Source organism: Sciurus vulgaris (assembly GCF_902686455.1).
Source record: "Sciurus vulgaris genome assembly, chromosome: 9".
In the NCBI taxonomy this organism is placed as follows: domain Eukaryota; kingdom Metazoa; phylum Chordata; class Mammalia; order Rodentia; family Sciuridae; genus Sciurus; species Sciurus vulgaris.
The window spans coordinates 33,294,832-33,366,920 of record NC_136469.1 but is presented as its reverse complement, the minus strand read 5'-3'; the positions used below and the strand labels follow the sequence as shown (position 1 = coordinate 33,366,920).

General features: G+C 35.1%; 1 protein-coding gene across 2 annotated transcripts; it reads left to right on the top strand.

Moving 5' to 3' along the window:
- The first annotated feature begins 31,786 nt into the window (after positions 1 to 31,786).
- Positions 31,787 to 64,505, top strand: MAP9 (microtubule associated protein 9). Of its 2 annotated transcripts, none has more exons than XM_079152927.1 (14): positions 31,787 to 31,931; positions 32,745 to 32,898; positions 33,757 to 33,841; positions 34,988 to 35,308; positions 38,231 to 38,448; positions 45,435 to 45,528; positions 47,009 to 47,241; positions 49,120 to 49,190; positions 50,461 to 50,617; positions 51,489 to 51,578; positions 53,148 to 53,309; positions 53,436 to 53,581; positions 54,140 to 54,272; positions 59,325 to 64,505. In XM_079152927.1, the coding sequence occupies exons 2-14, from the start codon at positions 32,824 to 32,826 to the stop codon at positions 59,445 to 59,447; spliced, it is 1,908 nt and encodes a 635-aa protein (XP_079009053.1). In that variant the 5' UTR covers positions 31,787 to 31,931; positions 32,745 to 32,823; the 3' UTR covers positions 59,448 to 64,505. The 2 variants fall into 2 exon arrangements, with proteins under 2 accessions (XP_079009053.1, XP_079009052.1); XM_079152926.1 differs by having other exon boundaries at positions 38,228 to 38,448.
- The last annotated feature ends 7,584 nt before the right edge of the window (positions 64,506 to 72,089 follow it).

Genomic DNA, 72,089 nt, shown 5'->3' with positions numbered 1-72,089 from the left:
TCTACATTTAGTTACTATTTTTGACCTCTGTCCTATACAGATATTTACTGTCCTATACAGATATTTACTATCTAAAATTTACAGATCTGGCTGGGTGCAGTGGCAGAGCCCTGTACTTCCAGCTGCTTGGGTGGCTATGCAGTATGATCACAAGTTGGAGGAGAGTCTGTGCAATTTAGAGATTACAGATCCACCTGTGCTGAATGATCCCACTCACAAACTGAGCATCCACAGCATCTGTGTCAGCCAAGGGGTAGTTAGAAATTCACTTGACACCTACTGAATCAGAATCTCCACTTAGCAAGTTCCTCAGATAAATTGCAAACACACGATGAGCAAACTTTAAGTTTGAGAATTCCTACTAGACAAGGAACTGCCTTTGCATATTTTTTCCCTAAAGTCCCTATGCTCTTGGATGCAAAGATTCTTTTCTTCAGATTGAATCCTGTCTCGGTCACCTGCTTATGAAAGCTCAGTTAACCCACTTCCATTTGGTTAAGGCCTGAATGGGTCAACCATAAATACAGTGCCCTCTACTAGTTAAGACTGAAGCCACATGTCCTGGACCCCAAAAAGCTTCCTCGTGTTATTTTGTTTCATAAAATTTTTTGCTAGTTGTTCTCTCAAGGTTTACATTTGAATGTAGAGTTTTCTTCTAATTAAGTAAAATTTATGTAACATAATGGGTGCAATTCAGTGGCATTTCATAAGTTCAGAATGCTGTGTAAATCCCACCTCTAAACAGCCCCCAAACCTTTTTATCACCTCAAAAGGAAACCTGTGCACATAGATGAAGTCAAACAATATGTAATATTTTGCATCAAATTTCTTTCACTTTGTATATTGCTTTTGAGATTCATCCTGCTGTAGCATGTACCAGTTCCTTGTTATTTGTATGACTGCATAATATTCCATTGTACAGATATCACCCATTTTGTTCATGTATTCAATAGTTGCTGAACGTTTAGTTTGTTGCTACTTTATTGTGAATGGTACCACTATGAACATTTGCATACACATTATTGTTTGAACACTTACTTTCAGTTCTTTTGGGCATATACCTAGAGGGAATTGCCAGGACATAGGGTACTTCTATATTTAACTTCCTCAGGAAACATCAAATCCTTTTTTATAGTCAACACATCATTTTCATTATTACCTGCAACACACAGTAATTCTGACTTCTCCAAATCCTTGGTAATACATGTTCTCCTTTTTTTTTTTTTTTCCCAATAGCCATCCTAGTAGGTATGAAGTGGTATTTAACTACAGTTTTGATTTGCCTTTCTCTAATGGTATTGCTTTTCATAAGCTTATTGTTCATTTGAATATCTTCTTTGGACATGTATCTTTTCAAGTCCTTGGCCTATTGCTTGTTGTCGTTGGTATGGTTTAAATTGGGCTCTTGTCTTTTTGTTGTTGGATTCAAATCCACATCTAATTTCCGAGTCACCCATGAGATATATGCTAGAGGGAAACAGATCTGCCTTCTAGTATTATTGAAGCTATAATAGATTTGTAGCTTATATGATCTTTCCACATTTCTAGTGAGGAGAAAGGCCTGGGTTAAGAGGCCTCAACACTGCCAAGCATGGTGGTTCACACCTTTAATCCCAGTGACTCAAGTGGCAGAGACAGGAGGATCGCAAGTTCAAAGTTAGCACTCAGCAACTTAGTGAGGCCTGTCTCTAAATAAAAAAAAAAACATAAAAATGGGCTGGGGATGTGGCTCAGTGGTTAAGCGTCCCTGAGTTCAATCTCAGGTAGCCCCCTGCCACCCGCAAAATAATCAAAAAAACCCCACTCTGGTACTTTAAGAAAAATTCTTCTTTGGAACCTGAAAATAGTAACATGCCATCTCCCTATTTGATCAATTAGAATAAATGCATTTTTTAAATTTTAAAATGACTCATCAAAAACAGCATCAAATTGGCATTTATTAAATATTGAATTCATTTCATTTCCTTTTCATTTTGTTTTTTAGGTTGCATTTCTGAAACGAGGAAAGCATTTTGACTACCAGCTTAAACATTCATAGTTCTCTATGTAACTGTGGTAAAAGTCAAGAAACTGAAAATAAACACAGGCTGCAAGGAAAAAGGTTTCTATTGCATTTGTTTTGTGTTGGTGGACGCTTTTTATTTTAGGTTTCTTGTTTATTCAATCAAAATAAATTATGTGCTTGTTTCTCGAGGCTTAAAAGAGTCTTAATTACTCCATTAAAGAGAGTCCAAAGGATACATTTCATGGTTGAAGTACTTCATTTGAAGTGTGTCGTAGGCAGTGTCTGGAAAGGAGCCCTGCTTTCTGACCTGCTCATGAAGGCCTGCTGGGAGCCCGCCGTGGGATGATGTAGGCAGCTGAGACCCTTAATATTTAAAGTGGTCCCTGTCCTGCCCACCCAAAGGCTTTCCTGAGGTTTTATGAGCCTGTAATTCTCTATATGCAATCCTTTTTTTTTTTTTTTTTTTTTTTTTTCTTGAAATACTCACAGTGGTTTCTGGTCTCCTGACCAAACTCTGGCAGAATTTGCTACCAGAAGCAGTTCTAGGCCCATTGGAGAATCTCCATGATACCCCAAGAGAATCTTGTATCCACTGTAGCCCCAAGGACATTGTGTACCAAAGCCAACCTGATTTTACCTTGCTACCTACCAATTTACAGTGCAAGTTGAATTCATAGTCTGATCCGAGTCTTTTTTTAATGAAAATTAAGACATATTTGGCCTAAGTGTGATCCTGAAGAACAGGTCTGGAGAAATATGAGCAGATTCAGAATAAGTTGATTACTTTTACTCTTCAAATCTATACTGTTCTGGTACAAAATAAAAGCGTTCCCTTCTTGGTCTCAGGGGGGTAGATCTTCTCTCCTGGAAACTCTGCATTTCCTTTATTGTTCTCTACATTTCTTTCTGTGGCTAGACCCATAACTAATGTTAGACCTCAGCATGCTCCAGTGAACAAATGTATGTAAAAGTAAGATGCTCTTCCTGTTAATTGATCAGAGTTCCTCCTCCTTTGATACTGATTTCCATCCTTGCTTATTATCACACTCCTGGATCTTTTCCTTTCTGAAACTATCTTAATTCATTGTTCTTCCTGAGGGCGTTTTGGAATAGATGTTTTATGTCAGCACCATCGTTCAGTTACCTCATTCTCTTTCCTCTTCTTTTTTAGTGCTATGAGTCGAATTATTTTTTAGTATTTTTACTCCCTCTAACATATAGAGGTATGATACATGTAATTTCAAACTTATTTATGCAGCAGTCCCTACTTCTCTGCAAAATATGTTTCAAGACTCCCAGGGGATGCCTGAAATCATGTATCCAACCCTGTACATAATCCTATATGTACACTACAGTTTTCTGCTATATACGTAACCATGAGGAAGTTTAATTTGCAAATTAAGCACAGATTAACAACAATAATAGAAGAATTATAATAATATATTGTAATAAAAGTTCCATGAATGTAGAAAAAAAATTCATTGTTCTTGCAAAAATTATTTTTTTCTACCTACTGCTTTTCATAGATGTCTAGCCTCTTTCTCTCTGTGCTGTGTGTCACATGTTGTGGGGAGCAACTTAAGAACAGACCAGTCACCCCCAAGAAGTCCAAATTTGAGTCCATATAAGCCAGTCCACTGATTGTCTCATACAATGCCCAAAATGGCTATTGGGAGGACAGCCCAAGCATAGGGTTGCAGGGGTTTTTATATCATGAGTAAAACATGCCGGTACTTTCATCATAAGTGGCTGTTACTATGATTCAAAACTATAAACTAACATCATGAGAACTAAAATCATAAGCTGAAGGGTAAGTGGGTCAAAAGAACTTTAGTCGGGTAGACGTTAAAGAATGGTTACTGACATCTAGATAATGGTTCTCTGACAGGGTACATTGTCCAAGAAAAATAGAAACCCCAAAGAGAACAATTATAGAAGAATTGCCATTTTGTGTTGCCAAACATGCTTTGCTAAGTGACTGCTGATGGATACAGAGGCAGGTTTTTCCCATGGGAGAAGCATTTCCTACTGACATGGAGTCTCAGGGTACAATGGAGTCTGTTCGGTCACTGCCCATGTAGCCTGGCCAGTAACATTCCCATGGAATCAAATATGTCAAACCATCACATCCCAGGCAGTTTCCAGCTCTCCAATCTATCTGTACCCAGGCTGCCTCTATTTTAAAAGGTTACAGGTTTATCAACCTTCACATTGACTTGCTGAATATTTGAGATCATGACCAATTCATACTTATTCTTTTCTGTACATGATCTGACTGCCATCCTAACCTGTGAAATTCTAGAGATTAACAATTACTATATTTTGTTTTTTTTAATGCATCCTTCCAATTCTATCCATATTGAAAGTGTTAAAAAAAATTAAACCACTTTATGTATTTTCCTCTTTCAAGATTTGGTTCCTATACTGATATGGAAATAGAAAACACTGCTGAGCTTTTACAGTGATAAATATGATGAGGGTGGTGTCATAAAAATATGGCAAAATCTAATTCCAGAAAATAAGAAAGACAAGGCCGAACGTGACAAAAGGTCTTGTACAATGAGAGTATGAATATTTTACAAAAACTGTTAAACTCTTTCTGCATAAATTAATATGTATGTAATAAAAATTGAATCCCCATATAATCAGAGATAGTCTCAATAATAATCAAATGAATAAGTCAAAAAATAAACAGGAATACATCTTCTTTAGTCCACTTTCACATTACTGTGACCAAAATATCCAACAAGAACAGCACAGAGGAGGAAAAGTTTATTTGGGGCTCAAGGTCTCAGAGGTCTCAGTTCAGAGACCACCTACTGCATCGCTCTGGATCCAAGATGAGACAGTACATCATGGAGGAAGGTCCCAAGGGAGGAAGCTGCTTATCTCATAGCAGGGCCAAGAACCTGACAGAGAGCAAAAGGTTGGTCCTGGGGAAAATGCACATTTCCAGGGCCCCAGTGACCCGCCTTCTCCAGCCATACCCTTCCTGCTGCCCACAGTTACCACCCAGTCTATTCAAACTAGGATGGACCAATGAGGCTACAGCTCTCATCGTCTGATCATTTTACCTCTGAATATTTCTACCTTAACAAGTTTTTGAGGGACACCTCTATCCAACCATACAACATCTCTTGTTTCCTGGAATAGAAATGTAGCTTATTCTAGAATTTTGGATAGTTCAATACATAACATAATTCAATATGTATGTAATTAAATAATATGTAGTACTCAAAAAAGAATGCTTAAATTCCATGAAATTTAGTTATTTTAGTTTATCAAAGTGTCCTAAATATTTTTTTTTTCTTTTGGTACCAGGAATTGAACCCAGGGTTGCTTAACCACTGACTACATCCTCAGCCCTTTTTAATTTTTATTAAGAGATAAAATCTTGCTAAATTGGTTAGGGACTCCCTAAGTTGCTGAGGCTGGAGTCTTGGACTTGTGATCCTCCTGCCTCAGCCTCTGGAGTTGCTGGGATTACAGGCAAGTACCACCAAGCCCAGTTCAAGTCTCCTAATTAGTCTTAAAATGGTTTGCACTGATTCCTTTTTCACTTTGACTCTGAGCCTAAATTCTTCACATAATAAAATTATTATTATCTTTTAATAGTTAAACTACCAAAATTTCTAGGAATAGTAACTTTGGTAGTGAAATTCTACCCCTCAAGAGCAACTTAATCAAATATAAACATTATAGAGGAGAAACAGATGTAGTGGTACACACCGGTAATCGCAGCGACTTGGGAGGCTGAGGCAGAAGGATCACAAGTTGAAAGCCAGCCTCAGCAATTTAGTGAGGCCCTAAGCAACTTAGTGAGGCTTTGTCTCAAAATAAAAAAAAAAAAATAAGAAGGGCAGGGGATGTGGTGCAGTGGTAAAGCACAGCTGGATTCAATTCCCAGTACCTATTTAATTAACTAATTAATTAATATACTACGATAATTTTTAGAAAAGAAAAAATAGCTTTCTTTTATGGTTTGGATATGAGTTGTCTCCCAAAAACTCATGTGTGAGACAATGCAAGAAGGTTGAGAGGAAAAAATGATTGGGTTTAGAGAATTTTAACCCAATCCGTGATTTAATCCCCTGGTAGGGATTAACTGAGTGGTAAGGGGAATGGTAGGGTGTGGCTGGAGGAGGTGGGAATTGGGGCGTGGCTTTGGGGCATATCTTTTGTATCTGGAGAGTAGAGACTCTGCTTTCTGATCACCATGTGAGCTGTTTCCCTTTGCCCACTTTTCTATCATGATATTCAGCCTCAGCTCAGACCCCAAGAAATGGAGTCAGCCTTCTATGAACTAAGACTTCTGAAACTGTGAGTCCTCAAATAAACTTGTCCTCCTCTAAAATTGTTCTGGTCAGATGTTTTAGTCCCAGCAGCAAAACAGCTGACTAAAACACTTTCAGTAAATCAGAGCAGAGAGTAGAAATAAATTACAGATTAAAGTAAAATATATAACATGAATTTCTATTGAGACATCAAGCAATTAATATTTCTTAGGTATTTATGCATTTCTATACATTATTGTAAGCTCCTATCATATTATGAGACTAGTGACTCTAGTAAGAAACCCTCATGTAAATAAATATCATCACTATGTTTGGCAAATGCTGCTGAAGGCAAGAGAACCAAATCTAAATGGTTCCCGATGTTGCTACTGTTTCCTTGGGAAGGAAGGAGAACATAGCGGTCCAGGAATAGAACACATTTCTCTAAACTTACACATTGGCCCATGGAAATATCAAAATCAGCTTCCATTAGCCCTTGTCAGAACACACCCATGAATGTGGATGGGTGAATTAAACATATTCATTTTACTTTATTTTATTTTACTTTATTTGTTTTTAAGTAATGACTATTATGAACACATACCAAGAACACAGGCTTGTGGAATTTGAGGATGATACAAAACTGGTGGATGACAAATTAGAGCTCAAGAAATTAGGATTGGAAAGTTCCCTAAATCAAATTAAATATAAAGTCCTACATTTCCTTTCAAAGTATTTACTTAATCTCATGGTAACTTGAAAATCTGCATTTGGGTTCATTCCAAGGTCACAACCTGAACTAAGAATGAAACCTATCTATTAAAAGAACATTAATATAAGCTCAGGGCTGTGTTGACAGAATTCAGACCTTAAAAAGACATTATTCCTTTGTACAGGTTCAACTACCCAGTTTATGCTGCTTATCTTCAGACACAATGTTTTCTGGCCAGTTTATTTATTTATTTTTCTTTCCATATTTTTTATTTATTATTAATTTTTATTTGTTCTTTCTAGTTATACATGACAATAGAATGTATCTTGAAATAGTATACATACGTGGAGTGTAACTTCCCATTGTTGTGGTTGTACATGATGTAGAGTTACACTGGACATGTATTCACATATAAATACAGGAAAGTTAGGTCTGATTTATTCTGTTGTCTTTCCTAATCCATGCCCCCTCCCTTCCCTTCATTCCCTTTTGTCTAAACCAAAGCACTTTTCTTCCCTCCCCCACCCCTTATTGTGTGTTAGCATCAGAGAGAACATTCAGCCTTTGGTTTTTTGGGATTGCCTTATTGAAACTCTAGTTCCGTCCATTTACAGGCAAATGCCATAGTTTCATTTTTCTCTATCGCTGGGTAATATTCCGTCGTGTATATATACCACATTTTCTTTATCCATTCATCCATTGAAGGACACCCAGGTTGTTTCCATAGCTTGGCTATTGTGATTTCAGGGGCTGTAAACATTGATGTGACAGTATCACTATAGTATACTGGTTTTAGGCCTGTGGCTATAGACTGAAGAATGGGATAAATGGGTCAAATGGTGGTTCCAAGTTTTCTAAGGAATCTCCATGCTGCTTTTCAGAGTGGTTGCACCGATCTGCAGTTCCGCCAGCTGTGTATGAGTGCACGTTTTCCCCCACATCCTTACCAACATTTACTGTTACTTGTATTCTTGATAACTGCCATTCTGACTGGACTGAGATAAAATTTCAGTACAGTTTTGATTTGCATTTCTCTAATTGCTAGAGATGTTCAACATTCTGTTCACATAGTCATTGACCAATTAATTGTATTTCTTCTTTTGTGAAGTGCCTGTTCATTTCCTTTGCCTTTTTATTGGTTTATTTGTTTTTATTTTTTTGGTAATAAGGGTTTTTTTTTTTTTAATTTTCCTTTCCTATTATTTGTTTTAATTTGTTGTACATGACAGCAGAATGCATTTCAACTCATTTTACACAAATGGAGCACAACTTTTCATTTCTCTGGTTGTACCTGATGCAGATCACACCATTCATACAATCACACATGATACAGGGTAATAATATCCATCTCATTCCATCTTTACCACCCACGTATGCCCTCCCCTCCACTCCCTGCTCTCTGTCCTATCCAAAGTACCTCCATTCTTCCCTTATTCTCCACAATGGATCAGCATTCGCTTATCAGAGAAAACATTTGACCTTTGGTTTTTTGGGATTGGTTTACTATGCTTAGTATGGTAGTCTCCAACACCATCCATTTATCTGCAACTGCAGATAATGATTTCATTCTTCGTTAGGGTTGAATAATATTCCATTGAGTATATATACCACAGTTTTTTATCCATTCATCTACTGAAGGGAATCTAGGTTGGTTCCATAGTTTAGTTATTGTGATTTGAGCTGCTATAAACATTAATGTGACTGAGTTACTGTAATGTGCTGATTTTAAGACTTTTGGGTATAGACAAAAGCATGGGAAAACTGGATCAAATGGTGGTTCCTTTCCAAGTTTTCTAAGGACTCTCTATACTGTTTTCCAGAGTGGTTGCACCAATTTGCCATCCCACCAGCAATGAATGAGTGTACCTTTCCCCACATCCTCACCAACACTTATTGTTGCTTGTATTCTGGAAAACTGCCATTCTAACTGGAGTGAAATGAAATCTTAGAGTAGTTTTTATTTGCATTTCTCTAATTGCTAGAGATGTTGAAAATTTTTCAACTATTTGTTGGTCTAATGTATATCTTCTGTGAAGTGTCTGTAGAGTTCCTAGCCCATTTATGGATTGGATTATTTGTTGTTTGGTGTTAGGATTTTTGGGTTCTTTTTATATCCTGGAGATTAGTGCTCTATCTGATGTGCATGTGGTAAAAATTTTCTCCCATTCTGTAGGATCTCTCTTCAGGTTATTCATTGTTTACTTTGCTGAGAAGATTTTTTAGCATGAATCTATTCCACTTATTGAATTTTTTTATCTTTTAACTATACCTCAGACAATTTATTTCTCTGTTCATGGGTAAATGCAACATATAATATCTTTAAACAAAATGAAAAAATAAAAACTCTAGGCCAATTTTTAGTTAAGTTTGCATACTTTGCAATCTACTTTTTTAAATTATTGTTTTTATTTATCTTTTAATTTTTTACAGACTGCATTTTGATTCATTGTACACAAATGGGGTACATAATTTCATTTCTGTGATTATACACAATGTAGATTCACACCATTCATGTAATCATACATGTACATAGGGTAATGATGTCTGTCTCATTCCACCATTTTTCATGCCTCCTCCCTCTCATTTCCTTCTATATATTCTAAAGTTCCCCCATCTTCTCTCAATCCCCACCCCTACCCCCATTATATATCATTCTCCACTTATCAAGGAAAACATTCAGCCTTTGGTTCTTTGGGCTTGACTTATTTCACTTAGCAGGATATTCTACAATTCCATCCATTTATTTGCAAATGCCATAATATTCTTCTTCTTTATGACTGAATAGTATTCCATTGTATATATATAGCACAGTTTCTTTATCTAATCATCTGTTGAAGGGCATCTAGGTTGGTTCCACAATCTAGTTATTGTGAACTGAGCTTCTATAAACATTGATGTGGCTGTGTCACTGTAATATGCTGATTTTAATCCTTTGGGTATAAACTGAGGAGTGGGATAACTGGGTCAAAAGATGGGTCCATTCCAAGTTTTCTGAGGATTCTTCACACTGCTTTCCAGAGTGGCTGCACCAATTTGCAACTCCACCAGCAATGTGAAAGTGTGCCTTTTTCCCCACATCCACGCCAACATCTATTATTGTTTGTGTTCTTAATAATATCCATTCTAATTGGAGTAAGATGAAATCTTAAGAGTTGTTTTAATTTGCATTTCTCTAATTACTAGAGATGTTGAACACTTTTTCATACATTTATTAATTGCCTGTGTGTCTTCTTCTGTAAAGTGTCTGTGCAGTTCCTTGGCCCATTTATTGATTGGGTTCTTTGTCTTTTTGGTGTAAACTTTTGTAAGTTCTTTATAAATTTTGGAGATAAGTGCTCTATCTGAAGTGCATGTGGAAAAGATTTTCTCCCACTCTGTGGGCTCTCTCTTCACTTTCTTGATTGTATCCTTTGCTAAGAAAAATCATTTTAGTTTGAATCCATCCCATTTATTGATTCTTGCTTTGATTTCTTGCGCTTTGGGAGTCTTGTTGAGGAAGAAGTCTTATCCTAAGCCAACATGAAGATTCAGGCCTACTTTGTCTTCTATTTGTTGCAGGGTCTCTGGTCTAATTCCTATGTCTTTGATCCATTTTGAGTTGAGTTTTGTGCAGGGTGAGAGATAGAGGTTTAATTTCAATTTACTGCATATGGATTTCCACAATCTACTATTTGTGGGTTTTTTCTTTTTTGTCTGTTTTATTTATTTATTTATTTTGATTCTTTATTTTTTTCTTGCACTTTAGGAGTCTTGTTAAGGAAATCAGGTCCTAAGCTGACATGATGAAGATGTGGACATGCTTTTTTTTCTATTAGGCATAGGATCTCTGTTCTAATTTCTAGGTCCTTAATCCATTTTGACTTGAGCTTTGTGCAGGGTGAGAGAGAGGGATTTAATTTCATTTTTCTATGTATGGATTTCCAGTTTTCCCAGTACCACTTGTTGAAGAGGCTATCTTTTCACCAATGTATGCTTTTTGTGCCTTTGTCTCTGTGTTCTCTATTCTGTATCATTGGTTTACTTGTCTATTTTGGTACTGATACCATGCCATTTTTGTTACTATAACTCTGTAGTGTAGTTTAAGGTCTGATTTTGTCATGCCTCCTGACTCACTCTTCTTGCTAAGGATTGCTTTGGCTATTCTGGGTCTCTGATTTTTCAAAATAAGTTTCATGATTGCCTTTGCTATTTCTGTGAGGAACATCATTGGGATTTTAATTGAAATTGCATTAAATTTGTATAATGCTTTTGATAGTATGGTCATTTTGACAATATTAATTCTGCCTATCTAAGAACAAGGAAATCTTTTCATCTTCTAAGGACTTTCTTAATTTCTTTCTGTCGTGTTCTGTAGTTTTCATTTTACAGCACATTCACCTTTTTTGTTAGATTGATTCCCAAGTATTTTTTTTTTTTTTTGAGAACATTGTGAATGGGGTAGTGTTCCTAATTTCTCTTTCTGAGGATTTATCACTGATGAATACAAATGCATTTGATTTGTGGGTGTTGATTATATATTCTTGTACTTTGCTGAATACACTTATAGGCTCTAGAATTTTTCTGGTGGGATTTTGTGGATCCTCTAAATATACCGTCAGGTTGTCTGCAAATAATGATAGTTTGAGTTCTTATTTTCCTATTCATATCCCTTTACTTTCTTGTTTCTAATTGTTCTGGCTAGAGTTTCAAGGACAAGGTTGAATACAAGTGTCAAAAGAGGGCATCCCTATCTTGTTCCCATTTTTAGAGGGAATGTTTTCAACTTTTCTCCATTTAGAATGATGTTGCCTATTATCAAGAACACAAACAATAATAGATGTTGGCGTGGATGTGGGGAAAAAGGCACACTTTTACATTGCTGGTGGAGTTGCAAATTGATGCAGTCACTCTAGAAAGCAGTATGGAGAATCCTCAGAAAACTTGGAATGGACCCATCTTTTGGCCCAGTTATCCCACTCCTCAGTTTATACCCAAAGGATTAAAATTAGCATTCTATAGTAACACAGCCACATCAATGTTTATAGTAGCTTAATTCACAATAACTAGATTGTGGAACCAACCTAGATGCTCTTCAACAGATGAATAGATAAAGAAACTGTGCTATATATACACAATGGAATACTATTCAGTCATAAAGAATAATAATATTATGATATTTGCAGAGAAATGGGTGGAATTGTAGAATATCCTGCTAAGTGAAATAAGCCAAGCCCAAAAAACCAAAAGCTGAATGTTTTCCCTGAAAAATTGATGATGATATATAATGGGGGTAGAAGGGCAGGGGGTGAGAGAAGAATGGATGAACTTTAGATTACATAGAGGGAAATGAGAGGAGGGGGATAAAAAATGGTGGAATGAGACAGACATCATTACCCTGTGTACATGTATGATTACATGAATGGTATGAATCTACATCATACACAACAATAGAAATGAAAAGAGCTAACCCATTTGTGTACAATGAATCAAAATGCAGTCTGTAAAAATAAAAAAAATTAAAAAAGAATGATGTTGGCCTTTGGTTTAACATAGAAAGCTTTTACAATGTTGAAGTATGTTCCTGTTATCCTTAGTTTTTCTAGTGTTTTGAAAATAAGGATGTGCTGTATTTTGTCAAGTTCTTTTTATGCATTTATTGAGATGATCATAAGGTTCTTATCTGTAAGTCTATTGATGTGATGAAGTACATTTATTGATTTACATAAGTTGAACCAACCCTGCATCCCTGAGATGAATCCTACCTGATCTTGGTGTACTATCTTTTAAATATGTTTTTGAATGGAATTTGCCAGGATATTTTTGAGAATTTTTGCATCTATATTCATCAGAGAGATTGGTCTGAAGTTTTCTTTCTTTGATGTGTCTTTGTCTAGTTTTGGTATCAAGGTGATACTAGCCTCATAGAATGATTTTGGAAGGGTTCCCCCCTTTTCTTTTTCATGGAATAATTTGAAAAGTATTGGTGTTAATTCTTCTCTGAGGAATCTTGTAGAACTTGGCTAGAATCTGTATGGTCCTGGGCTTTTCTTAGTTGGCAGGTTTTGATGGTGTTTTATATTTCATTGTTTGAAAATTGAACTATTTAAGTTGCATATGCCTCCTAATTCAGTTTGGGTAAATCATATGTCTCCAGAAAGTTGTCAGTGTCTTTGACATTTTCTATTCTATTGGAGTATAACTTTTCAAAATAGTTTCTAATTATCTTCTGTATTTCAGTAGTGTCCATCGTGATATTTCCCTTTCATCATGAATTTTAGTAATTTGAGTTTTCTCTCTCCTTCTATTTATTAGTGTGTCTAACAATTTATCAATTTCACTTATGTTTTCAAAGAACCAAATTTTTGTTTTGTCAATTGCTTCTTTTGTTTCAATTTCATTGATTTCAGGTCTGATTTTAATTATTTCCTATCTTCTACTATTTTTGGTGTTGATTTGTTCTTCTTTTTCCAGAACTTTAAGAAGTAATGTTATGTAATTTGTTGACTTTTTATTCTTTTAACGAATGAATTCAATGCATTGAACTTTCCTCTTAGCACTGCCCTCATAGTTTTCAAGAAATTTTGATACGTTGTTTCAGTGTTCTGTTTTACCACTAGGAATTTTTTATCTTCTCTCTGATATCTTCTGTTACCCATTGTTCATTCAATAGTATATTATTTAGTCTCCAGGTGTTGGAGTAGTTTCTAATTTTAGCATTGATTTCTAATTTCATTCCATTATTATCAGATAGAATACAGGGAAGTTTCTCTATTTGTTGTATTTGCTAAAAGTTGCTTTATGGCATAATATATAATTTATTTTAGGGAAGGATCCTTGTGCTGCTGAGAAGAAAGTGTTTTTGCTCATTGAAGTATGAAATATTCTATATATGTCTGTTAAGTCTAAATTATTGACTGTGTTATTGATTTCTTTTTTTATTGTAAACAAATGGGATACATGTTGTTTCTCTGTTTGTACATGGAGTAAAGGCAGACCATTTGTGTAATCATAAATTTACATAGAGTAATGTTGTTTGATTCATTCTGTTATTTTTTCCCTCCCCCTCACCCCTCCCACCCCTCTTTTACCTCTGTACAGTCCTTCCATCCTCCATTCTTGTCCCCCTCCCACCTCCCATTATGTATCATCATCCACTTATCAGTGAGATCATTCATCCTTTGGTTTTTTGAGATTGGCTTATCTCACTTAGAATGATATTCTCCAATTTCATCCATTTGCCTGCAAATGCCATAATTTTATCATTCTTTATGGCTGAGTAATATTCCATAAATCACACTTTATTTATCCATTCATCAATTGAGGGGCATTTAGTTTGGTTCCACAATCTGGCTATTGTGAATTGAGCAGCTATGAACATTGATGTGGCTGTATCTCTGTAGTATGCTGATTTTAAGTTGTTTGGGTATAGGCCAAGAAGTGGGATAGCTGGGTCAAATGGTGGTTCCATTCCAAGCTGTCTGAGGAATCTCCATACTGCTTTCCAGAGTGGCTGCACTAATTTGCAACCATACCAGCAATATATGAGTGTACCTTTTTCCCCACATCCTCGCCAACAACTAATGTTCCTTGTGTTCTTGATAATCGCCATTCTAATTGGGATGAGATGGAATTCTTAGGGTAGTTTTCATTTGTATTTCTCTTATTACTAGAGGTGTTGAACATTTTTTCATATATCTGCTGATTGCTTCTAGATCTTCTTCTGTGAAGTGTCTGTTCATTTCCTTAGCCCATTTGTTGATTGGATTTTTTTGTATTCTTGGTGTAGAGTTTTTTGAGTTCTTTATAGATTCTGGAAATTAATGCTCTATCTGAAGTATGAGTGGCAAAGGTTTTCTCCCACTCTGTAGGCTCTTTCTTCACATTACTGATAGTCTTCTTTGCTGAGAGAAAGCTTTTTAGTTTGAATCTATCCCAGTTGTTGATTCTTGCTTTTATTTCTTATGCTATGGGAGTCCTGTAATGGAAGTCTGATCCTAAGACAACATGTTGAAGATTTGGACCTATTTTTTCTTCTATAAGATGCAGGGTCTCTGGTCTGATTCCGAGGTCCTTGGTCCATTTTGAGTTGAGTTTTGGGCAGGGTGAGAGATAGGGGTTTAATTTCATTCTGTTGCATATGGATTTCCAGTTTTCCCAGCACCATTTGTTGAAGAGGCTATCCTTTCTCCATTGCTTATTTTTCGCACCTTTGTCCAGTATGAGAAAATTGTATTTATTTGGGTTTGTGTCCATGACTTCTATTCTGTATCATTGATCTACCTGTCTATTTTGGTACCAATACCATGCCGTTTTTGTTACTATTGCTTTGTAGTAGAGTTGGAGATCTGGTATTGCAAAACCCCCTGTTTCATTCTTCCTGCTAAGGATTGCTTTAGCTATTCTGGGTTTCTTATTCTTCCAGATGAATTTCATAATTACTTGCTCTATTTCTGTAAGGTACATCATTGGGATTTTAATTGGAATTGCATTGAATCCATATAGCACTTTTGGTAGTATGGCCATTTTGACAATATGAATTCTGCCTATCCAAGAACATGGGAGATCTTTCCATCTTCTAAGGTTTTCTTTAATTTCTTTCTTTAGTTTCCATAGTTTTCATTGTAGAGGGCTTTCATCTCTTTTGTTAGATTGATTCCCAAGTATTTTATTTTTTTCAAGGCTATTGTGAATGGGGTAGTTTTCCTAACTTCTCTTTCTGAAGATTCATCACTTGTCTATAAAAATGCATTGGATTTATGAACACTGATCTTGTAACCTGCTACTTTACTGAATTCACTTATGAGTTCTAAAAGTTTTCTGGTGGAATTTCCTGGTTCCTCTAAATATATAATCATGTCATCAGTGAATAGGAATACTTTGAGTTTGTCTTTCCCTATTCGCATCCCTTTAATTTCTTTGGTTTGTCTAATTGCTCTGACTAGAGTTTCAAGGAGGATGTTGAATAGAAGTGGCGAAAGAGGGCATCCCTGGCTTGTTCCAGTTTTTAGGAGGAATGCTTTCAGTTTTTCACCATTTAGATTGATATTGGCCGTGGGCTTAGCATAGATGGCCTTTAAAATGTTCAGGAATGTTCCCACTATCCCTATTTTTTCTAGTGTTTTGAGCATGAAGGGATGCTGTATTTTATCAAATGCTTTTTCTGCATCTATCTAAATAATGATGTGATTCTTAACTTTAAGTCTGTTGATATGGTGAATGACATTTATTGATTTCTGGACGTTAAACCAACCTTGCATCCCTGGGATAAAATCCACTTGATCGTGGTGCACTACTTTTTTAATATATTTTTGTATGTGATTTGCTAAAATTTTGTTTAGAATTTTTGCATCGATATTCATTAAGGATATTGGTCTGAAATTTTCTTTCCTCGATGTGTCTCTGTGTGGTTTAGATATCAGGGTGATACTGGCTTCATAGAATGAGTTTGAGAGGGTTCCCTCCTCTTCTAGTTCATGGAATACTTTGAGGAGTATTGGAATGAGCTCTTCTTTAAAGGTTTTGTAGAACTTGGCTGAGAACCCATCTGGTCCTGGACTGTCCTTTGATGGTAGGTTTTTGATGACTTCTTCTATTTCAGTACTTGAAATTGGTCTATTTAAATTGTGTATGTCCTCCTCGTTCAGTTTAGGTAATTCATATGTCTCTAGAAACTTGTTGATGTCTTCGAGGTTTTCTGTATTTTTAGAATATAGATTTTCAAAATAGCTTCTAATTATGTTTTGTATTTCACTCGTGTCTGTAGTGATATTTCCTTGTTCATTCAGAATTTTAGTAATTTGTGTTTTCTCTCTCTTTCTCTTTGTTACTGTGGCTAAGGGTTTATCAATTTTGTTTATTTTTTCAAAGAGCCAACTATTTATTTTGTTAATTTTTTTGATTGTTTCTTTTGTTTCAATTTCGTTGATTTCAGCTCTGATTTTAACTATTTCCTGTTCTGCTACCTTTTGTGTTGGTCTGCTCTTCTTTTTCTAGGGCTTTGAGCTGTAGTGTTAAGTCGTTTATTTGCTGTTTTTTTCTTCTTTTGTTGAATGTGCCCCATGAAATACATCTTCCTTAAGTACTGCTTTCAGAGTGTCCCAGAGATTTTGATATCATGTGTCTTTGTTCTCGTTTACTTCTAAGAATTTTATTTCCCTCCTGATGTCTTCTGTTATCCAGTCATCATATAATAGCATATTATTTAATCTCCAGGTGTTGGAGAAGTTTCTGTTTTTTATTCTAGGCAGGACAGTGAGAGGCTTTCCTGAGCAGACCGGCTCCCTCCGGTGGTGGCAGGCCCTTTCTACAGACAGATTCATGGAGCAGGCCCGCCCAGTGAGAGGATTTCCACGCAGAACCAGCCTACAGCCCTGGACCCAGTGGCAGGCGAAGAGTAGATTTCTTCAGAAGCACTGCAATAACAAGTTCAGGCTACTGAAGGCTGGGAGGTGATATACTGGAAATCTATAGGGACACTATAAGCCAAACAGGAAATCTGGAATATCTCAGAGTCACACTGATATCTGAACAATATGAGAAAACAAGAGAAGAAAATGTCCCAAACAAACCTAGATACTATATCAATAAAACCCAGTGACAGCACAGGAGAAGAAATGCCAGAAAGGGAGTTCAGAATGTACATAATTAAAACAATCAGGGAAGCAAACAAGGAGATGAAAGAGCAAATGCAGGCATTAAATGATCGCACCAATCAACAGTTAAAAGAGCAAACACGGGAAGCAAAAGATCATTTCAATAAAGAGTTAGAGATACTAAAAAAAACAAAAGAAAAAAAGAAAAACCACAGAAATCCTTGAAATGAAGTAAACAATAAACCAAGTTAAAAACTCCATGGAAAGCATAACCAATAGGATAGAACACCTGGAAGACAGAATTTCACACATTGAACACAAAATATTTAATCTTGAAAACAAAATTGAACAAACAGAGAAGATGGTAAGAAATCATGAACAGAATCTACAAGAATTATGGGATATCATGAAAAGTCCAAGTTTATGAATTATTGGGATTGAGGAAGGCTTAGAGAAACAAACCAAAGGAATGAACAATCTATTCAATGAAATAATATCAGAAAATTTCCCAAATCTGAAGAATGAAATGAAAAACCAGGTACGAGAGGCTTATAGGTCTCCAAATATACAAAATTACAACAGACCCACACCAAGGCACATTATTATGAAAATACCTAACATACAAAATAAAGACAGAATTCTAAAGGGTGCGAGAGAAAAGAATCAAATTACATTCAGGGGGAAACCAATAAGAATATCAACAGATTTTTCAGTCTAGACCCTAAAACCTAGAAGGTGCTGGAACATTTACCAAGCCCTAAAAGAAAACGGATGCCAACCAAGAATCTTATACCCAGCAAAACTTACTTTCAGAATTGACGATGAAATAAAATCCTTCCATGATAAACAAAAGCTAAAAGAATTTACAAATAGAGAACTGACACTACAGAACATTCTCAGCAAAATATTCCATGAGGAAGAGATGAAAAACAGCGATGCAAATCAGCAACGGGAGGAACTAGCCTAGAGGAATAGCCAAATAAAGGAGAAACCAAACCATGTCAAAAACCAAAAATGAGTCAAATGACTGGGAATACAAATCATATCTCAATAATAACCCTGAATGTTAATGGCCTGAACTCATCAATCAAAAGACATAGACTGGCAGATTGGATTAAAAAGAAAAATCCAACAATATGCTGCCTGCAAGAGACTCATCTCATAGAAAGAGATACCCACAGACTAAAGGTGAAAGGACGGGAAAAAACATACCATGCGCATGGACACAGCAAAAAAGCTGGAGTATCCATTCTCATTTCAGATAATGTGGACTTTAAGCCAAAACTAGTCAGAAGGGATAAAGAAGGACATTACATACTGCTTAATGGAAGCATAAATCGGCAAGACATAACAATCATAAATATCTATGCCCCGAACATTGGCTCATCCATGTACATCAAACACATCCTTCTCAATTCCAGAAATCAAATAGACCACAGCACAATAATACTAGGTGATTTTAACACACCTCTTTCACCACTGAATCAATCTTCCAAACAAAAATTGAATAAAGAAACCATAGATCTCAATAACACAATCAACAATTTAAACTTAACGGACATACATAGAGTATACCATCCAACAAAGAACGAATACACTTTCTTCTCAGCAGCACATGGATCCTTCTCTAAAATAGGCCATATTTTATGCCACATAGCTACTGTTAGCAAATACAAGAAGATAGAGATACTACCTTGTATTCTATCGGATCATAATGGATTGAAATTAGAAATAAATGATAGAATAAAAAACAGAAACTTCTCCAACACCTGGAGATTAAATAATATGCTATTATATGATGACTGGATAACAGAAGACATCAGGAGGGAAATAAAATTCTTAGAAGTAAACGAGAACAAAGACACATGATATCAAAATCTCTGGGACACTCTGAAAGCAGTACTTAAGGAAGATGTATTTCATGGGGCACATTCAACAAAAGAAGAAAAAAACAGCAAATAAACGACTTAACACTACAGCTCAAAGCCCTAGAAAAAGAAGAGCAGACCAACACAAAAGGTAGCAGAACAGGAAATAGTTAAAATCAGAGCTGAAATCAACGAAATTGAAACAAAAGAAACAATCAAAAAATTAACAAAATAAATAGTTGGCTCTTTGAAAAAATAAACAAAATTGATAAACCCTTAGCCACAGTAACAAAGAGAAAGAGAGAGAAAACACAAATTACTAAAATTCTGAATGAACAAGGAAATATCACTACAGACACGAGTGAAATACAAAACATAATTAGAAGCTATTTTGAAAATCTATATTCTAAAAATACAGAAAACCTCGAAGACATCAACAAGTTTCTAGAGACATATGAATTACCTAAACTGAACGAGGAGGACATACACAATTTAAATAGACCAATTTCAAGTACTGAAATAGAAGAAGTCATCAAAAACCTACCATCAAAGGACAGTCCAGGACCAGATGGGTTCTCAGCCAAGTTCTACAAAACCTTTAAAGAAGAGCTCATTCCAATACTCCTCAAAGTATTCCATGAACTAGAAGAGGAGGGAACCCTCTCAAACTCATTCTATGAAGCCAGTATCACCCTGATATCTAAACCACACAGAGACACATCGAGGAAAGAAAATTTCAGACCAATATCCTTAATGAATATCGATGCAAAAATTCTAAACAAAATTTTAGCAAATCACATACAAAAATATATTAAAAAAGTAGTGCACCACGATCAAGTGGATTTTATCCCAGGGATGCAAGGTTGGTTTAACGTCCAGAAATCAATAAATGTCATTCACCATATCAACAGACTTAAAGTTAAGAATCACATCATTATTTAGATAGATGCAGAAAAAGCATTTGATAAAATACAGCATCCCTTCATGCTCAAAACACTAGAAAAAATAGGGATAGTGGGAACATTCCTGAACATTTTAAAGGCCATCTATGCTAAGCCCACGGCCAATATCAATCTAAATGGTGAAAAACTGAAAGCATTCCTCCTAAAAACTGGAACAAGCCAGGGATGCCCTCTTTCGCCACTTCTATTCAACATCCTCCTTGAAACTCTAGTCAGAGCAATTAGACAAACCAAAGAAATTAAAGGGATGCGAATAGGGAAAGACAAACTCAAAGTATTCCTATTCACTGATGACATGATTATATATTTAGAGGAACCAGGAAATTCCACCAGAAAACTTTTAGAACTCATAAGTGAATTCAGTAAAGTAGCAGGTTACAAGATCAGTGTTCATAAATCCAATGCATTTTTATAGACAAGTGATGAATCTTCAGAAAGAGAAGTTAGGAAAACTACCCCATTCACAATAGCCTTGAAAAAAATAAAATACTTGGGAATCAATCTAACAAAAGAGATGAAAGCCCTCTACAATGAAAACTATGGAAACTAAAGAAAGAAATTAAAGAAAACCTTAGAAGATGGAAAGATCTCCCATGTTCTTGGATAGGCAGAATTCATATTGTCAAAATGGCCATACTACCAAAAGTGCTATATGGATTCAATGCAATTCCAATTAAAATCCCAATGATGTACCTTACAGAAATAGAGCAAGTAATTATGAAATTCATCTGGAAGAATAAGAAACCCAGAATAGCTAAAGCAATCCTTAGCAGGAAGAATGAAACAGGGGGTTTTGCAATACCAGATCTCCAACTCTACTACAAAGCAATAGTAACAAAAACGGCATGGTATTGGTACCAAAATAGACAGGTAGATCAATGGTACAGAATAGAAGTCATGGACACAAACCCAAATAAATACAATTTTCTCATACTAGACAAAGGTGCCAACAATAAGCAATGGAGAAAGGATAGCCTCTTCAACAAATGGTGCTGGGAAAACTGGAAATCCATATGCAACAGAATGAAATTAAACCCCTATCTCTCACCCTGCACAAAACTCAACTCAAAATGGACCAAGGACCTAGGAATCAGACCAGAGACCCTGCGTCTTATAGAAGAAAACGTAGGTCCAAATCTTCACCATGTCGACTTAGGATCAGACTTCGTTAACAGGATTCCATAGCACAAGAAATAAAAGCAAGAATCAACAACTGGGATAGATTCAAACTAAAAAGCTTTCTCTCAGCAAAGGAGACTATCAGTAATGTGAAGAGAGAGCCTACAGAGTGGGAGAAAACCTTTGCCACTCATACTTCAGACAGAGCATTAATTTCCAGAATCTATAAAGAACTCAAAAAACTCTACACCAAGAATACAAAAAATCCAATCAACAAATGGGCTAAGGAAATGAACAGACACTTCACAGAAGAAGATCTAGAAGCAATCAGCAGATATATGAAAAAATGTTCAACACCTCTAGTAATAAGAGAAATACAAATCAAAACTACCCTAAGAATTCCATCTCACCCCAATTAGAATGGCGATTATCAAGAACACAAGCAACAATAGTTGTTGGCGAGGATGTGGGGGAAAAGGTACACTCATACATTGCTGGTGGGGTTGCAAATTAGTGCAGCCACTCTGGAAAGCAGTATGGAGATTCCTCAGACAGCTTGGAATGAAACCACCATTTGAACCAGCTATCCCACTCCTTGGCCTATACCCAAAGGACTTAAAATCAGCATACTACAGAGATACAGCCACATCAATGTTCATAGCTGCTCAATTCACCATAGCCAGATTATGGAACCAACCTAGATGTCTTCAATTGATGAATGGATAAAGATACAATGGAATATTACTCAGCCATAAAGAATGATAAAATTATGTCATTTGCAGGCAAATGGATGAAATTGGAGAATAACATGCTAAGTGAGATAAGCCAATCTCAAAAAAATCAAAGGACAAATGATCTCGCTGATCAGCGATGATGACACATAATGGGGGGTGGGAGGTGTTAGTGTCAGGGTTATGACTAGGTTTAGGGAGAGGGTCAGAGAGGGTGGCAAGAATGGAGGAAGGAAGGACTGTATTGAGGGAAAAGAGGGGTGGGAGGGGTGGGGGGAAGGGAAAATATAACAGAATGAATCAAACAACATTGCCCTATGTAAATGTATGATCACACAAATGGTATGCCTTTAATCCATGTACAAACAGAGAAATAACACGTACCTCATTGGTTTACAATAAAAAAAAACAAATTAAAAAAAACCCATCACCAGGAGTTTTGGAAACAATAATATGAGAAGTAGAAAGAACGAAAAATGGTAAATGGTGCGGGGATTATATCTTTTCCAAAATGGCAGTTTTGTCGTATGAAAGGAGAATCAGCATTAATGCATAGAAATGGAGAAGCTTACTTTTGATCACATATGAAATATAAAATCGTGATAGTTACCCAACGGTGCTACTCATTCATTCCATGTCATTCAATGCTGTCAAATCGGTGTTTCCCCATAATATTGTCAAAGACGTTCATGTATCAAGAATCACATTGTTCTATCCGTGGCATTCTAGGATTTTAACTGCACAATAAAATCCTGATTGCAGCACAGTTACAACAGGATAGTCAAACCCTCTAAACAAAGCATCACGTAACTGAATTTTCCTAAAAGAAAATAGTCTAAATCACACGTCAAACTTCAGATTTACACTCATAAGTCAGATGCAAAATGATGTTTCATTATTCCGTTGTCTGCCTTCATTTAAAATAGTAATATTTTTAGAAGGTGGGCCCACACCTTTTGACCCAGTTATCCCACTCCTCGGTGTATACCCAAAGGACCTAAAATCAGCAAACTACAGTAACATAGCCACGTCAATGTTTATAGCAGCTTAGTTCACAATAGCTAGATTGTGGAACCAACCTAGATGCCCTTCAACAGATGAATGGATAAAGAAACTGTGGTATAGATACACAATGGACTACTATTCAGTCATAAAGAAGAATAATATTATGGCATTTGCAAATAAATGGATGGAATTGGAGAATATCCTGCTAAGTAAAATAAGCCAAGCCCAAAAAACCAAAGGCCGAATGTTTTCCCTGATAAGTGGAGAATGATATATAATGGGGGTGGGGGTTGGGGAATAAGAGAATAATGGGGGAAACTTTAGACCTATAGAAGGAAATGAGAGGGAGAGGGGTATGAAAAATGGTGGAATGAGACAGACATCATTACCCTGTGTACATGTATAATTACATGAATGGTATGAATATACATCATGTACAACCATAGAAACAAAATTATGTACCCCATTTGTGTACAATGAATCAAAATGCAGTCTGTAAAAAATTAAAAACTAAGTAAAAATAATTAAAAAAAATAAAAAAAATATGGGCCCAAACTTTCTATAGATTTAGATATTGAAATATAAACCTTCTTAAAAAGCTTTTGTATTATCCATATCTTTTCACTACAAAATTTAAAACAAAACAAAAACAAACACAAGAAAAACAAGAAAGAACCAGATTCACTGACAGTTAACAGGGAAAATTGATCTTAACTAACAAATCAAATATTGACTTTTTAAAGGTAATATCACGTGGACATTGCTTACTGATGGAAAGAGACACAATCATACATATTGAAGGAAAAATAAGTCTGTATAAAAATTTGACAGGGCATATTCTTTTTTTTCAGTAGCTTACTTTTTAATTTTTTATATTTTTTAATAATTTTTTCATTTAGCTTTTAACTTTTTACAGACTGCATTTTGATTCATTGTACACAAATGGGGTACATAATTTCATTTCTGTGGTTGTACATGATGTATATTCATACCATTCATGTAATGATACATGTACATAGGGCAATGATGTCTGGTCAGCCCCCACACATTCTTTATTCTTTATAAAAGAAAAAAATAGTTGGCTATGGGTTGCATAAATTTGCTGTTATAAAATGAAAAGTTGACATCTGGATTCAGGCCAAAGAATAAAAGCATCACCTTATAATATTTACTCAAGACCATCACAAAGTTCATTTTAAGGTTAAGAAGCTTCCATAATAGAAAAATTTTATCAACATTTACCCTTAGGTTGTCTACAGCATATGCATATAAAATGCCTAAAACCAAAGACATGGTTAGGCAATGTAATGCCTTTGAAGTTCCATAAAATACTTAGTAATGCTTTAGCATCCATCATTGCTTGTTTTAAGCATGAAAAACTTTAATTTACATTATTTTTAGTTCCTGTTACTTAATGGATTTCCTTAACAAATTATATTAAACAGTTCATAGGAATGATAGTTATAGGAAGAAAGTAAATTTGAAATGCTTTATTTTTACTCACAGAATATTCCAGTTACATTGAATTTGTTCCTCCATTCTTTAACCCTTAATATTTCATTCTCTAAAAATGAAGAAAATAATATTCTACATGTAAGTTTTAATTTTATATAATTGAGTATTTGAAGACTTGTGAAATTATTTTTAAAGGAGATGATAAGTTGGCTTGCACAAAACAAAATGGGAAGAAAAATTTAGGAAACAAAATTACATCTTAAAAAGATAGTAACAGTCTCTAAATAATAAACTTAGGTTGAAATAATTATGATATTCATGGTAGTGAATATTGTAAAATTTTTCTATAAACATTTTTGGCAGTGTGTACAATAAGAATTAATGTACATACACTTTGACTTAATGATTCTATTTGTATGATGTTATTGTAAATTGATAACTGTGTCACGGTTATTTAAGAATGCTTATGAAAACTTGAAACTCTCTAAAGGACCATCAGTACTTATTTTTAAATATGCATACTTGCTCAACCATAGAATAATGCACAATTCAGATTTTTATTATTGTGCAAAAACATTCAAATGTCAAGACCTTATTATAGAAAAAGTGTGTTAAGTAAATATTTTTATGTGCATGGAAAATAATTCCAATTGTTAACAGTGATCATAGGTGATTTTGGAGGAATAGGAAAAGTATTGGGAAATGAGTGGTTCATGTTATCTTTCAAAAATTTTAATTTAGGGGGCTGGAGCTATAGCTCAGTTGGTAGAGTGTTTGCCTTGCAAGTAAAAGGCCCTGAGTTCATTCCCAGCACCACGCGAAAAAAAAAAAAAAAAAAATGTTAATTTAAAAATATTTTCTTGTCACACTAAATAGTACATTTCTAAGCTTATAATATAAATTAAAACCTGATCATTCAAAAAGATTTATTACATCACTTTTGAAGTAGTCTATTTTTCAAAATAATTCTTAATCACTTTAATAGAAAATAAAGTATCCTAAGAATAGTAATGATTATGTGCATGCTGTCCCTGGATGGTAAATCCTTTGCTGCCATCTTCTGGAACTTAGATACTAACGCACCCCATAGTATTTCTTCACCCTTCCAAAAATGACTTTGCAGGGAAAAAAGAAAGAATTATATTTTTACATGAGTGCACTGCTCATGCATAGCTTTTATGCATAGTGCTAAATAATTGTTTTAATCTCACGAACCTACAGCTGGGCTCTGGACTTGCCATAAAATTCCTGAAAATGATTGATTTTTACAAAGAAATTTCCAGCAAATAATGCCTTGGTTTCCTTCAATGCTGGATTTTAATTTCACAAAATCTTATGTATTTAAAAATGCAAATAATGATAATGGATAAAACCTAATGACCTTAATCAATAGTAACGTGCAGATAAGTTATTTATTCCTTTGTATTCTGAAGCCAGATTCTTCATAAAGTGAAGGTTACAAGGCAGGAGGGCAAGAAGCAATTCCAGAGAGGTGGATGAAATGGGGAGCTACCTATGGAAGAACAGATGCATAAAAATCCCTTATGTAGTGTGTACTCTGAGATCAGGAAAGACAATACTAGATCAATCTCTTACATAAGAATAATGTACTTCTGTAATACATGAACTTTCAGTAACATAATAAAGGCTGTTAATCCATATTGTCTGAGACATTTCCAGGTGAAAATAACACTTTCTTTAAAACTATTGGTGTCCTAAGATGTTTACTGTACCTCGTTCTTTCCCTTCACCACTAACTTCCGGAAAGAACGTCTGTCTCTCAGCCTCCCGCCTTATCTCCCTTTCACTTGCAGATAATATGGTCCTGTTTCACCTTCCTTCTCACCCAGTTGAGGGCTGGTAAATGTTTAACTTTTGGGTGGAAGTGAGGGGGGACAGTGAATGCCTTGATATTTTGTATTGTAATATTTGCCAATTTCAAATAATCCCACATGACTGATTTAAAGCTACCATCTTGCTTGACACCACTGAGAGCTGAGTTGGGACTAAATGTGCACAAGGGACTCTCAGAAGCAGGTGCAAGGTTCAGCATCCCTTCCTGTGATCCGGTTAATGAAACTACTCTTATCTAGGCATGGCCTTCTAAATGACACATGCAATTGCTTCTCTATCTGGTGACTAACTAGATAGCACTGGCCATTCCATTATTGGCAAACCATTCTCCTGTCTTGGTTCTCTTCCTATTTCTACAGCAGTTGCTTGCCTTCCTGTGCAACCTACCACCCCTGCCCTCGCTCCAGTTTCCCAGGGTTCTCCTTCTTTATTCACTCCCCTCAGGATCCGAGCCTCACATCCACCCCTATGTGTCGCAGTCATCTCAAAGTTAATGTCTGTCCCTCCTTCCTCCTTCCTTCTCCAGAACACACGTCTTTAAATTTTCAGTCATATTATTTACACTGGTTTTCCACAGTGTCCTTTTCCATCTGCACAGTCATTGCCTGTTTGGATGATCATGTCACATCTTTCCTGAGCAAATGCATAGCTTTCTGGGTGACACCTTCTAGCTTTCTGCCAGGTCCTTTCCCCCACCCCAATTCACCTCCCATGTAACTGTCAAGATTACTTTTCTTTAGGAAAATCCAGTCATGACGTTTCCTACTTTTCCCCATTTATTCCTCTACATTGAAATAGTAAGTGGAAAGGCTGTGATTCTCCCTGCAGTGTGTAGCAGACACAACAGAAACAAGAAATATTAATATAAAATTGCCTATCTACTGCCTAGTATTTCCCATTCTGAACACCAGAATCTTGATTGAAAAAAATCGGTTATGTGAAAAGAAAATGAAGCATAAGGGTTGTATTTCCTATTGCTGCCACAGCAAATTACCACCAACTAGGTGGTGAATAACAACAGGCAGGACACCTGAAACCTCACTTCTCCTGAAGGCTTTAGGGGAGAATCTGTTTCCTAGAATTTTCCATCTTCTAAGGGGCTGGCAGTATTCCTTGGCCATGGCTCTGCATTGACACCTTCCTGTTCTCTGATTCTCACTCTCCTGTCCTGCCTTGTAAGGACCCTCGTGATTATACTGGCCTTGCTCAGGTAATCCTGATGATCTTCCCATTTTGAGATCCTTAATTTAATCACATTTACAAAGGGCTTTTGGATGTATAAAGTAGAATGCAAGTTCAGGGCATCAGGATGTGGACTTTATGATGGGTGGGTAGGTTACTGCAGTGGTTAGTTAAGAGCCTGTCTGGGTCCAAATCTTTTTTACTTAATAGCTAAAATAATTTTTTCTGAAGTTTCATTTTCTCACCTGCAAAATATGGATATAAAAGCACAAATTTCACAAGATTTTATAAGGAGTAAATTAAATACTATGAGTAAAAGCACAAAGAATTAAGCGAGGCTCAGTACCATTAGCAATATAAAGGTAGTAGAAATAATGTCCACCCAAATCATGTATCTAACTAAAACACTATCTGCAGGGACAGCGAACTGAAGACATTACCTTCATAACAAAAATAATTTGCTTGAAACACAAGTTCTGATTTAAAATGACTAATCATGTTTCTCTTGCTGCATAATTCTTCAACTGTCTTTACACAAAACCAAAAAATGCACACCCTTTGTTTTAGTCAACTTTTTCACTGGTGCAACTAAAAGACCTGATCAGAACAATTGTAGAGGAGGAAAAGTTTATGTGGCGGCTCACGGTTTCAGAGGTTTCAGTCCATTGACAGCTGGTTTTATTCCTTTGGGGCTGAAGATGAGGCAGAACATCATGGCAGAAGAGTGTGGCAGAGGGAAGCAGCTCACAGGATGATCAGAAACAGAGAGCTCTCCACTCTCCAAATATAAAATATATTCCCCAGGGCACACCTCCAGGGATCCACCTTCTCCAGCCACACCCTACCTGCCTATACTTACACTCAATTAATTCCATCAGGGTATTAACATGGATCAGGTTAAGTCTCTCATAACTCAATCTTTTCTCCTCTAAACCTTGCATTGTCTCACACATGAGTTTTTGGGGGATACCTAATATCTAAACCATAACACCATTATAATTGAGGTGCCAACCAAAATAAAACAGAGTGATTCTCCAAAAAGTAATAAAATTTACTTGGTAATAGCTGAGTTCTGAAAGAATAGCAGGGTATAGCAATGGGAATATACACACCATAGTAAATGATGCATATATTCAAGGAATTTGAGGGAAAAGGAAAATTTTAAAGACAAAAATGAAGATTTCATCAGATATTTTGAAACAATAATCTTTGGTCACAATGATTAATAAGAAGAGTGGTGTCGTTTTGAGGTTGAACACACAGTTGTTGGCAGGTGTCCTTGTAGAAATTCTTTTAATGTAAGGTCATGGTGACTTCTGCAAGCATACGGTGCTTACAGTTTTTCCCGGAGTTAATATCATACAGTCATGCATAAGGACCCTCCCAGGTAAACTTCCAGGATTTATTTACTTTTCTTGTTTGTTGGGGTTGACACAAGAGACTCCATTTTGGTTCCAACAACTATCACATTTCTTTCAGAGTAATGAGGCAGTTTTCCCTCACTTATGAGAAACTATACTCTTAACCAGTGTACTTGATCATGGTGGGCTCTCCTCAGAATTTTGATATTTTCTATCAACCCTTTCTTACAGTTCTTTTTCCACATGTCAGCGATGGTTCTTGTACTTGTATATGGGCTCTCATTCTTTCCTCTGATATGGGGTTCGGCGTTTAATCATGGACACCTGTGGAGATTTGCTGTTTGTAGTGCACTTCTTGAAATCCTCATTAGGTGCTTTATTCATTGTATCAGTGCTGGTTGTGAGTTTAAGATCCTTTGTCTCTATTTTTTTTTTTTTTTAATCTCTAACATGCACTGCCAGCCACAGGACCATAAATATTGACCTGGGTAGGAACCTAGTCTGTTTTACCTTTGTACTCAAAATCTGACCCACAATGTTATTCATGTGAGTGTACTAAATGAATGGATGAATGAGTGTGTGGAGGCAAGGCAAAGAAATGAAAAAGGTATTAAACCCTAAGAATACATGAAAAAAGCAGCTTAAAATCTAGAGGAAAGTGTTACATAAGGTACTGAGAGTTTTTGTCTTATACTACTTTATTTTTAAGGGAGTATCTGTGAACTTCTTTTGTAATGCTTTAAAAATATATTTTAAAGTGCTTTTCATTTATTCATGAATTCATTCATTCAACAATTATATATTCAATAATATATAAAAATATATTAACAATATATGTAATAATTGTTTATATATATATAAAACCATGCTTTATATAAAATGATACATTAATTCAGGTATCATATAATATTACCATTAACTTATACTGAAGATGCTTGAAAATATTAAAATAGCAATTAGGATTCTGCAGCTTAAAAATAAGAGAATAGTGGAAAGACATTGTGATTTGGGTCTTGTGGAATAATTAACCATTTCAGGTTAATTGTTTTCCTTTATTGTAGCTTTGTATGGCACAACTTTATATCAACTATTAATTATTATCTTCTATTAATTACTAAAATGAACATAAAAATTTAGTTTGTTCTGTAGAAAAATAGATTGTTTTCTCAAGGACTCTTTTCATTAACATTTTTGAGTTTTTTTCCTTAAATCATGCCTAATGAAAATTGTATTGGTCAATAAGAAAGGTATTGGTGAATAAGAAAGGAATGAACGAAGCAGATATTTGTGTGTAAGTATAAATATTTCAATATTAGCAAATTAGTAATTCACTTTTAAGGAAAATGTGGATGCTGTCCTCTCACTGTGGGTACAGGTACTATAAAGGAATCATATTTATTGGTTAATAACTTACATGGGTCTGAAAATTATCAGTAACTGGTGAGAATGGAAAATCTCTTATGCAGACACTCAGAAATGTTTAAAAACATCAGACTGAAGCAAATGTTGATCACACTGTTTCCCAAACAGAAACAAGTTGAACAGTGCAAACTGAACATTTCTTCAAAGGTAGATCACAAATATTGTTAAAAGCATTATTTTTACTAAACTTTTAACTTCTTGTTATGTACGTTTATTTTTCAATATGATTTATTAAGTCTATATCTCATTGTGATTTATTTATAATTTTCAAATAAGTAAAATATTAATATATTGTACAGATAAGGCAAAATACCAAGTACAAGATTAACTACTAGTTGATGGATTCATTTAGGCAATTTAAACAAAATTGAGCTTTTTAAAAAATAAAAATAGTTGAAATTCATACTATTCTAGAAACTTTAAATAAGTGTTTGGGGTTTTATTTTGTTGGCATTAGTTTTAAGTACTACCTGTGCTAATTCGATGATGTTAGCTCTCCCTTAAGTGACACACTGTCCTCTAGCATATTAGATCACTTTGTTGACAGATTTGATTTTAACCAGATTATACACTAAATATACAAATGGAAGCTTTACATTAAAGCAAAATATGAAATGGGCTTTCAGCTGTGTGCACAAGGGTTGACTTCTATCCAGGCCCTGTGTGGCTTAGTTGCATAAAGAGCATATCTAATATCTACGGAATGCAATTCCAAGCACTCTTCCAAGTATTCCACCTGTATTAACTCCCCCTGATATAGCAAACAAGGTGGCCATTATTATAATCATCTCTTTTTTTTGCAAAAGAAGAAACTGAAGCATACAGTCCCTTACTTGCACGACAGTCACTTGTGTAGGGAAACGTCACCAGGATTCAAATGTGCAGGTGACTGCGGTGTGCAAACGTCACTACTCTGCTACTCTGTCACATCCGTTCACATTCTACGCCTTCTCCGATTGGCAGAAGTCTCGGTCCTAACTCCGGAAAAGCTCTGTTTGTACGTTGGGTCATGCAACGTGTGCAGATTTAGACCCTCACTCAGTGGCAAGGGCAAGGAAGGCTCTCAGGAGCCGGGCGAATCCCGTCTCCTAGGCAACAGAGTAGGGCGCAGAACCCTCTCCCGAGACCGTCAGGTGATGTCACTTCCTTGGTTTAGGTGGTTGCCGCAGTGACGCGTTAGGCGGAAGAACGGTGTTGGGTACCAGAGAGACACGACCCTGTAAAAGTCACTTCCTCCCAGGGACGCTGTTGCCTAGCAACCTCCTCCCGCCTCTGTCTTTAGCCCCGCCCCCTTGCTTAGTCCGGGTTCCTGAGCGCTGCCGGGCAGGCCCAGGCTAAAGCGAGAGGCTCCTGCACCAGGCCAGCCGTGTTCCTGCAGGTCGATGGGAGCCCGCCGCAGGCCTGGCGCGGGTGGGTGCAGAACGCGGACGTCGGGGCGGCGGAGCGCGGCGGCGGTGACAGCCTGGGGTGTGCATCCGCCGGGCTCGTGCTGGGCCCCGGCGCGGGAGCTGCGGGCGGGGCTCTGAAGGGCACCTGGCCAGGCCGGGAGCGGCTGCGGGTTGGGACGCGCTCTGATGCGGGTGATCCTGCGGCCCAGGTCTGGGCCTTCAGCTTGGAGCTTGAGCAACAGCGGTGTTAATACAGCCTATCGCGGAAACCTCGTTTTGTTTTAGCCTGTTAACTCTTCAGAGAGCGAAAAGTGGCATGAAGAAGTATCGCTGGCTGCTTGTGCTTAAGCATTTATGATCATTTTCTTTGCATAGAGCTACAATGCAAGCAATTTGTGTAGGGGGCTAGTGCTTTTATAACGTATACAATCTTCTTGGTAGCCTTTTAAATAAAGCATGACTTCTTTCGATCAATGCTTTACTTTTTTAAGTGGAAGAGAGGGGGAAAATAGGGTGTTATGTATTAATTGGCAACCATTTTTTGTATTAACCTTTTGCAGTCATTTATTTGTTAGTCCTTATAATACAAGACTGGCATTTTTCTTTTTTTTTTTTTCTTCTTATATTTTTTGATACACGTTTGTTATGAGAATTTGTTGATTCTTTACAAGAACTCTACATTTTTAGGTGAAGATGTAGTCAATGTTCATGTAATACTTTTTAAATTTGGTTTGTCTATTTTTTTCTTCCTGTTTTATTTATTTTTTTGTGTGCATTAAATGTAGTAATAGAAATTTTTAAGCATGCCAACAAGTCTGTTTTTCATCTTTTTCAGCCACCATCAGAGGTTGAATGAATTACTTCAATTATTTATTAGCCATTTGATAAAGGTAACAAGAAAAATAAAATCAACTATGTCCGATGAAGTTTTCAGCACAACTTTGGCATACACAAAGAGTCCAAAAGTTACCAAAAGAACTACTTTCCAGGTAAAATATTTCAAGGCATTTTTGTTTTGGATAATTTTGTGTTATGAATGTAGGGGGTTGGTGATTCTTGGATCCCATCCTTTATAAAACAGGAGTAAATCTTCTATTCCTTTTGAAATTTTGCAGATCATCATGGTGTTTAAGCACCAGTATTACAAATCCTCATTTGTGGTTTTAAGGACATCAAAGTAACCTCAGTACTTACTAAGTTAAAAGTTAAAGTGCAACTTTACATTGTTATTTTCACATAAAATCTTCTTTTTTTCTATAGCCTAGCATGAAGTTTTTTCTCCTGGGTAGCTACAGTTTTTTGAACTTAATCTTTAAATTTACAGTATTGGTGATATACTCTTCTGCAATATACTTAAAAAGTACCAGTTTGAGTCTGGGAATGTAGGTCAGTAGTAGGTGTGTGCTTAGCATGCAGGAGGTCCTAGATTCAATCCCCAATACCAAAAACAACAACAACAACAAAAACACAAACAAGAAAAACCCAACAAACCCTCCAAACAAAACAAAAAAAGAGCCACTTTCTTCCAAAATGGCAGTTTGTAATAAATCCTATCTAAATTGAGTCCCCTCTTACCTATTACTCTTTAGCTCAAGTTATAATCTGAAATGAATTTATTTGATATTGTCTGTCTCCTCCAGTTTAACTGTAGGCACCATGAGGGAGAGCCCTTGGTGGTGATTATCTGCATTGAGTCTCCTCACCTGGGTGCATGGTACAAAGTAGGCTTGGAGTGAGTGTTCCTTAGATGAATGAAACTTGCTTGAAAGAATAATGATTTGTTTACAAATTAATTCTAGATATGAGAACTCTCTGAATAGGGATTGACTTTAATTATCTCGTTTCAGGATGAGCTAATAAGAGCAATTACAGCTCGCTCAGCCAGACAGAGGAGTTCTGAATACTCAGATGACTTTGACAGTGATGAGATTGGTATGTGAGAGTATTGAAAAGTAAAATATTTTTGTTTTTTGCTTCATTACATTTAGCCTTCTCCCCTCTCCCTAAAAAAACCACTTATGTTAAAATAATGCCTTTGACTTCCCTAGTTTTAGATTACCAACTTTTAATGAGTTAGAGAGCCAGTCCTAATTTTCAAGAAGTTTTTTGATTGTCCTTGGTTGATTGTGAATGTGTATTTGAATATGTAAATTAACAGCAGTAAAATGATGACTGAGGGGGCAAACTACATGGAAGAGGACAGATTCTTCCTTAAAGGTAACACTAGGGGGCCCTACAGCTAGTTGGTAACCAGGTTCAGAGAGCTAAATTTTAGTGTACATAAGAAGCACTTTTATAACACTAGTTATATATCAGATCTTCAGACTATAATAAAGTGACCTTTTAAAAACAACAGATTATTCACACTGCATTTATCAATACCATTTCGATTTAATTTGGTTTATGTTAATTAGGTAAAAATATTAATACTTTAAGCTTCAGGTGTACACATACAGAATTCTGAACTTGAAATTCAATAGTCTACTTTTGATATATATTCAATCAATAACTCTTAATGTTCTCTGTAAAAATACATTATAGTAATTTACTGCTCTGTTGTTAACATTCTTTATTACCTTTCTTTTAGTAAAATCTAGTATTTTTGGTATGGATGCATAAAAAAAATCTAGTTAAACTAGTCTGCTTACAGAGAAAATCAAATTCTTGATTTTATATGATGAAATTATTTACAAATGAAATGTTCTACTCTCCAAAGTAGAATTTGAATATTCCAAGGCTGATTGTTATTTTTTGGAATCTTTGGATGGCATTTCCCAGAATAAGCACAGTGTTTGGCACCCTGTGGGCACTCAATAAACACTTCAATAAATTAATGAAATTGAATGTTTTATGTCATAAATTTAAATTCAGAACAGCCTACATAAACTGTTTCTAAGAGCTACAAATAACTACAAAAACTGTTTCTAAGAGCTAAAAATAAATTTGCAGCCTATACATGGTTATAAATTTACTTTTAGTCATTTCTAGACTTTAAGGTAATCTTGCTTTCTAAAAAACTAAGACTTTAAGAGATTTAAAATATACTATTGAAAACATTTTTTCTTGTCTGTTTTTCAGTTTCATTGGGTGATTTTTCTGATACCTCAGTAGATGAAAATTCCATTAAGAAAAAAATGAATGATTTTCATATATCAGATGATGAAGAAAATAATTCTCCAAAACTATCTTTTTTGAAAACCAAGAAATCCAACAGTGACATACGGGAAGATGAGCCAGAATTCGCTGTCAAAAACAGTGAAGGTGTGACCCTCAATGGTTGTGATGACATGGTGGTGGATTCCTCATCTGAACCTCAAGATAAAGATCAAGAAGTTGAAAAAGAGAGAATTAAACTCAAACCTAAACCCAGAATTCTTTCCCTCAAAAGCACGTCTTCAGGTAGGTTGTTAGATACTATGATTGTATTTCTTGAAAATTTACTTTAAGATAATAATTTCAGAATATCTTTAAATGGTAGCTAGTATTTAGTTAAGAAAAAATAATCATATTTAACTTTCAGTTTTGCAAAAATAAGACAATAGAATCACAGAGAAAGCTCATAATTCTGATATCCAGTTGTATATTCAGTCTTGAATCTCTTCTGGTGCCTAAAAAATGCCAAAGCACCTGTAGTCACCTCTAGCTGCAACTCCCAAAGCACATAGGCCCATAAGCTTCAGTTTTGTTCTTAGGGATGGATTCTTCTGATCCACCTCACACTCTAAATATTAAAACAATCATTTCCAGAGCTATGGAGCATTCAGTGGTAGAGCGCTTGCCTAACATGTACAAGGCCCTCGTTTCAGTCCCCATCACCACAGAACAATCATTTCCATACCAATATTTTGCCAAAACAGTTTTTTGGTATTGGTATATTTGAAAGGGAAGAGTGTGTTTTTTTGTCATTGCTGTTGTTTATTGAAGCTTCCAGACTCTCCGTAAGAAAATAGAATCTCCATTTGATCTTTCCATTGCATTGGAAAATTCACTAAAATTCTGTATTCTGAGGAGATGTTCTTGGTGTGATCTGGGCGTACAAGCGTTCTTCCCACTACTCTGCTGAACTCCAGGCACAGTGGATCAAAGTTGGAACGAAGCTGTAACCAGCCCCTTTAAAGTCCCTTGGAAGATGCACAAAAATTTGTGCGCGCAAGGTTAAGAGTTTGATATCTTTCAGTCTTATTTCTTTCATTTTATAAAGGAAATATTAGTTGATGCCAGCCTTAATAAAAATCTCCTTTCTTTATATTATCGATAAATACAGTGCTGGTAAACATTTCATACTTTTCATGGTAGATATCACTGATAACATCAGACAAAACTTTATTTCAGATATGTATTAGGGAATCACTTCCTCCTTTCTGATATACACAATCCCATTAACTTTGTAATAAGGGGAAGATGCAAGCAGAACAAAAAACACTAGAGTAATGTCTAAGACTCTGAAAAACAAGCCATCATAAATTAGTTATATGTGACTTCAGCAAATAGCTTAAATCTCACTATCCTCATGATGAGGAGAAAACCTGCTCTTCTTGTCCTACAAAATTGTTTTGAGAATCTAATGAATAAGTGTCATAAACTATAAAACAATACAAAAGTGCAAACACAAAGCATAATGAGATCGTTAACTTGCTGAAGTACCTTCCCAGGGTAATGAGTGGAACCGACAAAGGAGAGAAGGGGAACTTAATAGAACTTGGTTATTTTAAAAAAATGAGCATATAGCAGCAAAAGAATGGTGTTAAACAGGTGGAAAAATATATTAGAAATATATAGTAAATAACTAGCAAAACTAACTATTTTATGTTAAAAAGTTGCAGTGAATTACAATGAATAAGGAAATGCTGTATTTTAGCCACAAGGTGGCAGCATGACTGCAAACTCTCTACTGAAGCTCTGCAATATTAAATTCAGCATATGTAACAAAAACCTTAGCTTAAGTAGTAACAGTAGGGAAGAGCATAGAATAAACAAGAACTTTTCAAGTAGAATCATTGGGTGTAGTGACTTTGATTGTAGGGAAAAATGGAGGGAGGAATCTAGGATGATTCTTTGATTTGGGCTTGAACTTTTGACCAGAGTTTAAGACATAGCTAAAACTGGCAAGGAAGCATTTATAGTGGTTACTAGTTTGGCAAGGTTTGGAATCTTCTAACAGCATTCATAAGCCCTTTGGTAGTTAAAGAAGAGGTAAATATTAATTAACCTAGTTTTGAAGTTGTAAAAGAATACATTAGTAAAACAGTGAAGAGATATGTGATACAGGTAAAATTTACAAGAAGTACGTAAACAAAGAACATTTCTATCAGTGTTTTGAGAGCTAGAAGCATACCAGCATACCAGCATGCAGGTTTTAAACTTTGGAGGCATGGGAAAATGAACTGAAATTTCATTCAGTTATTTTTTTCATTCGTTTGTCTTTGTGGCAGTGGGGATGGAACCTGGGGCCTCCTGCATTCTGAGAATAGGCTCTACAGCAAGTTACATGCCAACCCTAACTGTACAGTTTTAACTGCTGCTAGGGAAGTTTAATAGACTCAAAGAATGGTAACTCACTAATCATGTGGCTCTGCATTCACTCCTCCAGTGAGAGGTTGAGACTTCTATCCCTGTGTCCAGTGTTACCTTTGTCTTATCATTGTGTTGGTTTAGGCAGATCCATAATCCCAGCTATCAGAAGGCAAAGGCAGGAGTTCAAGTTCAAGGTCAGGCTCAGCAACTTAGTGAGACTCTGTCTTTAAATTAAAATAAAAAATGAGGGACTGCGGATGTAGCTCAGTGGTAGAGTGAGTGCCCTTAGGTTCAACCCCCAGTTAAACAAAAATTAAATTAAATTAAATTAAATGTTTAAAGAAATCTTTTTTCCCAGCCTGTAAAAATCCATGCACATGGCTATTGTCACTGTATGATGATGAGGGCCAATAATATGTATACAGCCTGGCTTCAGGTACATAATAGAGGTTTGATGCATGCACCTCCTCATTTTAGAGGCAAGGTTTTTTGTTTTAAAAAATATTTTGAATACTATGAGAGTTCATAAAGTTGAACAATTAACTTCTCTTGAAATTAAAGTATACTGGTCACTTTCAGGATGGCAACATTGTTAAAAATTTTAGATCATAAATTATTGCTTATTGGGGCCTTATTAGAGCTTATGGAGAAGGGTATAGTCTTCATCTGGATTCTGCAGGACAGGGAGCCCAGGAACATGGCACTGGAGGGAAGTTTGGTGCCCTGGGACAGGGCCAAGTTTGAAGCCAAGGTGCTTTTTTTTTTTTTTTTTTTCCAATCATCTTAAAGCATTTTATTTTTCAGCAGAAAATAGCAGCAGCCTTGAAACAGTTGACCACTTTAAGCCTTTACCTCTGCCAAGGAGCATGTTAAAAAAGAGTAGGCTCGTGGAGGAGAAAGAAAGACTAGAAGATAAAGAAACTGCTCTCAGTGAAGACGTCGATTCTGCTCCTCCCCTCCCAAGGCTGGATGGCAGACAGTTAGAAGCTAAGGAAAAAACATTCTCTGAAAACCTTGATCTTGAGGTTGGCACTGCTGCTGAGTTGTTGAATCATATTTCTTGAATTCAGGCATTTGCATCTGATTACTAGAAAAAAAGAATGAATTGTGTGCATGCATTTTTGTGTATGTGTGGGTTTTACATGTTTGCTTCTACAATTGATCAGGAAATAATTTTAAACCTTTTTTAATAGACTATATTTCATTGAATCTAAAACCCCATCAATTATAAGACATGGTGTTATTTTAAATACCACTAAGAGAGAACAAAATCCTCCCAATTAAGCCATAATTTATGTTTTTAAGATGCTGCCCATTTCAGAGAAAGTAATATGTTAAAATAATTTTGCTCTTTTGAGTCTACATAATGCTACATATAATACTGTATATCTCTAATAATATATATATCAGTATTATATGTAATATTTGAGTTGTATAATTTATGGATAAGGAAATACTAATGACATTTTATGCATTTAGTTTTATTCACACAAAAATGTATTTTGAATGTTCATGACATTGCTTTATGTTCTTTGGTGTATGCCAAGTGAGATCAAATATGAATCTGGGTTTCAGGAGGGAGTTTGCTATATATTATTATTAAGGGAGAACATTTGTCCCTTCTTTTTATATTTCACTATAGTAAGTGAACTTCTACCTTACATTTTGAAGGGAAAGTAGGAGAAACACATTCTTCCTCCATAATCTGTGTGAATGGATCAGGGAAAAGGAATAAGATGTTACCTGATCAATCTTATCTCTTTTTCTTATCACTTACCTGCTGTGTAGGTGTGTAAGGACACATTCTCTGGGAGGTGGTACAAGAGGAAGCAAACTCGGTAGATTCACATTTTGCTCTGCAATTCTGTGCCGTTTTTTAATTTACTCTGAAAAAATCAAGAGAAGAAACCCAAACACTTTACTTTATATTTAATATAACTCTGATCAACTGAAAGTTGTATTTCTTGCAGATGATATAACAAAGTGACACACACTGAGAGATTTAAAACAACAGAAATTTACTCCCTTAGTTCTGAAAGCCAAAAGTCCTAATCAAGACCCCAATCAGCAAGGCCCTATCCCTTCAAAAGCCTTTAAGGAAGAGTCTCCTCCAGTTTTTGCTGGCCTCCAACAATCCTTGGCATTTCCTAATTTATAGATGCCTGCATCACCACATGACCTTCCTGTTTCCTTTATGCCTCTGTTTCTCCCTATTCTTTCTTAAAAAAAGATACCATCAGATATTGGAGCTTTAATCCAATGTCTTTATCTTAACTAAGTACAAGCAACTTATTTCTTTTTAAGGTCTTCTGGATGGCTTGTATTTTGGGGGTATACCATTTAAAAAGGAATACATACCTAACTTTAAATGATATTTTCAAACATTTTTTATATTTCTCAATTAAGAAAAAAGATTGCTAAGATTATTTAAGTTACATCATACTGTGATAAATAATTTAATAGAAAATACCCAACCATAATTCCACCACATGATAGCAATGAAGTTTACTATTCTTACTCCCTTTAAAGCTGTTTTCTCATATTTGTATCATTAATTTATCATCTTAGCCTACATCATGTTTTGTGTTGTGCTTTTTCTGTGTCTCTTAGAATTAGGTCATGGAGTGCTTCCATGTTGCTGGGTGATCTTAAGACCACATGCACATTAATGTCTGTAACATAGCCCATAGTGTACAACTATTATTGCTAGACACTTCTACATTTAACACTTTAAGTGTCTCATACTTTTCAATATGAAAATCTTCCTGACTGTGCTCTAAATCCACCATCTCAGGGATTTCCCATCTATTTTCTATTCTTTCTGCTTGTGTGTAACAACCTTTGGCTCCTCACTGGTCTATTCCATCTGCATTCAGTCATGCTCAAACTTCTTTATCTGTGTATAAACACTCACTTGACACTGTACCCTCCCTACTGCTTTACAGTCAGTAACAAAATACCTGAGATAATCAACTGAAGAGGAGGGACAATTCAGAATTTTGGAGAGTTTAGTCCTTGGTTGATTGGCATGACTGATTTGGGCTTGTGGCTAGGTGGTGAGTCATGGTGGAAGTGCATTGTGGAGACCTCATGGCATCTGGGAAGCAGAGAGAAAGAATATGGAAGGACCAGGCTCCCAATATCCCCTTCAAGGGTGCACCATCAATGATCCAACTTTCTCCTGGGAGACCACCTCTGAAAGATTCCACCACCTCCCCATAGTACCATGGGCTGTGAACCACGACCTTAATACATGGGTCTTTGGGGACATTTAAGATCCATACTATAGCATAATCCTGCAGATGTCACAATCAGACACTGCAAGGGTGAGCCCTGCAGACTTGGCATCCTAGAATCAACTCTGATGGATCAAAGCACAATATTTTATTATGGGATTTTATTTGTTAACATTTTATTAAGACTTCTACATAAATATTTATGAAGTCTGTTGGTCTATAGTTTTTTTTTTTTTTTTTCTTATAAGGGTCTTATTGGAATTGTGTGTCAAATGAATTAGGGAGTATCTCTTTACCTTTTATTTTCTAAAAGTTTGGTAAGAAACCAAAAGTCAAAAAAAGTTTGGTAAGAAACCTTAAGTAAAAACATTCACGATGGAATTTAAATTAAAGTAAATTCATTAAATTAAATTAAATGCAGTAAATTTAGTTTTTTATAGATATATTGGTATTCAGATTTTTTTTTATCAGTTTGGTAATTTGCTTTTAAGAAATTTGCCCATTTCACCTGACATGTCAAACTTACAAACACACTTTTTCTTGATATTTCCCTATCATTTTGAGGATTAGAGGTCATCATGTCATTGTGTCTTTTATTTCTGACATATTTAATTTACAGTTTTTACCCTTCTAGTTAAATGTTGGTAGTCATCGTTTAGTTTTATTAAACTTTTCAAAGAACCAGCTTTGGCTTTGTTAGTTTCCTCTATTGTTTGTTTTCAGTTTTGCTAATTGTCATCTTTATTATATCTTCTCTTTTATTTTATTGGATTCTATTTAAGTTTGAAAGTTTTCTTCTTGATTTTTGGTCTTGAATCCTCTGTTGAAACCACTGAAAGCTATACATTTCCTTTTCTGTACTGTTTAACATCCTACTTTTTCAATGCCTTTTCTTTTCATCAGGATTTCCTTAAATGAATTTTCTAATATCTCATGTGTTCTCTTTTTTGACCAATTGTTTATTTTGTGGTGCATGATATTTTTTTTCCAAATATTTGGGTCTTCTCTAGACTTACTTTTGCTACTGATTATAAATTCATTTTATTGTGGCTCAAAGACTATATCTTATATGATTTCAAAATTTTAAAAGAGCTGTTTGTTAATGGCATAGCCTAAGTGTATCCTGTGTAAGTGCCATTTGCATTGGCAAAGTACACTGTCTAGGATATAACGTTTTACAATTTCAGTTTGGTCAAGGTGGTTGGTAGTATCACTCAGATCTTCTCTATCTTTACTGATTTTTTTTTGTCAGTTAACTTACCAATTACTACCTTAAAGATGTTCATATGTCCCGTTATGTTTGTGGATTTGCTTATGCATACATCTCTTTAGCTCTGTCAGAATTTTTTGTTATGCTAGTAACTCTGTTACTAGCATATACATATTAATTATCCCTTTTGAGATGTCTTTACCTCTGGTAATATTCCTTATCTGCAGTTCACTTTGATACTTCACCTTGCCGAACTCCGGTGCTTGTATAATATACATGTTTCTATGAGTTTTCTGTAAAACTAATTTTCTCTACTTTAAGTGAATATCTTATAATGATTTAGGTCACATTTTTTATTTTTTAAATGAAGTCTGACAATCTGTGCATTTTAATTCTGGTGTTCTGTCAATTTGTGAGTGTTTTCACCATTTACTTTTAATGTAAACACTGACACAGTTGGATTTAAGACCAGTTTGTTACTGTTTGTTTTCTCTTTGCTTTGTTATGTTATTCCTCTGTTACTCCTTCCTGCCATTTTAGAGCACTAATCATGTGTTTTAATTTTCCCATTATTTATTTATTTATTTATTTTACTGGGAATTGAGCCCACCATGCTACAATCCCAGCCCTTTTTTATTTTGAGACAGGGCCTCACTAAATTGCTGAGGCTGATCATGAATTTGTGATCCTCCTGCCTCAGCCTCCTGAATCACTGGGCTCATAGAGGCATGTGCCCAGCTCTGTTGAACTTTGAACTGTCCCTATTTGCACTATAGAGTTGATACCGTATTTCACATCCCATATAGAACCTCTTCACAGTTCAGTTCCCTATAGTGCCTCACCCATTGTGCTATCATTGGCATGTATACTACATCTACATGATATAATTCCCACAATTCCACATTATAAGTTTCCACTAACAAGACTTCAAAACTTTTTGTCTTAGGTTTTCAAAGAATTAAAAGAAGAATGAATATTTAAAATTTTCTTATATATAGTGTTTCTAGAGATCTTCTTCCTATGGATCCAGATTATCATTTCATGTTATTTCCATTTAGTCTAATGTACTTTGTTTTCATTTCCTGTAATGCAGGTTGGTCAGTAATAGATTTTCTCAGTCTGTTCTTATCTAGAAAGTGCTTATTTATCTTCATTTTTGGAGGATGATTTAGCTGAACTTCTTGACTGACAGTTCCTTTCTCTGACCCCTACCTCTTTATCAGTTTCCATTGTTCCTGGCCCCTCTTGTTTCTGTTGAGAAATAAGCAATCACTCATTTTATTCTCCTACATAAAATATGCTGTTGTTTTCCTCCTGCTTTCAGTAATATTTTCAAGATTTATTTTTCAATTATAGCAGTTTGACTACAAGTAGGTACCTAGGTCTAGTTTCTTTATATTTTCCGTGTGGGGCTAGTTGAACTTTTGGGATCTATAAGCTGACACCTGCCAGGAAAATGGGAAGTTTTTGTTTTTCTTTTTTTTAATTTTTACTACATTATTTTTCTTTTCTTTTCTTTTGGGATGTTTAAATTTTTGATGAATCTCACTGATCTCAGAAGTTCTGTTTCTTTAATCTTTTTTCCTACTTGTTTTCCAGATTGAGTAATTTGTATTGTTCCTTCTTCAAGTTCACTGACTTTTTCTACCATCTCTGATCTGCTAATAAGTCTCTCTGGTGATTTTTTCAGTTATTATAGAGTTTAGCTCTAGAGTTTTCATTGATATTTTTATATTTTCTATATCTCTATGATCCACATCTGTTCAGCTATCATGCATACATTTTCTTAAAGTGCTTGAACAATCTTATAATAACTACCTTAAAGTCTTTAGTAACTTCAACAATCAGATTGTCTCAAGATTCTTTTTACTGTGATTCTTTTTTTATTCTTCATGAGTTTGTGTTTTCTTATTTCTTCATCTGCTTAGTGGCTTTTGATTGAATACACGATATTATGAATGGTATGTTGCAAAGATTTTAGATTACATTATGTGCCTCTGAGCATATTTTCTAGTAAGCAAATATTGTGTCTCGATACAAGTTTTTACCTCTTTCTCCCTTGCAATAGATATCAATAGGAATCCCTGCTTATTTCTTTCAGTTTCTAGTTTCTATAGTTTCATATCATCTTCTGAGGTCTTCTTTATGTCATATATAGATATGCCAAAGGTTTTAGAAGAATTCTGGATACAGATTCCAAGGCTTCACAACTCCTTCTCAAATGTATTGACTCCTCTGTGCTCTCAAGCCACTCCCTAGCCTTCTACCACTTGAACTGCGCAGGTTGAGAAATACCTTAAATCCAAAAACTACCAAGCATGCAGATCTCTTCAGGTGTAACTTTGTCTTTCAAGGTAGACTCCAGTGTCTCATCCCTTCTGACATTTTCCCAAATGTTTTCTTCTTATTGCTTTTGATATATAATTTCCTGTGAGCACATAAAATATTAAGGGAAAGAAACTAAATATTGCTATTTATGCAACAAAAATAAAATTCTTACATTATAATATCACCTTAGGCTAGTTTATTATTCTCTAAAGAATTGTGTATTTTAGATACAAGTACGATAATTTCATTTCAGATTTCAAATTCACATGATTGAAATTTATGTACCTTTTTCACCTATAATATTTGCAAGTAGCTATCTGCTTGGTTTTATAAATTGCTTTCATTGGGACAACTAGTAATATTTGTTTGAAACAAGTTTGCCCAGCACAGTGGTGAGTACCTGTAATCTTACAGGCTTAGGAGACTGAGACAGGAGGATTGAGAGTTCATAGCCAGCCTCAGAAACTTAGCAAGGCCCTAAACAACTCAGTGAGACCCTGTCTCTAAATAAAATAAAATACAAAAAAGGGCTGGGGCACCGCAAAAAAAAAAAAAAAAAAAAAAAAGGGCTGGGGATGTGACTTAATGATTGTGTGCCCTTGGGTTCAATCCCAGTACCAAAAAAAAAAAAAAAAAAAACTAAAAATTTTTTACCTCTTTTTTTTCATACTTTCCTTAAAAAGAAAATTGGAGACAGAGATCAAGATCAAATCTTTGCCTTAAATATTCATAGTCGATTTGATTTTAGAAAAGCAGGAGTTTTAAAAATTGCTAAAAACAAATACAGACAACATTTGATACAGATCTAGAATGACTCTTTTCATGACCACCTTTTTTGGATGGGAAGGTACCAGGGACTGAACTCAGGGGCACTCAACCACTGAGCCACACCCCCAGCCCATCTTGTATTTTATTTAGAGACAGGTCTCACTGAGTTCTTCAGTGCCTCCCTGTTGCTGAGGCTTGCTTTGAACTCAAGATCCTCTTGCCTCAGCCTCCCGAGCTGCTGAGATTACAGGCATGTGTCATCACACCCAGCTTCTAGTGACCTCTTGAAATGACCAAGACAGCAAGAGAGGCATATTTACCTCCAGTGGCTTAATGCTTTTGATGTTTCAATGGCAAATTCCTAATAATGCAGATTCCAAAGTTATGAGATGGTTTTAATAATGCTATGATGTCCATAAATATTCAAAACTAAGCTTAGATGGTAAATACTTTTTTTTTTTTTAAATAGGATCCATTGTTATCAAATTTATCATCATCAGCTCTTACAGAAGATCTTGGAAATTCCTTTTCACCAGGACCTGAGGGAAAAACAGCTATAAAAGGTAATTATATTCTAATTAATGTATATTATTTATGAACTTTGCATTGCTTAAAACACTTTGTAAGAGATATGATACTTTCCACAGTTAAAGAGAAAATATATATTTGTGTTAGCCTGAGTTTTTCAATCCCGACTGCATAGTCGACTGTGTGACTTTAAATGTAGAAACTAATCACTCAGTGCCTCAATTTCTCCAAATCTTACCTATCTCAAAAGATTATTGTAAAAATTAAATGATAGAGTGCAGTTTAGCCACTGGCCCACTTCTGGACACAAATGGAATGATCACTTAAGGTAAATTATTATAATGTACACGTTGCTGCAATAGTCTATACAATACTCCATAATAGCTAGGTGGGTTTCTGGGGTTTAAGCTTGATTTGAATCTGGGACCACTACATGAACAAAGGAACCTCTCTGACCTTGTATAATGATTTTTTAAAGTGTGGATAATAAGAATATCTACTTTATAGGGTGGTTGTGAGAAATAAACAAATTAATAATACATGTAAAACACTTAGAACAGTACCATAGTAAGCACATAGTAAATGTGAGGTGTAAGTGGTTTGTTTTCTTGGGCTTAATGAGAGCTAAAAGACATAACTGTTTCTAACAGTTATAAATGTCTAACTAACATTTATTAAGTGCTTACTATGTAGTAGAATTTTTGTCATTTTACAGATGAGAGACACTGAAGTGCAGACATATTGGGAAACATAGCCAAGGTCAGTGCTGGAGCCAGAGTTGAAATCTTTGGCTCCAAAGTCCTTGTTTGTTTCTCCAAAGAATCCAATCTCAGTTGAGTCATGTGCATTTCTCACATGTGAATATATAACTGTAATGATCATGGAATTTTAATACCTACTTACTCTAAATAAGTTCCAAAAAAAAGAGGCCGTAATGAAAGCAACAGAATTAAGACTTTTGATGACGAAAATGCAGTTTTGGCCGATAGGTAGATCCTGGTAGGAACCTCCTGTTTTCATAGTCTGTTTTTCCAGCCAAGAGCACACAGGCTTTGGAACTGAACACATGCTGCCATCTAAGTTACTTGGTTTATACCTCAACTAGTTCTTTTGGTGTGTGTTGGTTTGGAGGTAGTTATTCCATTCTAATTATGACTATGCTATTTTTTCAGAGTATTTTGTTTTGTTAAATGTTTCATTAGATTAAGAATAGCCATTTTTCTTTCCTAGATCATTGGGGGGAAAAGTGCATATGAGTTTAATATGATCATTTTCTTCATATTTTATTTTGCAAGAAAAAAGAGTACGTGGGACTGGGGATGTGGCTTAATGGTACAGCACCTACCTATCATGCTGGAGACCTGAGTTCAATCCCCAGCAACACCAAAAAAAGAAAAAGAAAGAAAGGAAAAAAAGAGATCACATACAATCTTCACTTAAAGGAATATATAGAATCTGTTTATCTACTTTTAATTGAGAAGAAGGTTTTAGTGCTGTTATTCTTTCTCAAAATAGATCAGAATGGAGAATTTCCTGAAAACCATAATTCCTTGAAATTAAATGAAAATGAAGAGAATTCAGATTTGATAAACTGTGTTTCTACTGAACTTGAGAAACCCCAGGAAATTCTAGTGCCTGCTGATACCCTTGAAGAAGAAAAAGAGAAGGCTGAACTGATGACAGATGGTGACTTAACAGCCGATCCCATGCTAGTTCAATCTCATACCAATGCAACAGAATCTGCAAAGGTATTTCTATAAACTTATGTCTTTCGTACTACAGCTTGAAACTCGAAAAAGGACTTGAAAGTGTTTGGTCCTTTATGTTCTGTACTTCTGTATTACCTGTGGGAAACTCATCTTTTGATAGTGGCATGATATTGTCTCACTTAATTCAGTAGAACTTTTATCTTCAAGAAAGATTTTCAGTTAATACAGTGAAACCCAGTGTTCTGTTAAAAATTACCAGTGGTATGTGGTCATATGTACTTATAAGTATCTCAGAAATACCTACAACTGTGTATGTTTCTATAAGTCTTTTACATTATAAAAAAATGCAGCTGTCTGGAACAAGTTTGAGATTTTTGAGATTGTGAAAGTTTTTTTTGGATATCACTTTAAAACATTTTTAACAATTTTCATGAACTTTTTTTTGGGGGGGGGTGCTGGGGATCGAACCCAGGGCCTTGTGCTTACAAGGCAAGCACTCTACCAACTGAGCTATCTCCCCAGCCCCCCATGAAAATCTTTTAAGAAATGCTTTTTAGATGGACAAGGTCATCATGAGGAACATTATCATTATAATCTTAGAAATAGATGTGTGGCACATAGAATTGCTTGTTCCTACAATTAATTGTACCAAGTACTATACTTTTAAAATGAATAGGATAGCATTTTTAGTCTTTATTTCTCCTGAGTTTAGTGTTTATCTCTTATAGCTGCAGTTTGCTAGCAGCTTACATTATTAGGGGAGGGAAGTAGTGCTGGCTGAACACTGGGGGTTGAACCGGACTTTCATAATATGTAGGGGTTTTTATAATTAAATTTATGGGAAAGGATTATTAAGTCAGGTTCCAAATATATCATCCTTAGCTGCCTTCCCTAGGAAAAACTGCTAAGTTAGGAATGTATTCACATCTATGTTCTCATTTTACTGTTAGCACCCACCCACCCATCTGTATAAGTAGAAAAGTTGTTCCTTAAAAGAAAGGATAGTCTTAGCTAGGTGCAGTGGGGCACCCTTGAATTCTAGCAGCTAGGGAGGCTGAGGCAAGAGGATTGAAAGTTTGAGGCCAGGCTCAGCAATTTGACAAGGACCTAAGCAACTCAGAACCTGTCTCAAAATAAATTAAAAGAGTAATGGATGTGACTCAGTGGCAAAGCACCTCTGGGTTGAATCCCTAGTACAAAAAAAAAAAAAAAAAATAGTATACAGCTTATAAGTGGAGCCCTTGAAATGCCCAAGAGGCAATTATAAATTAGAATAAGCAACTTACACATAACAAGTAAGATTATAACATATTTTCTTGGGCTAGACCCTTGTCTTTTTTCTCAGTCTCTACTGAGGGGTCTTTCCTGGATTTGAGTCTAATCACCTCCCACCCCACTGTTAAAGTCTCTTTGTTGGTTTATCATCTTGAGACTAAAACCCAAACTCCTCACCACCACCTAGTGATCTCACGTGATTCTTCTCGGACCCTGGTTTCTCCACTCACCTTACGTTCCCTGGGCTTCTGTACCACTGACTTCCGTGTTTTTCAAAAATGTCACTCGGGGGCTCTCAGCACTTCTCCTTCCATCCCGTAGATCTTCACCGTGGGCCCTTTCCTCCCATCATTCTCTGATCAGCTTCGTTACAGTAACCCCAGCCCCTCTCTAGTTACTCTTTGTCCCACTGTCATCTCCTGCATGAGTCACATTTGTTTGTGATTATTGCCAATCACTCCTCTCTGAAAGTTAGTATCCTTGAAGACATTTCATTCGCTGCTTTGTACCCAGTACCTTCTGTGCTTGATATGTAGTAGATGTGTAAAAATTAACAGTTTCATCTCTAAGCCTAACTGTGATTCTTCTGGTGAATAATCCATATGTGGATTATTTAAATTATTTGAATCTTCTATTTAACAGAAGGCGATCGAGGATAAAAATATGAAGAATAAAAAGTCAACCAACAACAGAGCATCTAGTGCAGGTGGCAGGTAATTAACATCCCTCTTTCATGGGTTTTCATTCTAGCAAGACTCATTTATATTTAAATTTCATAAGGCAAATTTGATTTGGCATTGTGGATTTTCTCCAATTTTATTTTTACCTGTAAGATGACTGGAGTAGAAACTTAATTATTAAACCCTGCAGTTAATCATATTCTTTTATAGTAAATAATAAAATGTTTACATCTATTACTGATTATTTTAATGCCTGGAATGTTTGCACAATACATTTGTTCTCCAAGATCTTCCTTTGAGGGATTTTTTCTTCTTCCATAATGTCATTGCATGGCTCCTAGAATAGAGCTTCTTCTGTTTTTGCTGAGATATTAGATATAAAGCTGAAGTCCAGCGTTATTCCTCTCTTTTAGTATCTTTGTCTAACACATACAAAATTGTACCTAAAGGGGTTTATGAACTAAGTGGGTTTAATACAGTGACAAGAATTGATACAGTTTCATCCATACTGCTGCTGATGAATGTTGCTAACTTAACTCCTCTGTGCTAATCAAAACCTAATGCATCTTTTATTCAGATCATGATTATAATCAGTCAAGTAGAGCAAGGCCAGTCAACTTCTGTAAATGGCCAGTAAGCTATTATTTTAGAGTCTGTAGGCAATTCAATCCCTGTTGTTAACTGCTCAGTTCTGCCCTTGTAGTGAGAATGCAGGAATTGCCCATACCCAAGTGAATGAACAGAGCTGTGGTTGTTCAACTTCATCTACCCAAACACAGGATGCCCAGATTGTCCCCCAACCCATGACACAGAGGGTACTGTGCTTTCTAACTTTATATTTAGATTGGTTTATGTAACAGAATAACATAAAAAAGCATTTAAAGAGTGCTTAAAACCCACTTTTTTTTTTTTTCCTGTGGTGATGCTGGGGATTATACCCAGGGCCTTGTGCATCAGAGGCACACACTCTACTAACTGAGCTATATCCCCAGCCCTAAACCCACTTTTTAAATATTGTTACCTCTGTGTAACTTGAGATAATGATCCATTTTTTAAAGGTTTCAATTATAAATACCTAAAAAGTGCAACTTAAAATGATATCACTTAAAGTTATAAAGTTTAATAGAATTCTTTGTAGACTAAGAAAAAAACTACTTTTTAGCTGTATCATTATGAAAGTAAGTATAATGTATTAAATTACAATAGAGTTTTGAAATGTAAAAAAGGAGTTCATATTTTAATAGATCTCTCTTCCGTAATTGCAATTGAAATACTTTATCTTTATTCATTTGAAACTTTTCAGATTAATGACCTCTGAGTTTTTAAAGAAATCCAGTTCTGTAAGGAGAAGTCCATCGACAACTTCCTCTTCTCACTATTTAGGGACCCTGAAAGTCTTGGACCAAAAGCAGAGTTTAGAACCTGACAGAGCAGATCACATAAGGGCAGCTGTTTATCAGGTAAAAAGAAAGTATTTTTAAAAAGAAGAATTAATTATTTCCATATCAGCAAATGAAAAGACTACTAGAAATTTTGATGTTGTTGTTGCTTTCATTTTGGTCTTATAATTTTTGTGTGTGTGTGTGTGTGTGTGTGTGTGTGTGTGTGGGAGGTTCAACCCAGGGCATACAAATGTTTATCATGACTTCTACCACTGAGCTACACTCCCAGCCCCAGAAAATGATGGTTTGATACTTAATTTGGGGAGAAAAAGTTTTCCTTTAAAATGCCTGAGCAAACCAAAGTTAGATTACTCAGTTATTAGCTTCCGTGCTTTTTTTTTAGATGAACATAGTTGTTTTTAGAAAAGAGAAGAAACCATAATTATAGAAATATAACAAAAGCCAAAATATTGATATAAATGTATTATCCTATTTTCTCCTAAAATTTTATATTGTTAATGAACAAAATTAATTCCTAAAGTTTTCTCTTCTGAAACATTGTTAGTTTACACAGAAAGATTTTCTTAATTTTTTTTTCAGTTTCAATAAGCATCACCTTTTGTTTGTTATACAGAATAGTATACTTTAGGAAATGGTACAAGTAAAGATCAGGGAAAAAAGGTTGATATATTTGGCCATTATGTTAAATCTTTGAAGTCAGTATTGTTAGTAATAAGAAGGATAATATACATATAATTTTCTTAAATATACTCAATTTTTATGTATTAGAATATTAGAAAAAGAAAAATAATACTAGTTTATATAAAATTTATGATTTTTTTGTTTTGCTTCTTAAAACTTTAATCAAGTATTTTGGAAATTTTAGATAAGAATTCTGATTCATTTGGGATACTTTGAATAGCATATAACCTTTTCTTTATTCTCACAGGAATGGTTGGAAAAGAAAAATGTTTATCTACATGAAATGCACAGAATAAAAAGGATTGAAAGTGAAAACTTAAGGATACAAAATGAACAGGTATTTGTGAAATAAAGAAGTGAAAAATGTTCTCGATTGTTATGTCAATAAAGTTTCTCTGAACATTTAAGATTTCTAAACCAACAGTTTTTTAAATGGTGAAATAACATATTTAAAAGACTTGATTTCTGATTATATTTCTCTTATCCTTTATACATTTTCAATTGGACATAAATAGAACTTTTAATATACAGAGACAAATTTTTATTTTATTTTTTATGCATAGGATAGATATGGCATAACTAATTTTGAACTTCTTACTGCTTGTGACCTTCTAATTCACTCTTAAAAACTGACATCAGTTAGATCTTAGCCAAGAATTCACAGGGTCTTCAGACATCTACCTTCTTTTTTTCTCTTTTCCCTCTCGAGTTTTGTATGTCTTCAAACTAGCCTGAGCTTTGACCCACATTCTGTCCCATGGACGCAAGCTGGACTCTTGTTCCAGTCCCTCCTGGACTTTCAATCTCTTCCTCTCACTCCTGCCTAATAGGCTACAATGTTCAGCTCTTTCCTATCTTCTAAAGTAAAAGCTTGAAAAACCCCTTCATTGTGCTACTCAATATAAAACTGATTCAGAGAGACGTTTCCAAATTGAAGAGAACTATGATGAATCCGTCTGTGTGCAGACTTCCAGGGCTGTGCTGTGCACCTGTTACCACACTGAGGCATTATGTGGCTCTGGACAGTACTGTAGCCCTTCACACTGGATCCGAACTGTACTTTCACTTCTTTTAAGTTTGTTCCATGATAAGGTTTTATGCCATTTAATTATATTCTAAGTCAATTATTGAATATTATGGGATAACATCTTTGCTGTACAATCACATACGTATTTTCCAGTCTGGCATATTTTCAACATTTAGAATATGTTAGTGTGCTAACAACTTTATGGTGTGATATTCAAAACTAGGGTTCAAACCAAAATCTGTCCTTACTATATGACTTAGCCCATTTACCTTACCCTTATTTTATAAGTCTATGATTTTCCAGAATTTTTTTCCTGAACATTTTTACAGTACCTCTCAACCTATTAGAGATTATTTTAATAGCACTTGTTTTTTGCATTTCCAAAAATAATAGTTGACCTCTTCCTTACTAATATTAAGTCAGTATCTGAGAAATGTTTTAGAAAAAGGATGTTTTTGGCATTTAATCTTTATTTATTTATTTATTTATTTATTTATTTAGTGGTACTGGTGATTGAACCCAGGAGACTCCACCACTAAGCTACAACCTCAGCCCTTTTTTTTTTTTTATTTTTTTTTTTTATTTTTTTAATTTTGAGACTGGGTCTCATTAAGTTGCTGAGGCTGGCCTCAAGTCTGCAATTTTCCTGCCTAAGCCTCCCAAGTTTCTGGGATTACAGGTGTATGCCACCACTCCTGGCTTGGATTTTTTTTTTTTTTTAATTAAATTGTCTAAACCATTCTGAACAAATTATCTGCTTTGGAATTTAATGTCTGTATGTGATGATTATCCAGGAATAATACACATATATATTAAAATGTAAATTTATAAATTTATCTATTCATACATACTATATATCTATTATTTTTTCCCAACTAGAAAAAGGCTGCCAAGAGAGAAGAAGCATTAGCATCATTTGAGGCCTGGAAGGCTATGAAAGAAAAGGAAGCAAAGAAAATAGCTGCAAAAAAGAGGCTTGAAGAGAAAAACAAGAAGAAAACTGAGGAAGAAAATGCTGTGAGAAAAGGAGAAGCACTACAAGTATTCAAAAGCTTTAAATACCTTTCTTAGTAATTTTTAAACATATAAAACCAAAATCAATGCTTAACTATATTTTTACTTATTTTTTAATATTCACAGTAAGAAAGTCATTCTGAACTTTTTCAGGCTTTTGAAAAATGGAAAGAGAAAAAAATGGAATATCTTAAAGAGAAAACTAAAAAGGAAAAAGAATTTGAAAGAGCAAAGAAACAGAAAGAGGAGGAAACTGTTGCTGAGAAAAAGAAAGATAACTTAACTGCTGTTGAAAAATGGTAATCCAAAATTTAAAATCTTCTGATGGATGTAATGGCCATTGAGGCTTTTCCAGAATTTATTTACTTAATATTTTAGTAAGCGTATTTGCTGTGATGACCAAAAAGACCTGACAAGAATAATTAATGAAGGAAAAGTTTATTTGGGGACTCACAATTTCAGAAGTTTTAGCCAAGTCCATTCTTTGGGGCCCAAGGTGAGGCAAAATATCATGGTGGAAGAGTGTGGTGGAAGAAAGCTGAATGTGACCACCAAGAAATAGAGAGAGAGAGGGAGGGAGCTCTCCTACCAGGACAAAATATGAACCCCAAGGCAGACCCCCAGTGACCCACCTCCTCTAGCCACATCTTACCTCCTACAGTTGCCAACCAGTTAGTCCCTGTCAGGGGGTTAATTCAACTAATTCATGAGCTATTGTGGGGACACCACCCCACGTAAACCATAACACTTGATATTTACTAATGCCTCTCAATCTCATTGTTTGCCAAAGCTGTTTTTGAGAATCTTTATTATCTATTCTCCTTTAACCTTCCTGTGTTTTATACTATCCTACATAGGAATGAAAAAAAGGAAGCTTTTTTCAAGCAAAAAGAAAAAGAGAAAATAAATGAGAAAAAGAAGGAAGAATTGAAAAGAGCTGAGAAAAAAGATAAAGATAAACAAGCTATCAATGAATATGAAAAATGGCTGGTAGGTATTATTTACTCAACCACTTGTGTTTTTTAAATGCCCTTTTTGTGCCTTTCTCTTCCTAATTCCATGCCTATTGATTGTTTCTCCTGGGGCTGCCTGCTTGAGTCCATTCTCTCCTCTGTGCGTACCGTATTTCTTCTGTTTATCATTTCTGTCAATGCTTCGACCGTTCCCTCGAGCACCCAGGCTGAAACTCCAGTTACCATCTCTCCTTCACCGCATTCCCACCTTCAGCCTTTTACCAGTCACTCCCTTCTTCCTTCACGGTAGTTCTTGCATCTGACATCAACATACCAAGTGCATGCAGGTAATTTTAGGTGAAACTTGGTCATGACAAATAATAACACTCAACTTAATGGTGAGAAAGTTATTCCATTTTTTATTCTTTTTATTTATTCTTTTAATGTCTGGTGATCTCAAGAAGAAAGTCTTAAGTGTTTTTAAAAGAAAGATACCAAGTTTGAGGTTTAGAAGGAATAGTATCTAGCTGGGCTTTATATAGTTGTTTTTCATTTACTGACTGTTATGAAAGTTGTTTTTTGTTGACATCAAACCAAATGAAGTTTTTCATTTTAAAATATAAAAGATTATTTTATTAATTTTAATAGATAATGTATTCTCATGAATAGTGCTTCTTGAAAGTAGGGAATACATTTTTATGAATAGTTACACAGTCACCTCATTTGGCAGTCTAAAAGTATAAAATTTTCCATATTCTATCCAGTAGAGTTTCTGTGATACTCTTTTTGAATTCTTCTCAATCTTCTAGTTAAGAGATGTCACCCAGGTATTTTTTATTTGTATTTCTTTGATTAAACTTGAACATGTTTTTATTTGTAAAAGGGTCATTTTTATATTTTTCTCCTATAAACCATTAGTTCATGGACTGTACATGTACCTAATGGATTTTGGGTCTTTTTCTTATTGATTTATAGAAGCTTTTTATATGTATTAGGGAAATTAGCCCATCATTTCTGATATAAGGTGCAAATATTTTTCCCACTCTAGTGTTGGCTTCCCAATTTTCCTTATATTATTTTTAAGCCATGAAGAATTTAATTTTATTTTTAGGTATTAGATTTATCAAAATTTTTTTGACATCTGGATTTTAAACATAGTTAAAAAGATGCTCTCCATAATTTGAGGTTAAATCAAAGTTCTCCCATTTTTTTTATCCAATGACTTTAATATCTTTTTGGGAGGCACGGGGTACTGGGTATGGAACTCAGGGGCACTTGACCACTGAGTCACATCCCCAGCCATATTTTGTATTTTATTCAGAGACAAGGTCTCACTGAGTTACTTAATATCTTACCATTTGTGCTACCTAGACTTTATTCTGATACATAATGGGAAATACAATTCCAACTTTTATTTATTCCAACTGATCTTATACAGAGTAGCCCAATTTTTGCCACCGATTAGAGCTGCTATCTTTATTATATCATCAATTCCCATACTTTCGGGTCTGTTCCTTGACTTTCTATTCCGTGGTCAATCTCATGATACATATTCCATATATGTATTTTATTACTAAGCTCCATATGTCTAAATATCTGTTTGGGTTAATCTCCCGTCTTTGTTCTTCTTTCGTAGTATTTCTGATGATTCTTATTTACTTTTTCACATAAACTTTAGAATCAACAATAGTTGAGACCTGAGACCAAAGTTAGCGTTTGATGATAGAATAAAAGACATTTAGGAATAAGCTTAAGAAATGTGCAAGACCAAAATAAAGAAAACTTTAGAACTCTCCTGCTGTACACAGATGAAGACTTGAAAAAATGGAACAAAGCTGCACCTAGATAGAAACACTTAACCTTGTAATGATGTTATAAAGGTATCAGCTCTCCCTGAAGTAATGTAATATGAACCCATTTTTAAGGAACCAGCAGAATTTATCATCATGTGTTGAATTTTGTTCTGCTTTATGCTTATTCTATGCCAAGAAATAGTATAAAGTGAATGAAATTGGTTTGATATCTGAATGAGGAAGACAGTGTTTCATGATGGTTTCCTTAGATTAAATTCTTAGTGTATTGTTCTCAAAGATGTTTTAAAGTCATAGAAGATGTACACTTACTGCTAGTAACACAGTAAATAAATGTAAAAGTTTGAGTTTTCAATTTTGTCTCTATATTTCCTAGAAAATAGACTATGACTAAGTCCTGGTTAGTCAACTCTATTTTTGACCATAGTATTTAGTCACTTGCTCATTTTCATCAGTCCTTAGGAGAACAAAATCTCATCAGAGACCTAAGACAAAATAGCATATTTTGGTATGTAGCAAAATTTCTACAAAAAAACCATGAAGATACAGCATGCTACAGAGCTACTCTCTGCCTTACCAAGTCCTTATTGAAATTTGTCTTATGATGTCAATATTCCTGTAAAATAACATTTCAAAATTTTGAGTACAACCTAGCTTGGGTAGAAATTATGTGGTGGGTAGTTGTTTTAGAGGGGCGTTATCACCAAAGACTCCCTTTTTTATGCCATTTCTCAGATTAATTCATAGTTACCTGTCATATAGAAGTGAGCAGAAAGTTCAGCCTCCCACAGTTGGCAGCCAGGATTCAGTGGATTCTTGCAAGTATCCTGTTCATTGGTATTAAGAATAATAATTGCCTCTATCCTATCTCAGCTTTTCAACTCCTACTAATTAAGATCAAACTTTTCTCAAGTTTTTCTCCCCACCCTTTCGTGTTAAATGAAATAGGGAGGAAAAAAAAGAAAAAGTCACATTCAGTCAATTTCTGTGAATACAGACTGGTCACTGCTTTATCCCCCACCTAGCAGGATGGTCCACCTCTCTCTAAAGTACTAAAATAACTAAAGATGATCTGATTACATGTTTTCCTTTCTCAATTAAGTTTCTGAAAGGAAGCTCCTACTTCGCTTTAATAGGATTAGCAAACATGCCAACATTCTATGACATGGAGCCAGTACATGGATATTAAAGACTGAAGAGAGCTACCTCATACCTCTCTTCAGTCTTCTGCTGTGTGTGATAATAGTATATGAATGGATCTTGCATCACCTAATTGTTCTTGTGACATTTATCCACCCATGTGTGTACTCATGGAAGATGCAGAGACACCAATAACTTATGGCAATGCCTCTGCTCCCAAGCCATCAGCCTGTAGAGGCAGGATTGTCTAAGGGTTTCTCTGATCCTGCTTCTCTTTGAGGAATATGAGAAAATCACCAGTAGGAGGAAACCACCAAATTAACAGAGAAGTTAAGAAGTGGAGAGACAATTCAAGTTGCAGGGTGGAAAGACCAAGTGCTATTAACCTTGGGTACAGGGAGATAAACAATCAGTTTTCATGCTAATCCCCAGAAACTCAGCCATTTCATTGAGGAGAGTATGTGCAGTGAAATGTCATGGTTCTAAAATTCATCTGGTATGATAAAAAGGTAAAAATGTGAAAGATAACATTTCCAAAATAATATGAAACAGAACTGTTCCTCAGTCAAGCGATAAAATACGAACTTACCCTTTCACCCCTTTGTGAAGCAGAATTCTTTCTACCCTCCGGAATATTCCCATCATGTGGCAGGATATGTAATCTTAAACAATAATCAGCTCTCAGCCTGGCATTTCAGCCCAGGTCTGGTTTCCCCATTTTCTGCTTTTCTTCATAACTAAACTTCTAGAAAGTTTTGCAACACTTTCACAATTCAACTTATCCTTTTCTGCCTCATTCACTCCAGTCTTCTCTCTGTCTCTGTCTCCATCACTACACTGAGATTATGCTTTGAAAGTCACGAATTTGCCAGTCTAACTAGTCAATCCGGTGATTGCTTTCCTGTCCCCATTTTCCAGAACTCCCAGAGTGCTGCACAGTTGTTTCCTCTTCTGCCTCCTGCCTCCAGCCTTCCCTCTCCGGATCACTTATTGCTTTTTTTTCAACCTAAGTTTTAAATACTGACATGGCCTGCAAAGTTCCATATGATGTTATTCATCTTCCTTTTTATTCTCTTTGGTTCCCTTCTTCCTTCTCCCCGCAAGTGTGGCTCACACTGGTTCTCTTATTGCCTCCTGTGTCCCAAGCTTCTCCCACTCTCCAGAGCCCTCCCACCTGCTGTTTTCTCTACATAAAGTGCCCGCCCCACAATACAGTCACAAGTTGCTTCTCTTATCCAACATGTTTCACTTTAAAATGACTTTCTCTAAATCCACTTTCCTTTGAAAATAAGAACTCTCATTTATTCTTTGTCATAACAATTATTTTTATGTTTTATGGAAAATTGCACAATTTGGAATTATGTGTTATGTATTTACTTGTTATTATCTATACATTTTGAACCTTATCAGGGTCCATATCTGTGTGTTTGGATTTTATAATCACTTTATACTTGACCCAGAGTAGGAGCTTGTCACGTTTACAACTAACTGAACAAACAGAAATCGAGGCAGCATTGTGCCAATAGAATAATAGACCCACAGGACACCTCGCAACCTGGCATATGTAAGAACATGATACGTGATAAGCATCAAATGATAAGCAATGATAAGCACCAAATTCAGAGTAACAATTCAGCGGAATGAGGGGAGAAAGACATGATGAGGGGCAGATTCAGGGAACTTCAGGAATATTGGTCATGTTTACCTGTTTTTAATTGTGCTTGAGTTTTGATGATAATATTCTTTAAATGGTTTTCTATGGTTGAAATGTTTCTTAATACCTTTTTTTTTAAAGTTGAGGAATATCAGAGGTAATGTTGATAAAATATTTTATGCAAAGATAATATTTATTTGAAAATATGCAAATTGCTACAAATGAAAAGCATCGATAACCATACAGGCCACATAATTAGACAGAAAATTCACTAAACAGCTAAAGAAATGTTTGACTATATACTTAAGTTTATTAATAAACAAAAAAACATGAAAGTAGAACTTCCATTTAGTGTAAAAAATATGGATGATCTCTTGCTGTGCTAGAATTGTAAAATGGATTATTTTGTTCTTCATCAAGCAGCTTGATTTAAAATAATGTTCACATATGTGTGTAAGTTTATAGTTTTCTATTTTTTCTTTAGGAAAAGAAAGAAAGACAAGAAAGAATTGAACGAAAGCAAAAGAAACGCCATTCCTTTCTTGACCAGGAGGCACTTCCCCCGTGGAGCCCCCCGAGCAGAACTGTGTTCTCAAAGGTGTTTTGACGCTCCTCCTTCTTAAATTATTTACCAAATTGCCAATTTTAGTCATGGGTTTAGAATGTTCATTCAATTACTTATAGTTAGAAAAATCTATTTTAATTAAATGCTAGACCTTTCGGTTGAGAATGAGAAAGATACTTTGGACTTTAATCAGTGGAAGCATTTTTGAACTGTAGATAAACCACCTCAAATGAAAAGCTAATAATCAGGTTGCTCTAACTATTGAAATGCATAAAGCTTTATCATAGCCTATAATTCTGAAAGCGGAATGATCCTTGATCACTTTCATTAACCTTTGCACTGTATTTAAATATGTTAAGCTAAAAAACAAGGAAACTATTTAGGTACCATAATCATAGAAATAATTAGATTTATGGATGATCATGCTTTTGGATTCAGGTTTTTTAATGAATGGATGCTGGGGAGTATGCATATGTTATTTCTTCTAAAACTGATGTTTAGCTAAAAGCAATTGCCTCTCCACTGTGCAGGTTAGAATTTGGGGCAATTGAGGTTCAGTAAAATTGTAATCAGGGAGGCATTTTATTTAAGAATTTTGCCTTATATTTAATATGTGTGTGCTTTACTTCAGGCTTACAAGACAATCATAGGCACTTTATAATGAAAGCTTCCTCTCGAAATTCTCACTTTACTAGTTCAGAGATATCAAATACAGCAATTTTATGGTAGTGATATACTTACATATTTTTGGAAATTCTTCAATAGTTCAAGGTCATTATCATATAATTTTCTAGACTAAAGCCATAAAGGTGATGAAGGTGATTCTTGTCCTTTTAACTAATCCAGACTTTTAAAGCCTGTGTTTAGAAAACAGCTGAATGAGAAAGTAATGTATAGAAAATATCCAAAGAACTTTTATTTATTTGTTTGTTCTCTGCATATGTTTGTATTAACTAGTCTCATACTTGACCTGGTCATTATATTTTAAGACAGACCAACTGTCCACTCTCAGAGTTGAAATGCTGCTTTAATAATTCAGTGCAGAGAAAATGAATGAAAATAAAGTTACTATTTATAGAGAACTTATATCATCTCTGCTGAATCTTTACAAATGTTATATCTGTTCTTCACAACACTTATTCAGGATAGGTATTATTAGCTTAATTTTTGCAGATAAAAATGCTAAGACTTAGAAAAACCAATAACTTGCCATACATTTTGTGTGAAACTAAGTCAAGACCAGACTGATGAAGGCTGAGCAGGCCTTCCCGCAGAGCCCGTGTGCTTTTTTACATGCCCATATGACCTCAGAAATTGTAGGATCTGTCAAAACCTCTGTCTTCATCAAACTTGCAAACACATTTTTAATTCTCAGAGCTTGAAACCATGTATTGTTATCCAGTGATTGTATTTCCCTGAAGAAAGAGCTGGGAGTTATTAGAGATGATGGACCTTATTAAATCTATAAGATGAAGCAGGAATTCATAAGATTTAAGGAGTTACTCAAACCTCTTGTATCTAATATTAGAGTGTTAGAAAGCTCAGCAGGTTATGTAATGCAGGCTTTGAGATTTCAAAAGGAATTTCAGGAGGTTTCATACACTGAGCACTAAACTTACTGCAGTGTTTGTGCCAGATGAGATGTCACGGATCACTTTGAAAGATCATATGTAAGTAAGAAATTTCATAAATAAAACTAGAAGACTTTTTATACTGCTAGAACTAGGAGAATACTTCATGAAATTGAAGTATTTACCAGCAGTATGTATCATCAGCATGGGATTTAAGACTTCTCATTCAGCCACGTGCCCCTTGGTACCAAACTTAATGCCTACCAGAATAGATTGTTAAGTGTTTCTTGTATTGAATTAGATATACAGAGCTAAAAAGATTTGCAACATCCAAGGGAATAAAAGGAAAAATAAGAAGGCACAGCTACTTTGGGGGGGGGGGGGGGCCAGAGGCCATAAATGTACATGTCATAGATTTCATATTAAATATATTTGAACTTCCTGATCATTTTTTTATGTTATGTATTAGTGGCTTGCTATTGTTACCTCTTAAGTTTCGAGAATAGAATGAGATTAATTAATGTCTAGTATTTGTCACATAATAAGAACTTAATAAGTACTCATTGTTGTCATTTATTTACCACCCTACATTTCTCTTCTTCATGAATGTGAGAAGGTCAGCATAGACAGAATTGCCAATGGTTATCCGGCATTGCACATTTTAGTGTACAGGAAGAACTCTACCTCCTTGCCAGTCTAGGCCATACCACTCAAAAGAGAATAAAGTACTGCTGGTAGCAAGGCCCTTTTAAAAAGAAAAGTGCTGATTTTTTTTTTTTTTTTTTAGGGTTGCTTCTGAATTAGGACAAAATAAGAAATTGAGATGTTTGTGAACTCCCAGCAAATCATTTCTTTCAAATATTACTAGAGATTTTTATCTTACTATCATAATATGTTATTTTCTGTTCATACCAACTAGTGCTGAAATCATGTAGATGAATGAAATCACCTCTTGCGCATAGCAGAAATAAAACTGAGTTTGGAGAAATAAATGAAAATACAGTACTAAACTATTGTTTACTTTCTCAGATCCAAAGGAGATAATCAAGCCTGATAATATTCCTTTGGATATTTAATGGGTATGATTTTTCCCATATTTCCTTAGAAAGTATCAAATATCATAAATATCTAATTTATTGTTTTCATTAATATATAAGGGAATATTTAATTCAAATTAAAGACACAGAAAGTCTATAGAAGTTCGTATTAAATGACCAACCTATAAATTGCATTGATCAGTCTGGCGAGGTTACATCTATAATCCCAGCAATTTGGGAGGCTGGAATTCAAAGCCAGTGAGTTCAAAGACAGCCTCAGCAACTTAACAAGGCCCTAAGCAACTTAGTGAGACCCTGTCTCTAAATGAAACATGAAAAGGGCTGGGGATGTGGCTCAGTGTTTATGTGCCCCTGGTTCAATCCCCAGTGCCACACAAATAAATAAATAAATAAATTGATCACTTAAAGAATGCTGATTTCAAAGAAAATAGGAATTTTTTGAATTTTTTAAGTATTATTGAAAATAAATTTCCCCAGAAAGCACTTATGAATAAATTTACTAAAATTTAATACTAAAACAAACCTTTACATTGAATTTAAGTTCCATAATAACCAAGAAAATGGTAACATTACATAAAATGTCATTTTAGATCTGAAAGAACCTAAAAGTTTCTTAATGAAAGAAAATGAGCTATTCATAGAGTGACAATATCCCAGTAGTTTGTATTTACATCACACACTTTGAAAATGTAAGTCCATTTATTTTTTTAAATTGAAATGAAGCTAATATTTTTCACTATTGCCCAAGTTGTACCTAAAGGTAGTTAGGTGTTCATAAATTATATATGCTTTCTCCAGAACCATCCTTCAAACCAAATTTATTTGGGTACTGACACTGTTATTTAAAGTGTGTGAAAAATAATAAAATTTCTTACATCCTCAGTCATGCCCTCCAACAATAGAGAAAAGGGATTTCACAAAATAAGGGAAAGTGCATGTTTTCAAAATCACTGCCCAAAATAAACTAGTATAGGAAACTTAGATATCCCTAATTTAATCCTTGCTCTGATTTTAGTAGTATTATATTAAAAGTTATTTAAGCCACCCACATGCTTCCATTTTGCACTAAACAATTTTGAATTCTCCTAATCCTAGTTAAACTGATAGAATATTGCAATGATGTCTAAATGCTTAACTGGAAAACTTTTAAGTTCTTATATTTTAAAAATGTCCTGTATTCCTGTTATTTGGGAATATGTATGTTATATATAATTGTATAATGTTGATTTGGGTAGACAAAATCATTGATGTTGAATTTAGGATGTTTTAGCAATTACTGGGGGAGATATATTTAATGTATGCTTTTTGGTAGCACATTTTCATGTAATAATTTATTAAAGTCAGTCATTCAGAAATGGTTTTATTGGGTGATATTTATTGACTGTGTACCAAAATTTCATTTTCAGTGTTAGGAAATGTACTATGAGTTTTATTTGTGGGCTAAAGATAAAAATAAATCATATGTTAATATGCCCTTCATTAGAAATGACTGAAAATTTGGATATTAAACTGATATTTTAACTTAAAATTTAGATATAAAACAGGATTTTACCGCACAAATTACAGAGGTAACATAATTACTAAATAATTAAAAAATGCAAATAATCAAAGTCACCCTTGCTCCCAAATAATTATTCTTAACCAACTTGTTTTGCTTTTCTAATTCTTGGTTTCTAGTGTGTTTTCCAAATTAAGATAAGCATGAAGGAAGAGAGCGTACCTATCTCTATTTCTCCAGCTCTATATCTGTTTCTCCCTCTGTCTCTTTCTCTTTCTGTCTCTTCTGTGCTATGTGTATCCACATGTATGTGTGTGTATATATATTATCTAGCTAATGCAAAACTGTAAACATGGGTATACATCCACATACTCAAACATACACATACATTTCATTCTTTGAAATAAGATCAAACTACATATTTAGCAATCAAGTTTCTCCACTCAACAATATATCATTAACATATGTCCACGCTAATCATTTTGGATGCTGCAACTACAATTTATTTAACCTATTTTTGAGTAATTTGTTTCCTTACAAGTGTTTACTATAGTAAATGATAATATAACAATACAATGTAGCCAATATCCTTACCAGAGATAGTGATCTTCATTAAATCTATGAAATTAAAAAAGAATTCATAACTTTTAAGGAGGTAATCAAACATTGTATTTAGCTATAAAATGTAACTCAGCAGGTTATGTAACAAAGTTGTGAGATAGTCACTTAAGAGATTTTATGTACAGGATCAATCTTGCTGCAGTGCCTGTGCAAGATAAAAAATGATGTCATGGGTCATCTCATAAAGTTCCTTGCGTGTCCCTAAGCAACTTAGCAAGACCCTGTCTCTAAATAAAAAACATCAAAAAAATAAAAATTTTAAAATGGGCTGGGGATATGGTTCAGTGCCTCCAAGTTCAATCCCTGGTACTTCAAAAAAAAAAAAAAAATCATATCCTGATTCTTGGGAAAATTGCAGTTACCAGGCACAATAATAAAATCTATTGGTTTTTCAATAGGTAAGAAGATACCAATCACTATCCATAGGTTGATTCATGTACAGTTAATATTTTTGTATACATAGTCATATAACTTTGAAAAATAAGTAACCCTATGGTGATCATGATCCCTTTTTAGAAAAGTGTTCAGTGACCCCTACCCATCCCACACATCACAAAGTAACTTAGTCACTCTCTTCCCCACACTATTTCTTCTCCCTGAATAACTATTATCGAAGGCCTCATCTTTGTAAGTGTATTTTCTCAACTTAAATAAGGACTTAATGAAAACAGAAACCTTATTTCATACATCTTAGGATTTCTACTTTATCTATATGGGCTTTGGATAAATGTTCCTTGGCTGATAGAATAGGAAACTAAAAATAGAATATTACATAGTACAGGAATGTTTGTAATGAATACATATGATATATATATATATAAACAAGGACTGATAAAATTATAAAAATTTTGTAAGTATTAAAATGGCATTGAAAACTATAACAAGTCTTACAAATAGTTTATTTTTGGTATTATAATCTTTTTTTGATTCTAACTAAATTTTGAATAGAAAACCTGTTATGTGTGTGTGTGTGTATGCAAATCATTGCATTGAAATAAGTTCACATGTATTCTAATATACACAAAGAAATAAATTGAACCCTATCAAGAGAACTATTTTCCTTCTTATTATCTTTCCTGTGACTATACTAAATAACAACAATAACAAAAAATAAATAAATAAAAGAAGAAGTAAACAGCAAGCCCAGGGCTTACTAGTTCATTCAGTCTAATGGATAAATTCCAGATGGAAGTATCTTTGACTAGAACTAAAATTCAGACAAGCTCAAGTGTAAATGCTAAAGCCAGACTGCATCAGTGCCTCAACTATGATGAATGAATCGCATGGTTGCTGTTTGGCTACTTTTATCATATCACTAAGATCTAGAGCTCAGAGTTATACTTTTAAAACTTGTGATTATGATCTCCAAAAACACAACCAGATGTCAATTGCTCTATATCAAAATCATTAGTTGATCAATCAGTGAAGAGTCTACCATGTGCTACACTCTCCCATGATCCTTAGGGATAAAAATAGACATACTTAGTCCCTGCCCTTAAGGAATTTATTCTGGGTTGAGTGGAGACAAACAAAAGTCATATGAACAAATATATAAATAAAATAATTTTAGCTTCTGGTAAATATATGCAGGACATAAAAGAGTTTGATATGATCTAACATGACCAGTGTTTGAAAGATTGCTTTTTTAGCAATAAGATTAGGGGAGGCCCCCTGAAGAAATAAGACCTATGACCTAAAATGATGAGGAAGCAATATTTTGGCTACTTGTCAGAAGAATTGTTCAAGAAGAAAAGCTCATTTGAGTGCAAGGACATTGAGGAAGGAAAAAAAACAGTAATGGTTGGTCGTGAAAAGAAACAGATAAGGAGGAAATGAGGTCAGAGAAGTAAGTAGGCTCTAAACTATGTAGAATGTCAGAAGCCATTTGGATTTTATTCCATGTGCAATGGAGGGTGAGTTGGAAGAGAATCTTAGCAGTGGAGATGGTCAAAGGCTGGATTTGAGATGCACTTGGGAAGAAGGGCAAATAGGCTTTTCTAATGGAACTGTGAGTAGAAACTATGAATGTAAGAAAAAATCAAGGATGACTTCAAGTTTTTTCATAGCCAAGGGAATGGATAGATGGTGATATACTTTATTCAGGTAGACTTGAAGGCAACATATTTGGGACTGGGGATGCAGAGAGATGGTAGTTTGGTAAAGAATGGTCCAAGAAGACTCAGTGCATGGGGAAGTGATTAACAGAAGGAGACAGTAACTCTTCCAAACCTATGACTGACAGTGCATGCTTCTTGATTAATGCACACTACACAAAGCCCAAGACATAGTGCAGTTCCAGAAGGCTTAGATCAAGTGCACTTCAACCTGGGTCATAATCTAGAAGCAATCAAATCCCTTGACAACCTGTGCTGATGTTGGACCCAAACACCAGTTCTCTCTCAGCATATCCCATACGGGCCACTTCAGTGTATCATGACAATGGGTAACAAAAGAGTCATTCTGTCTTTCTACTTCCTAGAAGTCACTTGTCCTCTGTTGCCACTTTTCTCTTTCTTCTCTCAATAACTTTTGGATTCTACATGTCAACAAATATGTAGGAAGATCAGCACACATGTAATATCCTAGTCCACAGTTTAATAGCTTAAAGATTCATGAAATACTGAATTTACAAGATTTTTCAAACTGTATACAGTAACAGATACCTCCCTTTCTTGCCCCAATCACCCAAATACTTTCCCAGGAGGAAACCATTGCCAGTTGCTATAGTTTAGATCTGGAATGTGCCCCAAAGGCCCAGGTGCTAAAGACTATGTCCCAAGCTTGGTGCTATTGGGAAGTTGTGGAAAGTGGTGGAACCTTTAGGAGATGGGACCCAGTGAAGGAAGTTAGGTCGCTGAGGCAATAGTGGGAGCCTGCTCTTTTTTCCTCTCCTTTGTTCTTAGCCATGAGGCAAATGGTTTTGTGCCACCATGCACCTCTGTCATGATGTGCAGCCTCACCACAAACCCAAATGCAGTGGGGTTACCAACATGGACTTAAATCTCCAAAACCATGAGCCAAAATAAACCTTTCTCCTTAGAACTTGATTATCTCAGGTCTTTGTTATAGTGACAGAATGATGAATAAAACTCCAGGTTTTTGTCTTTCCAAATACATTCTCTGTACTAAAAAGAAGTAATTATTTGGTCTTTTTATCTCTCCAAATGATAATATCCTTCATGTATTGCTTATATCTTCCAAAACTTTCCAAATTGATGTGTTTAGAACTATATCTTTGTTATTTTTAGCTCCACACCATTACATTATATGCATATATGATACTTTCCCTTATAAAGGACAATTCCCTCATTAAGAACAGTTTATGTATTTACAATTCCTCAGCATTAAATGTCAAAGAATAAATCAGAAAGTCACATGCAGTTGCTCCTTTATTTATGAGCACAATGAAAATAAGCTTGATTTTAACTAAAAATTAGAAGGAAAGAATAGAATTTATATAAGAGGAAGAGGGAAGAAGGAAAAGGAAGAAAACACTGACTATGGCAATGTGACCTGTTTTTCGGTCCCTGGGTAAGTTGCTGATTAGTGAATAGCTCACAGAGGTCTTTGGATGGCTGGATAGGTCATCAGAAAAAAAAAAACAAAAAACAAAACTGCATTTACTATTGAGTCTTTAAAACTTCTTGCACTATCAATCATGAAGTTTACCTGACAGAGTATTTCTGGAAAATTTCTGTCAGTGTCTTTGTCTAGCACTTCCACTTTCATCAGGCCTGGGCTGGACCATTTCCCCACCAGGATTTCTTCCAGATTATATTGCAGAGAATTATCTTGTACATGCCATTTTACATATAAAAAAATATAAATATAGCATCAATGCTCACAACTGGAATTGCTGGATCAAATGATATGTGCATTTTAGCTTTGAGAAATTTTTGCCAAATAGCCTTCCACAGAATTTGTGCCAGCAGTGTAGAAAGTTAGCACACCTCTGCCAATAAAATATTATCAAGCTTTCCCTCTAAATCACCATCAGTTCTGTTCTTTCAATACAATATTTCTTTCTTTGCACACATGGGAGTATTTTCACACCCACTAAAAAATATGGCTGCTCCTATTTTTCTTAAAAAGTGATTTTGTCTTGATCATCAGATTTCATGTTTTAACAGACAAGATTAAAAGAAATATTTGGCTTTATTTCTGACTCTACCACAAGAAAAATGATTCTGACACATGACCCCTGTATTGAGGAAGCACACAGAAGGTGAGGATGGTGAGCTACGGTTAATGCGGAGCACAGCCCTTCCTAAACAATAGCCTCAACAGAATTTCTGTTTTTAATATCAATAACTATAACAACCAAAAAAGGGGGAAAAACTTAAAATCAACAACTGGCAGGTGCAAATGAAAGAGATCTGCAAGGTCTCCTCGTTATGTTTTCTTTATTGGAGCTTCCTGTATGCCCAAGGTACCTGTATGAGCCAAAGCACACTTTGAACTATGGATGCTACAGTTACGTCCCTGTCAGGACAGTCAGGGAAGCTGGGGCCAGAGCCCCATTGGAGTCAGTCAACTCTGGCTCCCAGAATGGTGCCACAAGAGGATTGGTCTTTCTAATATGCCACTTAGTACCTAGAGGGGACTACTAAGTAAGGAACATGAGGTGGTCTGCCTCAGTCATAAAGATCCTCAGTGACAGGAAATCCACTGTGGTGGTCAACTGCCCAGTACAACATATTTCACCAGTAAGGATCTGCAAACTTTGGGAATAGTTAATTTCTCAGACGCCCAAAAACCACAACTATGGAGGAAGCCCAGGTAGGACCAGTGGAAGTTGGGTGATGCCTAGAGACTAAGTGGAGTTTCCTGAGGGTACAGGTCTCTGACTTCAAGCATATATTGACTTTAACACTTTGTATGAGTTTTTAGTAGCATCTAAACCATCTGCACGGTGGCTGTGCTATGCATTCTAACTAGAATTTTATTTTAACCTTCTATAAACTATAGTTTGATTTGAGAAGAAAATATTCAACATGATTTGAAGTCCATTTACTTTGTCACAGGAAATTTTAGCAATTTAATTATTAATGAAAGAAAAGCTCACTTGGTTATTTAAATAGAATCCCAATGTTAAGGTTTTGATAATGCAAAAGATATTATATCATTGAATTAGCATAGCAATGGAAATAATAAACAGTGAAAAAGACAACCTATATAATGAGAGAAAATATTTGCAACCTATGCATTTGACAAGGAGCTAATATCCAGAATACATCAGGAACCAAAACCAAACCAAATGCAAAAAAAAAGAAAAATAGGTAGTAGGTGTAAATACATTTTTACATTTTTCTGAAAAGAAGATGCAAATGGCCAACATGTTGTATGAAAAAATAACCAGCATCACTATCCATCAGCTTTTCATTGCAGTGTCCAAAATACTGGACAAGAATTTCTTAGAGGAGGAAAAATGCATTTTGGCTCATGGTTTCAGAGATTGAGTCCATGGTTGGTCGACTCCATTGATCTGGAGCCAAGGTGAGTTGGAACGTCATGACAGAAGGATGTGGCAGAGGAGTGCTGTTCCACTCCTGGTAACCAGGAAGCAGAGAAATAAAAGGAGGAGACAGGAACAACATGAATAATTGCCAAGGCACACCCCCAGTGACCCACATACTCCAGCCATGCCCCACCTGCCTACAATTACCACCCAGTTAGTCCATTCAAATTATAATTTAGAAATGGATTAACCAACTGATTAGTTTACAGCTCTCATAATCTAATCTTTTTACCTCTGAATATTTCTGCATGAGCACAGGAGATTTGGGGGGATACCTCACATCCAAACAATAACATTCTGCCCAGACCCCAAAAGCTTGTGTCCATCTCACAATGCAAAATATCTTTGGTCCATCTCTTATAGTCCCCACAGTCTTAATAGTTCCAGGATAGACCAAAAAAGTCCAAGTCCAGAGTGTCCTGGAAGCAAACTCATGACTGTGAGCCCCTGTAAAGATCAAAAGCAAGTTATACACAGCCAATATATAAAGGCACAGAATAAACATTTCCACTCCAAAAGCGAGTAAATGGGGTGTGTGGGAAAAAAGTAAAATACTCAAGGTTGCACTGAGCAACTGAATGAATAGTGGTGCTATATATTGGAATGGGAAGCACTGGGGAAAATCAAAACTGGGAGGGAGAAAAGAATTATCTTCTTAAAAATTCTAATTCCAAAAGAAAGTATCATGTAGTACCTTTTTGATATTCTAAACAATGAAGAGAAGCTTCACAAATATAAATTTGTGAGTCATCAGCATACAGATAGTATGTGAAGTTATGGGATTTGATGGGATTACCCCAACATGAGTGTATTTAAAAAGAAAAAAGGGTCTCAGACTATACTTCAGGGAAGCTCAGCATTTAGAGGTCAGAGAAAAAAGAACCCAGCACACGAAAACATGAGTCAATGTGGTTAGAAAAAATCTGAAAGGAATAGAATTCCTTGAAAATCTATGGAATAAGGTGTTTTGGGAAGAAAAATGACAGTGTCAAATATTTCTGATAAATCAAGCAATCGTGAGACAGAAGATTGACCTATCTGATAAAATAGAAGTCAGTGATGATATAAGCAAATAAAAGTCCAACAGAATGATAGAGGTAAAGAATTGATTAGAGTGTGTTAAGGATAAAGAGGAAAGAGAGGACATTGAATTAGAAGCATAAACTACTGTTTAGATTGCTTTTCTAATAACAAACACACAAACTTCCATAAGGGTTCACAGCTAGAGAGGATATGAGGGTCAAGGATGGGTTTTTTTCAAGATGGAAAAAACTTTGCCAGGCATAGTGCTGCACACCTGTAATCCCAGTGACTCAGGAGGCTGAGAAAGGAGGATTGCGGGTTCAAAGACAGCCTCTTAGCTATGCCACGACCCTGTTTCTAAATAAAAAAATTTAAAAGGGTTAAAGATGTGACTCGGGTGCCACTGGGTTCAATCCCCAGTACCAAAAAAAAAAAAAAGATGGAAAAAATTGTAGCTGGTTCACAATTATCTAACAAAAAAGAAATAGAATAATAGCTTGTGTGCTTTTACAGAAAGAACATATATTAGCATTTCAGAAATCAACTAATTTAGATGAAAAATAGCAGTACCATTTTGACAATAATATTAGTATTTTCCCCTTTTAGCAAGCAATCTACAAAGAAAATAAAGTCTTAAATAATAAAGTTAAAATGCAATGCCTGTATATCATAAGACATTACATGATGGCTGCCTAGTTCTTCTAGGTCTTTCTTATACATTTCTGCCCTTGAAAAAAAGTATGTTGATCAGCCATAAAAGTTGGCAGGAATGAATATTTATTTGCATATTTTCAGACAAAAAATGCAAAGGTTTTTGATAAGGCTCAGACTTCCCTAAGTAACAAACAAGTTTATGTAGACATGCATTTGGATAATCATAATTATTTATATTAACATGTAATCATACAAAATGTATTATGTAAATATATTCACATATAACTATTCCTTTGATGCAAGGAAAATAAATAGAGCCTATAAATACTATGATTATATATAGAGTCCACTAAAATTGTCAGGAGTTGCTGAATGTGTCAGCTTAAACTACCCTCATATCAAAAAAAGAAAGAAAACGTCATCCTTCAAATAAATGACAATTATTATCATTCATGAGTCAGGACAGCAAGTGAAATATGTCATAAAGCAGCTTCCAGATGTTTCTGACTGGGCAAAAGTATATGTTTTATTTATGAGTCATATAGCAGAGCTGCTTAATTAGAAACTCTTGGTAAATAAACCAGAAGTCAATGTATGCTTCACTGCAAATACACATTCAAACTATATCAGACGATTATTACCTAATTAATTAAAAAGTAACAATAAATTAAATTGAAATGTAAAAATTTTTTTAAATATACCAGTACATGGGAAATATTGATGTTTTAATCCAATTTTCAA

What these genes read in the sequence shown, in the direction of transcription:
- MAP9 (XM_079152926.1), top strand. Translation starts at nt 32,824, where the DNA reads ATGTCCGATGAAGTTTTCAGCACAACTTTGGCATACACAAAGAGTCCA. An exon ending in TAAGGATACAAAATGAACAG is followed by an intron (nt 51,579 to 53,147) that starts GTATTTGTGAAA and finishes TTTCCCAACTAG; the next exon opens with AAAAAGGCTGCCAAGAGAGA. An exon ending in GAAAAGGAGAAGCACTACAA is followed by an intron (nt 53,310 to 53,435) that starts GTATTCAAAAGC and finishes GAACTTTTTCAG; the next exon opens with GCTTTTGAAAAATGGAAAGA.